At 46.1% G+C, this 72,089-nt stretch overlaps 1 protein-coding gene and 2 long non-coding RNA genes across 6 annotated transcripts; 1 reads left to right on the top strand and 2 right to left on the bottom strand.

The window, feature by feature from the left end:
* Positions 1–15,939: 15,939 nt before the first annotated feature.
* Positions 15,940–25,684, bottom strand: 8030455M16Rik (RIKEN cDNA 8030455M16 gene). The gene is made up of 3 exons (NR_131069.1): positions 25,500–25,684; positions 16,802–17,012; positions 15,940–16,445 (listed from the first exon to the last, which is right to left on the bottom strand). It is a non-coding gene; the product is annotated as an RIKEN cDNA 8030455M16 gene (long non-coding RNA).
* An 8,030-nt stretch (positions 25,685–33,714) lies between these two features.
* Chst4 (carbohydrate sulfotransferase 4) lies at positions 33,715–44,041 on the top strand. 4 transcript variants are annotated; one of them, XM_006531044.3, is made up of 2 exons: positions 33,715–33,803; positions 42,115–43,972. In XM_006531044.3, the coding sequence occupies exon 2, from the start codon at positions 42,136–42,138 to the stop codon at positions 43,300–43,302; it is 1,167 nt and encodes a 388-aa protein (XP_006531107.1). In that variant the 5' UTR covers positions 33,715–33,803; positions 42,115–42,135; the 3' UTR covers positions 43,303–43,972. The 4 variants fall into 4 exon arrangements, with proteins under 4 accessions (XP_006531107.1, XP_006531108.1, XP_006531106.1 ...); XM_006531045.4 differs by having other exon boundaries at positions 33,715–33,874; XM_006531043.4 differs by having other exon boundaries at positions 33,716–33,803; positions 42,135–43,972.
* Positions 44,042–65,589: 21,548 nt separating this feature from the next.
* 1700064F23Rik lies at positions 65,590–66,591 on the bottom strand. Its single transcript, XR_879187.1, has 3 exons — positions 66,313–66,591; positions 66,025–66,166; positions 65,590–65,707 (listed from the first exon to the last, which is right to left on the bottom strand). It is a non-coding gene; the product is annotated as an RIKEN cDNA 1700064F23 gene (long non-coding RNA).
* Between the last annotated feature and the right edge of the window lie 5,498 nt (positions 66,592–72,089).

The raw sequence follows: 72,089 nt of genomic DNA, 5'->3' as shown, positions 1-72,089 counted from the left end.
TCCACAGGGGGGCTCCTGAAGATGACTGAACTACACAAAAATCGTGATGACCGCAATGTCTAGTTGTCAGACTCTCTAACCCTGAACCTCGGCCCTGCCGAGAACACGCTGTTCTGATTCTGCCTATGTGGTCACCCTTCCTTATTTAATTCTGGAAATGAATGACAGCCCACAAAACAGCTCTATATTCCTAAAAATTGACATTGTGTCTCGGTTCTGGTTACTATTGCTGTGATAAAACACCAGGACCAAAAGCAGAGTGGGTAAGAAAGGGTTTATTTGGCTTACACTTCCATGGCACTGAAGGAAGTCTGGGAAGGAACTCAACAGTGCAGGGACCTTAGAGGCCTGGAGCTGATCCAGGGGCCATGGAGGGGTGACTGCTTACTGGCTTGCTCAGCCTGCTTTCTTATAGAACTCAGAACCACCAGCCCATGGGTGGCCCCACCCACAATGGGCTGGGTCCTCCCCTCCCCCATCAATAGCTACTAAAGAAAATGCTCTACAGACTCACCTACAACCTGATCTTCTGGAGGCATTTTTCTCAGTTGAGGTTCCCTCTTTCAGATAACTCTAGTTGGTATCAAGTTTATGTAAAATTATCCAGCATGCATTGCAACACACTTAAAGCCATCCTCTTATATATACAGTGTAAGATTGGCTTAATTTCAGCATCCAGGTTACCTAAGACTCCTCTGATGTTGTTTAGGTTTTTTTTTTTACTTTGAGGGTAAGTGAATGGGTCCAGGACCTCAGAAGGCAGGTCAGGGTAGACAAAAAACAAAAAACAAAACAAACAAACAAACAAACAAAAAATCCAGACATGCAGTCGGGCTGGTAAACAACAGTCTGAAAAGGAAGAGCCAAGCCATTCAAGACTCTGCAGTTTGTGCTTGTTGGGTTGTTTGGTGTCATCAATGGAAACTGGACATTTGTCATTAACTGACTGTCCATTGACTAAGCATCTAGAACTTTTCTCACTGCCAAGAGAGCTTCCACCAGGAAAAAAAAATGTACTGCCACTTCAGACCAAACCTTCTCATTAGTTAGCCTTCTAGAATGAAACCTCTTTGATTCCATAAATACCACTCTCATCTTTCACTGCTGTCCTTACAGGGGACGATAGGCCTCAATCCGTTTAGACACTCCCTGCCTCCCACTTTGCTGCTGCAGGTGGGAGCAAAGCCATGACACATACATGCTCACTCTGCCCCATATACATACAATAGCATGTGCACTGTGGTCAAAGTTCATCTGATCAACTTGATCCAACCCTCCACCCGACACCAAAGGGCCATGCTGCTTGTGTTTAAGGACGCCCAGCAGAGGGCGCACACGACCTATGAGGCTGGAGCGGTACATTCTGCTTTCTTGATTATCTTCCTGAGAAAGGACTTGCCTAGAATTTGATGGTTGAGGCAGGATAGTTCCTAGGGTAGCCTATCTTTTATACCTCCCGACAATCTACAGTAACTTCTGCGTATCAAACCTCAAATTTTTGTAAGAGTGACCCTTTCCTACCTTTTAAGGCATCACAACTCCATCTTCTCATAAGCTCTAGCATCTGGATTAGAGTCTAGTCGTTCCTCAGGCTCTGGTGCCTGGTCAGCTATGTGAGTATGACAAGGGCATCCTCGGACCCTCCCACTCATGGGCTCTTCGCCTCCTCACTGCCTTGGGCTTGGTTGATGCAGCATAGCAGACCTTCCTTCTCATTCAGCTCTCCTACAAACTGTTTCTTTTTCATTCATCTGACCAACTGGGCAGAGACAAGTATATCCTGGTCTCTGCTAACAGAGTCAGTTTCAGCCCAATTCCCTGTCACTGTCCACTTAAGACCAACATCACTACTCAAATCGTTGATAACAGCACTTAAATATTCCTGGAATCCAACTCCCCTTTACCTTAGCAACACCTCTCTGGTACCTGCAGACACTCACCAGCTCTGATGTAATACTACACTGACTATATCTTCTGTCCAGCTGATGACAAGCCCTGGAAAGTCTTTTTTTTTTTTTAATATCTTGAGTGACTCAACACTAAATTCGGTGATTCTTGTTAGAAACTTGTGAGAAAGGAATTTGCAAGAGCCCTCCAGGTGACCCTTGGTGCATAGTAATGTCTAAGAAACCTGGATTACAGGCTAAGACCCAGGGCCAGGAACTGTTGTGTCAGATGGGAAGCAGACTGAAAAAAAAAAGCCACAACAAGCTTATACACAGAAACTCCACCTGGGAGAAATCTGCACGCAAAGTCCTACAAAAGGAATAACCCTAAATGTGGGGTGGGAGAAGTAGGAAAGATGGAGGTAGCCTCTCTCCAGGGAGAAGAGAGGTGTCAATGATCAGTCTTGAACCTGTCCGACGAAAAGACAATATTGTCAGTGATTTCTACAAGAGTATATCAGTGGCCCAGCACGCCAGTTAGCAATCCCTGGGAGTAGGTTTACCCCAAGCACCGTGGAGACCCTGGAGATCAAACTCAGGCAGTCAGATTAAGCGGCAAGCACCTTGACCTACTGAGCATCTTTCCAGTCATTGTAGAGGATTTCACATAGTTAGGGTTTTTTTTTTTTTAATCATGTGTGTACTGTGTGTGGTGGTAACATGCGTGTGAATGCAGGTCCCTGTTGTGTGCAGAGGCACTGGATGGCCTGGGGCTGGAGTTATGGGCAGCTGTGAACTACCTAACATGGGTGCTGGGGAAGTGAACTCAGGTCCTCTGCAAGAGCAGTGTATGCCTTTGCTCCAACCCACAGGGGAAGATGGAAGAGCACATTTATCAGAAAGAGAAGATAACTCTTCTAGTACTATCTCACCTCATTTTTTTATGTTTAAGCCTTTGGTTAACTTGAGATTTTAGTTAGATGTCAAAATAGTTTTTAGTAAGTCCTTATAAAATTGACAGTTATTTTTCTAAAGTTAATTTGGAAGTGGATTTTTTTTTTACAACTCAAAAAGCTAAATTTTTTTCATCTAAAGCTCTTCAGAAATGGTGGCTAAGTTCCCATGTATCCCAGGCTGGTCTTGAACTTGCTATGTGTGGGATGTGGGAAGTCTGAAGGTCCCTGTGCTCACAGATATGGGAAGCAGGAATGTCAAACACAAAATGTTGTTCCTTCCAAGGAACAGATGTCTGACCTGCTATCCACCCAGAAAGCTGGCAGCAGATGTGGTTAATAGCCTAGTGATCTTTGCGCTGTGTGACCAAGACCATCCTGGATCCTTCCCCAGAGCCTCGTTATGAGGTTTTCAATCTGTTGAACCCATCCCTACGGGGAATGTCACAGGTACTTTACAGAGTCTTTATGTCTCTTTGACTAACGTAAGAGGTAGATATTTTGTCTTAAGCTTTGATGTGCATGTGGAATTGAGTTATCACCATGAAAGTTTTCACCAAATTGTGTTGTGCTTAAATATGACTAAAACAAACCACTCACATTCAGACTCCCAAAGTTTGAACCAACTCCAACCACTTAGTCATGTTGAGCCAAGCTACCTTCTGGCTCAGATCATTTCTCTACTGGCTGTGGTGGCACAGAGACCCTCAGAGCTATGTAACCAAGGGTAACATGGAATGAATCCTCCTGCATCCACCTCTGGGATTCAGAAACTACAGGCATGTCCCCAGTTTATACACTGCTGGGGACTGATGATGCAGCTCACGCATACTTGGTGACCACTCTGCAAACTGAGCTAAACCCCTAGCCTCGATTTGTTGTGTCTTAGTCACTGTCCTATTGCTGTGAAGAGACACCATGACCAAGGAAACCCTTACAAAAGAAAACACTTGATTGGGCCTCAATTACAGTTTCAGAGGGTTAGTCTATTATCAACACAGCAGAGAGCATGGAGGCCTGCAGACAGTCATGATTCTAGAGAAGCAGCTGAGAATTCTACATCTGGACCCACAGACAGCAGAAAGAGAAAGTGACACTGGATTTGGCTTGAGCTTTTGAAACCTCAAAGCCCATCCCCCCACCCCACCCCCACCCCTGTGACACAACTCCTCCAACAAGGCCACACCTCCTAGTGCTTCTCAAGGAGTGCCACTCCCTGATCATCACGCGCTGGTAGTCACTCTTATTTAATCCACTACATTTTGAAATCCTAGTCTTGTACATTTCATTTTCACTTTTTACCTGAGGCCAGTTGGCCAGCTAGGCCTTCAGCTCTGTTCAAATAGAAATCTCAAATGCTAATTTTTGCCAACTTGCTGTGTTTCGTAGACTTTGATAGCAGTGAGTGGACAGCCACAGGCAGAAGGTATCAGCGGCAGGCAGCGCCCTCTAGCATTACAGCTATCACAAAAGACTGAGGTCACTCGCTGGGTATGATGATAGTGTGTGTGCTTGTTGTGTGAGTGTTGAGAAGCAGAGACTGGGTGATCCCAAGAATTTCATGGTCAGATATCCTCACTTCATTAGTGAGCCCCAGGTCCCAGCAAAGAGACCCTGTCTCAAAAAGCTAACAATAAGTTCCTGTCTGTTAGCGCTGAAGTAAACTGCTTCCGGCCCCTTTCACGTGATCCATACCACCTCCTTGCTCCTTCCCTTTCATTGTATCTTTCTGATCCAAACCGCCTTCTTGCTCCTTCCCTTTCATTGTATCTTTCTAACAATGTGTAACAGCCGACTCCATCTCAGGCTTACCACTTCTGCTGCTTTTCCGTTTCTGCAGCTCATTGTTCAGCCTGCTCCTTGTCGATCAGGCTCTGTTTTTCTTGTTTGGCCTGCTTGAAAGAAGCCATGCATTAGGCCTAACATGGGGGAGGGAGGAGAGGGGACAGTGTGGGAATGAAACAAACCTCCTGCTTCTATAGCCAGAGGAGAAGTATTTGCAACCAAACACAGCTAACCTCACAGGCAAATAAATGAAGATTGTGTTTGTGCCCATCATAGCATCTTCCTTGGACACCGAGTCACAAAGGAGGTGATTCCTGTTTGAGCTTGAGCAAAAATGGCTACAGTGTTATCTAGAGGTCTCTGGGACCTGTGGTAGCAGAAAGGGCAGTTCAACCTATAACTGGCCTCGCTGCGGTTGCACCAGAGTGAGCAGATCCCTTAAGTTGGATTTGTTTGGTGTGGGAAGCCACATGTGCCGTTGCTGAGTGGCACTGACTACTGCTGGCCACCACGCATAAGATTGGACAAACAACCAATGTGTACATATGCAGGAACATTTTTTGCAAAAACACTGCCTGGCCCAGGCATGATAATGAGGTTCTGTAAGGTACCGAGAGTATAACCAATCGGATGTGAGACATGCAAATGAGATATGATAATGAGGTTCTGTAAGGTACTAAGAGAGAGTAGCCAATCAGATGAGGAACATGCAAATGAGGCTTAGTGCATAACCAATCCGGGTATGAGACACGCCTCTCCTAGGCCTATAAAAGCAGCACCAGTTCTGGGCTCGAAGTCTTTTCGCCTCTGCAATCAAGCTCTCCCAATAAACGTGTGCAGAAGGATCCTGTTGCAGCGTCGTTCTTGCTGGTCGAGTCCGGTGCACGCAAGAGTTTGGATGGTATGTTTTTTTTAAAAAAACATTTATTCTGTGTCTTTGCATACGGCTCTGTGTGTATGTGCCTGTGTGTGCAAGTGCCTGTGGAGGCCAGAAGGCGGCACTAGATCCCCTAGAGTGTTTCTAGGTGGTTGTGAGTTGTTCAACATGAATGCTGGGAACTGAACTCTGGCCCTCTGGAGGAGCAGCAGGCTCCCTTCTCTCTCTCACCTTCCTGGGCAGTGTTTTCTAAGTTTTGTGTAGGATTCTCCACGGATGGCTTCAATCCCATGAGCACCTTGTGCTCACATTCTCAGCGTCTGGATTCAGATTATCAGCATGAATTTCAGCTTCTGTTTTTCTCTCCAGGTTTTCCCCTTGAAATAGTAATAAGTTATCTTCGTGATTTTTGCCAGCGGCATTTGAGTGCCCCTCCGTGGGGTTCTAAGCCACGCTTTGACTCTGGGTTCATTCCTGAGACCTTTCCCCTCCACCTCCCCCACGAGCACATCTAGATTGTGAGCTGTAAATTCCTGTTCTACTTGTCTTACATGTTTGATTTTGGGTCTTTTGCAGTGTAGCTCAAATCTGTACGTATGGCCCAGGTCTTTAATAATGTGAGCAGATGTGGTCTCACTTACTGGGTGTAGTTATTTTATTTGTTCCCTTGGGGGATTTTCTTGCATTGTAACAAGTCTTGTCATTGTGGAATCAGACTGTATTATGTCATGGGGGGAGGGGACAGTGGGAGAGTTAATGGCCCTCCAGCTCTGATCGGTGCCTCTGGGAAGCAGTTACTTTTATGGTGTACAGTGATGTCAGCTAGATTGAGAAAGTCCAACTAGTTTTCTACTAACCTGAAGGTTTAGGTCTCAGGATGAGAAGATGTTGTTCTTTCTACTGCTAATCTTTCCTATTGTCAATCTAAAGCTAACATCTAAGAGGCTGGATACTTCTTAGGATGCAAACTACCAGTGAGTTTGGACTAGCAGAGAACAAAACAAACCAACTTCCATCTGCATACTTTTTTTTTTTTTTTTTGAGACAGTGTGTCCCTGACTCACTATATAGCTGAGGCTGGCCTTGAACTCCTCAACCTCTTGACTCACTTCCAGAGTCCTAGGGTTACAGGCATCCTCCCTCAAAGCCTACTATGAACTCTAGTCTTGGTTGGGTTTTTTTTTTAACTTTTTATTGATTCTTTGTGAGTTTCACATCATGCATTGCGATCCCACTCATCTCCATATTCCTTTATATCCACCCTCTGCCCTGGCAACCCCCGCCCAAAAGAAAATTAAAAAAATAAATAAAATAAAAACAAAGCATAGAAGACATTTGCCATGAAAGTCACACAGTTTGTCCCACAGTGTCACCCTTTTGCCCACACAGCTTTACTTGCAAACGTTCATTGTGCTGAGTCATTGGTCTGGTTCAAGGTCTCTGGCTTCTGCTACACTATCAATACCAGATCCTCACCAGGACTCCTCTCAGTTACGCTGTTCTTGCCCTGTGTGTCATGGAGACCCTGAAGCTTTGGATCTGCAAAACTGGCCCTTTTCCACTCTCCAGCAGTTCCTAGATGAGATAGATGTTAGGATGGACCAACTCAAAAGCCCTGGATGTAGGCCTGGGTAGTAGCTGAGATGGTCAGCCCGTCAGCTCTCTTGCACATGCGCCACCAGGTCGAGTTCTCCAGCACTGTCCCAGCTAGCTCTCCTGCTCTCATACCCTTGGGGCTGGCTCACCTCTACCTTCACCATAAAGACCAGCTCTACTGTGTTGCCCATGTGAGGTGCAGGGTCCACTCTCCCAACTGCCTCAAAGGTGAAGGGATAAAGGGCATCTCCCCTGCACACGGCCACCTCATGCAGGTAAGTGGCAGGGCCAACCATGAGCTTTATTCTTAATACAAACTTATTCATCATGGCTACCCTACAAGGAGTACAGTCTGCTGTGGTGATGAAGGCAAGCCAGAGAGAGCATGCTGGCAAGGCTCCTTCCTCACAGCTTGGCAAATCAGGAAGCAGGGGGTAGATGCAGAGAAGCCGGGGAAGGAAGCGAATCAAACTATCATCCTCAGAGACTCAGCTCCAGGATCCACAGAGGCCCTTCGTTCCCCTCACAACAGCATCACCATCTGGAAGGGCAGGTGCCCAACTACATGAGCCCTGGAGTCCATTTCCTATCCAAGTCATGACACAATCATATATTTAAATTTATTATTATTATCATTACCATTATTACCATTACTATTATTATCTGACTTCAATGTCTGCTAAAGGCATGTACAGAGATCCTCCAGCACAGGGGTTTGACCCATGTGACACCACCAAGCGAGGTCATAGTCTATCAACTTCATATGCCTTGGCATCATCCACCTTGCTTAGACCTCTCATTAGCTCAAGTCCCTTGCTCATCACAAAGATGCTAGACACTTGGCAAGTGACAGGCTCCATCTGTTTGCTGGCCTCTGAAGTTGTTCACAGTCTGATTTCCAGTTTCCACGATCTAAAGGAACAACGGGTGACTGAAGTACGATGGGAAGTGCTCACCCGGTCCAGGACCTTTCCACGCTGCCTAGTCTGTTAAATGACGCTTTGTAAAAACAACTCTAAAATGCTGGAGACTTTCTACAAGATCCGCTGCCCGAAGGAAACGCCGTTGGAACGCTGGTTCTCAAGCTGGCTGCATCGGAACCCTCTGCGAAGCTCTTCAAAACTATGATGATTGCATTCTACCCAGAGAGCACTAAACTCTCAGCCGGGTGATTTACACACACACACACACACCCTTGGAAAGCCTTTAGCCATGGCTGAGAGCCAGTGTTCCTGGCATCTGATGGTATCTAGACTCCAAGATGTTGGTAAGTATCCCTCTGAGCGTAGGACAGCTGACTTACACAGACCCCAATGTCAATAGTTACCGGTTTAAAAAAAAAAAAAGCTGCCCCAAGCTCCATCTCATTAGATGTGAATCCAGCCTGGGCGCAGCATTTTTAAAAAGCTGTTCCAGGTGATTTTAACACGCAGCCAAGCTTTGAGAGTCCATGCTAACGCCTGTTGCCAGAGAAAACTCCAGTACATGGCTAACTTCCACCCTGCGTCACTGAGTTTTGAGCTGGGGAGTTCTCCATTCGAGACTGGGTTGGGAGTTGAAGGTGTTTGAAAAGAGACTAGTCGGCTGTTCTTTGTAATCCAGCCAAGGTGTCTCCCAACGTGCATGGTATCTCCTCCAATGAAAGTTCTGTGGCTTATTGCTCGCCTTGTGAGTTGGCCTTCCTGCTGCAGTTTAGGAGGATCATTAACCACAGTCAAACAAAGCCATTCCTGGGAACCTTGCAAACGTGGGAAGTGGGAGAAGCCAGGCACAAATGGCTCCCGTTCGTGTGTTACCTTCCATTTTTTTAAAAAGGGTCTAAAATAAGTAAACCCCACAGAAATTAAGGCGGCATGGCTGGAGAGATGTCTCAGTGCTTGAGAGCTTGATTTCTGTTCTCACTAAGTACCTACGTTTAGTTCCCAACCATCGGAGGGGGCTCAAAATCACCTGTAACTCTAGCTCCAGGAGATCTAACACCCGCTTCAGGCCTCTGGGAGGCACCTGAAGTCATGTGAATGCACACCCATACAGATCCACAAATGTATAATCATTTAAAAGTAAGTCTTTAGGGATGGGAGTCAGCCCAGTGTTTCCCGGAGGGGCCGCATGGGAAAGAGAAAACGGAGAGAGAATACTTAATGGGTACAGAGTGTCCTGTCAGGGTGGTAAAAACATCTTGGAAAGAAATAGATGGCTGAACAGCATGATGAATGTGTGAGATACCACTGAACAGTATTCTTTGAAACAGCGGCTCATTTAATAGTACATGAAACATCTACAAAAGAAAGTTTTTATTATTTTAGCTAATATTTAACACTACTAACATAAAAGTAGTTATAAAGATAGACATTGAAATAAAACTGTTATGTCTATCTTCTAAATATACTCAATCTTAACCTAGTTACTTATAACTGATCAAATACTTTTAAAACATATGGCCAGAGAGATTACTCAGTGGGTCAAGGCAGTAGTCACTGAGCCTAGTGACTTGACTCTCCTTCAGTGTTGACAGAAATCAATAATTAGAAACCTGTAAACTATCCTGTTGCCTATTTGCTAGAGTCATTTGGCCCCTTAATTCCTAGAAATTAGTACACTGAACACTTCTAGGCAGAGGTACTGGTACTCGGTGATCCGCCAGCACTTGGTGGGCAGAGGCTAGAGGACTGAGAGAAGAGAGCTAGCCTGAGTTACATAGCAAGACTCCATTGCTTGGAATTTTACAAGCTTTTGAAGCCACACTTACAGGTTCTCAGATAAAGTTCATACTTGAACAAAAGAAGAAGGAGCAATATTAAGAGAGTGAAACATCTGTGATTACATAAATGTCATTTTTTTCTTCCCTTTCCACCCCAAGACAGGGTTTCTCTGTGTAGCCCTGGCTGTCCTGGAACTCATTCTGTAGACCAGGCTCCTCAAAGAGATCTACCAGCTTCTGCCTCCTGAGTGCTGGGATTAAAGGTGTGCCCCACCATCGACCGGTTCACTTTGTCATTTCTGAAGATAGTAAACAAAATTAATACAGAAATAAGAGGAGTAGTGTCTTTTCCTGGCCGTTCTGTTTTTCTCTTCTCTTTCTTGTCACAGACTCAGGTGGTGGCCTGACTCAGAACAGAGACTTTTGGGGGTGGGGTGGGGGTGGGGCAGCCAAACTCCAAGTCCAGACTCAAGTCCAAGTCTCAGTAGGGTAGAACAGTGTGAAACAATTTTTCAAAATTATCCATACCCCAAAGACACTTGAAACTCTGTAAGACTGAGCCCAGTGATCTACATATCTGATAAGTTATTCTCCGATGGTGAAACGAGCCAATTCAAGCCAAATGAAAACATATAAAGGCAAGTTTATTGGGAAGCCTCTCTTGGGAGGGCTCCGCTGGTTCCAAGGAACGAGGCCAGGGAAGTTGCCATGGGGAGGGAAACAGGAAAGGGGGGCGGGAAGGAGAGAAAGATCACTTGCATGCAGGAAGAGAGGAGAACAAAATGTCTGCAATAAATAGGGAAGAGGTTGGGGGGGAGGGGAAGCCCAGCCCCTGGGCTGGAAAGTTCAGCATAGAGGATAGGGTCTGCCAGCCATGCCTGTAACAGGAGGATCTGGAGACAAGGTCTACTTTGGTATGTTAAATATGTATCTTAGCCACTTGTCCCAGGTCTGAAATCCAACATGCCAGCCTTTTGTTAATAATAGATGAATAAGAGGTGACATAATCATTTATGACTACTTCCTGCTGACATTAAGGCGTCATTATTGTGGGTCCCAAAGTTGGAATGTTGACCAGGTCTGGGAATAACAGTCAATCCCTGCACAACCATCTTGGGCTAGGGACATGAAGGCCCAACTGAAGCAGTGTCTTAGGGTTTCTATTCAGCTTACACTCCACATTGCTGTTGATCAGCAAAGGATGTCAAGACTGGAATTCAAGCAGGTCAGGAAGTAGGAGCTGATGCAGGGGCCATAGGGGGATGCTGCTCACTGGTTTGCTTCCCCTGGTTTGTTCAGCTTGTTTTCTTATAGAACCCAAGACTACCAGTGCCCAGGATGGTCCCACCCACAATGGGCCCTCCCCCTCCTCCCTTGATCACTAATTGAGAAAATGCCTTACAGCTGGATCTCATGGAGGCAGTTCCTCAACTGAAGCTCCTTTCTCCGTGACAACTCCAGCTTGTGTCAAGTTGACACACAAAACCAGCCAGTACAAGCAGTCTGCGAGGCTGGACAGGAGCACCTGTGGGGAGCCACTTCAGAGCTGTCCTGGAGGCAGGAAACACCTAGACTTGGCAGGATGCTGTAACAGATATTTATATTAGGGGCAGAAGATAAAGTTAAGTGAGGTGGAAATTTCTGGTTTCTTTTGGAGACTCAGTTGTGTCATGCAATGTGTTTTCAGGAAACTGTCTTGTGAGAGGATGTTTTGCTGAGAACAGACACGTGGTGTTTTTCTGGAAGCTGCCTGGCGAAAGGGCACGGGATGTTTTGCTGGAGCGGACACTTGAGAGGACACGTGATGTTTAGAAAGGGTGTAAACACAACCCAACAGACAGCGGACGGACGCTGTTCTAGCCTTGGTTCGCCTTGCTTTGTTTTTGCTAGACTCTGTGGCATTGGTTCACCTTGCCCTGATCCATCGCTTGTTGTGACTTCATAGAGAGAAATGCACCAAAGAACTTCTCGCGATATTCCTGCGGACTGGCAGAGCCTGGAGGTTTCTTCTAGATCGAACTGCTGTTACTGATTCGTGAGTGGGGTTTTGCGAGTGGATCGAGCTGCCGCTGCTGATTCATGTGAACTGAACTGCTGATAGCCTGACAACAGAGATTGGAATCTCCACAAAGAACTGTTTCTAAGCAGCCCCACACCCCTTTTGTCTTATTAACCTTTCCTTTCCACTGCCTCTGGTGGGTGGTGGGCTAGAAGGGAGGTTAAAGTATTTAAGAACCCTTATTAAAGTAGGTTTTGAAGAATCTAAGCCTACAATTAAGTAGTTTAGGGAGGAAAATTTTCTTGAGTGTACATCTGAAACTTTTAGGGCCCTGGTCTTGGTAATTGGATGGGGGTGGGGAGGGCCAGGACTGGGGGAAGGGGAATAAATCCCACCCACAGGAATAGGCAGGTGGGGAAACAGGCTGTTGACTTACCTGGAGTCCATTTGGCCTGTGGTAGGTAGGTTCAAGAGGATTCTCTGAAGCTTACATCAAAAGAGATAAATTTTAGATATGTTAGTATAACCACTGTTTAATGTTAAAGCTCTAAGCTTTGAAGTCTTAATCCAACAATAGTATAGCGAGGGGAAGAAATCCAAAACAATTCTCATTCCTTTTATATACCTTAAATCATGTTCTTATCACCATGTAAGATTTTATGTTCTCTAGCCTTCATAACGTACATTTACCATCCTTAAAACACTTTCTTAATCCCTCACCCCATACTTTCTTAGAATCTCAAACATTTTCTTAGAAAATGTTTTCTGTATCCTCAGACCTTACCTAAACCTTAAACTTCACAGTCTTTCCTACCCAGTTATTTACCGTGAGACACAGGGGGTTGGTTACTGGGAGCAGTCATTGTAAATCAAATTTCCTTAGGTAAAGAAATTATAAAAAGTTATTTCTTTGCCTGGTCTAGTCTTCAAGTCCTGAAAAGGATAAGTTTTGCATGAGTAAAGCAGGAAGTATAATCAAAATGGCCCGTGTTTCATTTAAAATGACAGAGACTAGTCCAAAGTCTACTACCTGGATCGTTGTCCCCAGTTCCTATGGTCTCCATAGCACCATGGGCAGAGGCAGTCTTTGCCTATCAGGCCCAGAAGATGAGAGGTTTTTTCTGTAAAGGAGGAACATGGGAGAGACTGACCTCGTCTTGTCTTTAGCAATGTGGGACAGTTAATCGTCTGGGTGCCCTGTTTGTCCACAGTTCAGGCAGGGCCCTAGCAGCAGGTGAGTCAATGGGGCAGACTTGCCCAGTGGTTAGCATGCCACAGTCCAGGTAGAGGGTTTTTATCTATATCTTCTTGGAGACCATATCTTCTTGGAGACCCTGGGGGTGGGGGTGGGGGGACAGCACAGCATGAAGACCTGAGTGTAGATTCCCCTTAAGAGCCAGGCATGGCAGCTCAGACCTGGAACCCAGAGCTTGAAGGAATGGGAAAAGGAATGTGTAGGATTTACACAGGCAGGCTGGTCAGTCAGTCTAGCCAAAAGAGCAGGTGCCAAGTTCAGTGAGAGACCTTGTCACAAAGTAGAAATGATGAGCAGTAGAGGTAGACACCTGATGTAAGCTCAGGTCTTCGAATATGTTCACAGACACACATGCACACACACACACACACACATGCACACAAATGCACTCACACACAGAGACCCACAAACAGGCACACACACACAGAGACACAACAGGCGCATACCCATGTATACACACACGCACATATGCACATACACATTCACACACAGACAGACACACATATACATATGCACACACACATGCGCTCACACACACACAAATCTTAAGAGATTCAGCTTATTCCATTCACAGAAATTATTGAAATATCTAATTGGTGATTCTGAACCTCATTATCAATTAAGGAAACCAAAGTTAATTTTTTATATGTACTGAAATAGATATTTTAATAGGCATTTCTGAATACTTCCATTAAAAATTAAGAAAATGTACTAACAGCTCTTATAAGCTATATTTTTTTGAAACAGGCAATATTCAAATAGTACAGCTCATAAATAGCTTATTTTTATTTGGAATAATTTATAAAATAGTTATTTAATTTATCATCATTCAATCACAATACTCTCGAGTACTGTATAGCCAAGACTGTAAGTTATTTATTTATAAAGCAAGGAATGTGACAGAAGCTATGCTATCCGTTTGCCCTTTCCAGAAGTTAGCATCTGACCAAGACTGCCTGAAGAGCTAAAGTTCTAGAGCTGGGTAAACGTCACCTAAGACACAGGCTCGGAAAGATGGGGCACTGCTTTAGGTCTTGCAGAGTTTCTAGCACGCACAAGGTAGCTCACGATTATCTGTAACTCCAATGCCAGAGGATCCAACACCCACTTCTGGCCTCTGTGGGCACCAGGAATGCATATAGTGCATATACCTCTCTGAAGACAAATCACAGGCATAAAATAAAAGCAAGTTAGCCTCTTAAAATACTGCCTAAGTCATCTGTTCTCTGGCACTGGGAGATGTGGAGACCTCAAGAGTCTGTGCTCCCATCTGCTAGCGTTTTCTGTATTCAGAATTAAAACTGACCACTTCAAACATGTACTTGTCAACGTATTTGAAAACAGCAGTAATAAGCACATTGCATATCATTATGGGTGACACTCATGAGGAGTCTTTGCCAGACAGGAATAAAAGGGTGAAACTCTTGGCATCCTTTCATATTCCTGAAAATGTGCTTCATGGCTGGCTCGATAGAAGAGAGCTACAATCCTTCTCTTGTCTCCCAGGTATCCCAAGATTACACTACACACCTGAAAAAGAGAACACAGCACATACACAAGAGGAGGAAAAGAGCAAACACTACTGATGAATATGACCCTGCACGTTACAGACCCCCTGCGAGGCTTGTAGGACCTGGCACGGAGCTGTCCTCTGAGACTGGCGATTCACACAGATTTTAATGTGCTTCCCTGTAAAGCCATTTATTATCAGTGTGACCAGGGCGCATTAACTTCCTCCGGAATCTTAATTTCCTCAGCACTAAAATAGAACAACAGAAAGTCCCTGTTTAGTAATGAAGACGATTCCTGTAAGTGTGGGGTTATGTCAATATAGAGATGGAAGGGGAGAGGTTAACAAAAACTTGGAACATTGGAATACAATGGAATTGTATTTGCAATTGGAATATAACGGACTTTTATCCAATTATAAAGAGCATAGAAATATGCAGGATCTAGATAGGGCTGGAAAACCGTGTATGAAGTAAGATAAACCTGGCTCAGAAAAACCGGTACCATATATTCTTTTATATTTGGCCTCAGCCCCTACCTGTTAAATATGTATATCCAGGCAGGAGTAAATATGAGGACAGGAAACTAGGAAGGGACCCATGAGACTGGAGGGAAAATAAGAGGCTTTAAATACCAATTATTAAGAGTGTTCCTGTGGGTCCTGCCCATAGGCTTTTGGTTTGTCTCATTCAACCATATGTGTCGTGAGGCCAAGGAAGGCCTCAGCTAAGGTCTTCTATGCCAGTAGCTCATGCCAAGCCTCTCTCCATGGCTGCTCTGGAGTTCATCAAGCTCTGTCTCTCCAATTTCAGGTGGACTCTGGGACCACCTCCTCTTCTCTTCCTGCCGCCCACGTTACTGTTGGTTGTCCCTCCTAAGTTCCAAGAGAAGCGACTTCAGCGGGCCTGTCAGATAACTCATCTTACTTGCTTGATTTCAGGGATTCACGTTAATCACACCTGCCTCCCCGGGGAGCCTGCTGATTCTAGCAGACTGGCTGACCAGTAAGCCCCTGTTGCAGTTCCCACCCACCACCACCACCACCACCACCACCACCACCACCACCTTTGCCAGCACTAGGGTTATAGGAACAGGGTGAAGGTGTGTGCTTTGAAATATGGTGGATGTGACAGCTGTAAGGAGGTACCTGGCAGGCGGGGACCTGGGAAAGGGCAGAGAAATAGGAGGACAGAGAAGGACAGAAGGAGAAAGAGAGGCCAGTAAGGAACACATAGGAACAGAGAAAGAGAGTGAGAAGGAGAGAAAGAAGGGGAAGAGGAGGAAGAAGAAAAGGAGGAGGAGGAACAAGAACAAGAAAGAAGGAAGAGGGTCTGGGGTAGTGATGCTGACGGCAGGGCAGGTAGTAATGGCAGCAGGCGATGACATAGGTTTTTATTTGGGAGCTGGGGATCCAAATGTGTGTCCACGCCCGACTGGAAGCACTTTGCTGACTAAGCTGACCTCACAGCAGGAAAACCAGGCTGCTTGGACCATACTTTGTTGAAGAATTTAAAATACCCCGGCCACGCTAGGTTATGGTGTGGTTATGGTCACTCATCTCCCTCTCTCCTTCCTGTCCCTGAACGTACCACATCCAGTGGCTGGGAGCTCAATCCTTCCCCAGGTCCACAAGGCACCCTAATCCTTTGGCACCTGAGGCCTGGCTTGTGGATGAACTCCAGGGCTCTGCCAGGTCGACTTCCTGCCCCACCCTCCTAACTTAGCCTCTTTGCGGTTCATCCTGTCTTGTCTCCAGCGGGCTTTGCACACCTGATTACAAACTTTGAAAGGAGCCGTCTCCTCTGGTGTTCAGGGGTGGAGGCCCAAAAGGGATGGGTGGAGGAGGATGTGGGGAGGAAGGTAGATCTTCCAGAAAACAGTGTTCTGTAAGAAAACAAGGACAAGAAGAACAGAGGTCTGAGCACCCAGTGTGCAAAGACAGGAATCAGGATTAAAAAAAAAGTCACGGTCAAGTGGATGTCAGAAGGATTGTGTTAGTTCTGTTAATACTCAGGGCAGAGCTGCAGGATGCTGCAGGAGCCTTTGGGAGGACTGGTAAGCACGGGTCTCCTTAAGGGGCTGTGTGAGCCCTCCCATCCCTGACATTGCTAAGATAGAAGGGTGCACTTATGCAAACTGGTGCAGCCACTGTGGAAATCAGTGTGGAGAGTCCTCAAAAAAAAATCTATGAATAGATCTACCCTGAGCCCCCGCAATAACACTCCTGGGGATTTATTTACCTGAAAGACTCTGTGCCAATGTACCACAACGATGCCAGCCCATCAGCGTTTGCTGTAGCAGGATTCACAATATGGAAGTTGTGGCTCCTAACAGGGAGCCAGAGAAATGGAAGAGGAAGGTGCAGTCATATATAGTTTGCAGGATAATATGCAGTCACGGTAAACATGTCATTGGCTGGGTCCTCCTACATCAATCACTAAGGAAAATACCCTGAAAGAAAGGAGAGAAAGGACACAGTCAAGTTGGCCCAGTACCGGGCTTGAGGGCTAGAAGCTGCGGCAGAGTGAAGACTCTCCACTCCCCAAAGCTCCAGGTATCCCAGCACCAGGCCACAGCTCAGCTATGTGGGGCTTAGTACACAGATGAGAGAGGCCACCGCCACCATGCCACCCAGGTGCCGCCTTTCACCTTCCCCGTATCCCCTGCAGTGCCATGGAGGATCTGCAGCTGCCAGAACTGGTGCACTGCCCTGCTGTCAAGAAACTCAGAGAAGAGAATCAGAGAAAATGTCTGTACCTCCTATAAATATGCCCTGGAACATCTGCGATTTCCACTCTCAGAACCGTTTTAAAAAAAAAGAAGATGACGATCAATTCAAGATGGCAGAAGCCATGGGCCCTCACTTGCAACTCCCTTGCAGCTGCTTATTGAGCGGATCCTCAGTCCCTCTTGGGGCTTGGGCAACAGACTCAGCACACAGCACGGGGCTGCCACTGCTCTAGTTGTTGCTGTTTGCCCTGCTGGGAGAGGAGAGCTCAGGCTGGCATGACTGCCCAAGGGCTTTGGAATGTTCTTACAAGTGAGCAGGTGGGCCAGCCTTCACTAGGGGGACAGAGAGGTAGACAGCAGCCTGGAGCTCTTTTGAATCCTGTCCCTGGACACCCTGCCCAGATAAAAGACAACCTGACTCTAGGCAACAACAGGATATCTGAGATGAGTCCAATATTTATAGTGCTTCAGAAACCAGAGACCTTCAACTGGACCAATGCCTTGTTGCAATAAGTATTTGCATGTAAAGTTATTTGGATATAGATAGATGATATAGATATAGATATGTATATGCACACACATACATACACATACATATAGACATATACAATACATATATAGACATAAACATACACACATACATACACATACATATAGACATATACAATACATATATAGACATAAACATACACACATACATACACATACATATAGACATATACAATACATATATAGACATAAACATACACACACATATATGTATATGTATGTATACACACACACACACACACACACACACACACACACACACACACACTGTGTGACACACTGCAGTTTCAGAGAGGTGGGAAGGACTGTGGAACAAATGTCCTGCATATGGCAAAGAGGCAAAGCTGTAGGCATAGGGTGGTGACAGATGCCGAAGCTCAGCAGCTGTGGACTCGTTGCCAGAACGTCATTGCCAGGTAGGGATGGCAGGATGGTGAGCCACAGCCTAGAGCTCAAGCAGGCGATGGCAGGATGCTCAAGATGGAGAACAGTTCGTTTTCTGGATTGGGCCTCCTTGAAAAACCTGTATGGTCCATGCTGCTGCCAGAGGCCGTGTTGCAGTGTGTGGTCTGTGCTACAGCGGGGAGCCATGCTGTAGTCTGTGGTTCATGCTGCCCCCTAAGGCCGTGTTAGCATCCATGGTCCGAGATGCCTTGTTGATGATCATGGCTAGTACTAACTGCCAGAGGCCATGTTGATATACTCCTTGCTGCCACCAGAGACCATGTGAATGCCCGTGGTCTGTCCAGGTGCTGGAAAACACGTGGAGGTCCACGGTCCATGCTGCTACAGGCTGTAATGGGCAAGGAAGCTTCTGTTACCGTGGTGTCCAATTATTCCAGAGTCATTATTGAAAATGAGAGACATCAAAGGCATCTACGACAACCTCCCCCTCCTCAAAGAAATGGTTTAGACAGAAAGCTAGTGAAGACAGTCCTTAAGAACTCGAAAGTGTAGCTCTTCACAGTTGATGGCTTTGGGAGGTGGAGGTGGGGATGGTAAAGGGCTCAGTTATCCTTGAAGGGCTGGTCAGTGGAAGGTTGACCATGCTTTAGTGAGTATATGGGCAACACAAACTATACTTTGTGTTTATATCTAGGTGTGTGTGTGAGTGTGTGTGTGTGTGTGTGTGTGTGTGTATGTGAGTGTGTGTGAGTGTGTGCGTGTGTGTGTGTTTGTCTTGGGGAAGGCACAGCAGCAATAGGAGGGTGAAATTGGAGGGATAGGGAGACCAATGTGATTGGGGTGTATTCTGTGAAATTCCCAAATAATCAATAAAAATAAAAATGTTATGGTGGAAGGAAAAAAGAAAATGCCCTATAGGCTGGCCTACAGCCTGATCTTTTGGAAGCATTTTTTTTTCTAATTGAGTTCCCTCCTCTCAGGTGATTCTACCTTGTGCCAAGTTGACACAAAGCTAGCCAGCATAGGTGGGAAGGAAACAACAGAGTGTGTTGGTAAGGGTCTCAGAGAGAGGGCATGTTTATCCAGGGCTGAGATATCAAAATAGGAGTTTATCACGTGGGATGGGAGTAGGGTAAGGAGAAGATTCTAGAGGAAACAGCAACCACAGAGACATGCTGTGTAAAAAAATGCATAGGGCTGAGTCGATGGTTAATTGGTTAAGAGCACTTCCTGCTTTTGCAGAGGATCCAAGTTCAGTGCTGTTAAGCACCTATATGGAGGCTCACAACTGTCTGGAACTCTAGTCCCAGGGGACCCAAAGCCAGCTTCTGACTTCTCTGGGTACCAGGCACACCTGTGGCACACATGTATACATAAAAATATAATTCATGCACATAAAAATATAATTAACTTTAATAGGGAAAAGGAACAATTAAAAAGAAAAAACCAACTGGTGGGCTTGCAAGCTGGTACAACCACTCTGGAAATCAGTTTGGTGGTTCCTCAGAAAACTGGACATAGTACTACCAGAAGATCCAGCAATACCACTCCTAGGCATATACCCAGAAAATGTTCCAACTTATAATAAGGGCACATGCTCCAATATGTTCATAGCAGCCTTATTTATAATAGCCAGAAGCTGGAAAGAACCCAGATGTCCCTCAACAGAGGAATGGATATAGAAAATGTGGTACATTTACACAATGGAGTCCTACACAGGTATTAAAAACAATGAATTTATGAAATTCTTAGGCAAATGGATGCATCTGGAAGATATCATCCTGAGTGAGGTAACCCAATCACAAAAGAACACACATGATATGCACTCACTGATAAGTGGATATTAGCCCAGAAACTCAGAATACCCAAGATACAATTTGCAAAACACATGAAACTCAAGAAGAAGGGAGACCAAAGTGTGGATATGTCAATCCTTCTTAGAACAAAATACCCATGGAAGGAGTTACAGAGACAAAATTCAGAGCAGAGACTGAAGGAACGACCATCCAGAGACTCTCCCACCTGGGGATCCATCTCATAAACAACCACCAAACCCAGACACTATGGCAGATGCCAACAAGATTTTTCTGACAGGACCCTGATATAGCTGTCTCCTGAGAGACTCTGCCAATGCCTGGCAAATACAGAAGTGGATTCTCACAGTCATCCATTGGATGGAGCACAGGGTCCACAATGAAGGAGCTAGAGAAAGGACCCAAGGAGCTGAAGTGGTTTGCAGCCCAATAGGAGGAACAACAATATGAACTAACCAGTACCCCCAGAGCTCCCTGGGACTAAACCACCAATCAAAGAAAATACATGGTGGGAGTAATGGCTCTAGCTGCGTATGAGGATGGCCTAGTCGGTCATTAGTGGGAGGAGAGGCCCATGGTCTTGTGAAGGTTCTATGCCCCAGTATAGGGGAATGCCAGGGTCAGGAAGTGGGAGTGGGTGAGTTGGGGAGCAGGGAGAGGGGATAGGGGATTTTTGGAGGGGAAACTAGGAAAGGGGATAATATTTGAAATGTAAATAAAGAAAATATCTAATTAAAACAAAACAAAAACCCAAAATGCTTGTTAATATAAGAACTTGGTTACCTTTTTTGACACAAAGCTACGTGTAAATAAAAGAAACCCTGACTCCATTGTGGTAGCTGATGGCCAGCTAGTAGCGTATGTAAAGTGATAGACTCACACCCAGGAGGTAAATGTTGCCACAACCTAGGTGAGTCGTGTTCTTGGGTAAGGAGCTTAGCATGGCTAATCCCGTGTTGGTTCCCGTGTTAGCTACATTGAGTCTTATTCACACCTATATCCGATTTGTACTCCTGACTTACTTTTTTTGGACATAACTAGACAGGGAAGTTTCAAAAGAAAACAATATCCAATATCCACAGGAAAATAATTCACGGATGCTCTATAGAGCAAAGGCAATTGGACTCTCAGAAAGATAGCACCTTACTCTCAGGATAATGCCTTGCTTATCAGCGTCTTCCCTAAGGGAAGAAATGAACACAGGATTCACACGGGAGTAATTAGAGCTTGATTATTTGCTAGAATTGTTAGACACGTTTGACAAAAATCTTTCTTATGGTATGTCTCTCTAATCTGGCATCTAAACTGACCCAATGGTTCATTCATTCCTCTTATTTCATAGTAAGTACAGGACTTTAGAAATCCCCTAAGCACGCCCTGTAAGACATCCACAATTGGCACACTCAACTCACCTCCACCCCTCTATTGCATAATGCTTTTCTCTTTCTCAATTTTTTAACTATATCAATGCAAATAGAGTTTTCCTTTTCAGAAACACAAGCCTCTTGATATAATTTAGGAAATGTCAGTAGTCACAATGGCTTGGTAGTGTGTACTGAAGATAATGATAAGGATATTTAGACTGAGTCATATCCACCTATTTGCACTCTATCCTTTAAAGGGTGTTATAGGATTTTGGTTATCTTTAAGTTAATCCACACAGCGTAATAAAATGTAAAACGATGTGACCAGTGTTGCAAGCATAGCCACTGTGCTCGAGGTGAAAGTGTGCTTATCTGTGATGGGTGCTTCACAGATCTTATTGAACTGGGTTTGCTTCAGGTACATTCATTTGATTACACTGTTTGGTCGTTGGAGACGGCACCTGTTGTGCCCAAGGAGCGGTGAGTTCCTTTCTCAGGGTTGAACAAAGGTTCACTCAATCATTCTTTTCTCGGGCTTTTGATGAACACCTTATATAGGGCAGGCACTATACCCAGGGCTGGACATTTGCAGATGAGAGGAATCTCTTTCTCTAGATGAGCTGGGGACACAGAGGTAAGGCTTCCGTCAGAGCTCTCTGCCTGGGAGACAGTGCCAGTGATCCGATGCTACAATAATGATGAGTAATGGCCAACTAACGGCTTCAGTGGTATATAATAACTGTAACTGTTCACTTGTCGGGAGTGATGTGGTTGTAGTCCTCCTGGCTGCTATTGGCTAATCAAGGGTGGCCTTAGCTAGGACAACCATGGTAATTTGGATTTTATTTTCTTTTCTCTCTTTCTCTTTTTTCTCTCTTTCTCTTCTTTCTTTCTCTTTCTCTTCTTTCTTTCTTTCAGATTTATTTATTATTATATGTAAGTACACTGTAGCTGTCTTCAGACATGCCAGAAGAAGGCATCAGATCTCATTACAGATGGTTGTGAGACACCACATGGTTACTGGGATTTGAACTCAGGACCTTCCGAAGAGCAGTCAGTGTTCTTAACCACTGAGCCATCTGCCTTTCATCCCTACTACTCTACCTGGCAGATTCTCATGGAAGCAGCCTAGACACGGCTTGACTGTATACGTGATTTTTCTTTGTTTTTATTTGAGACAGGCTCTTACTCTGTAGCCCAGGCTGGCCCTGAACTCTGCAGTGATCCTCCTGTCTCTGTCTACCAAGCCTTAGGGTTATAGACATGTGTCACCACACCCAGCTTCTGGACAAGCAATCTTTTTATTTATTTTTGACAATTTCATCCATGTATGTAATGTATTTTTATACACTCACTCCCCTTTACCCTCTACCCCTGCCCCCACTCCTTCTGAACCCCATCTTCCCAGGGGAAAAAAATCTCTTTTCCTACTTTCGTGTCCTTGGTGACCAGTTTTTTTAATTAGGGTTGTTTGCCTGAGCATGGGTAGGGCCCATTTGCAGAGGCATGGAGCAGCCCCGTTACAAACATAAAACAATAAGCATGCGATTGAAGGGCTTTGGAGAGACGGCACCAAATGCTCTCCTCGAGACACTGCACCAACCCTAAACGACGTGAGGGTTTGTTTATTTGTTGACCCAAGATCACGGTTTTCTGTTTGCATTGCTTTCTTCTTCCTAGTTTATCCAGGTCATACAAAAAGACTGAGTTCATGTATTGATGGTTCTCTGCCCCTTACTTGCCATCTCACTGTTGAGAACAGCACACCACATCCTTCACCGACCTGCCCTAAGGGAAATCTGGGCCATATCTACAGACATGGCTTCTTCTGCCGCATCTTAAGTGACAGCCTCACAGTGGGACAGTTGTCCCCCCTGCTCCTTGTGGCTGCCTGCACACCATCCTGACTCCCCTTTTCTAAAGATGCCTGGCTTTGAAGCTGATGTCACCAGGCTTCTTACCCTGATTGTGACCATATGGCTGTTGTCACACCTCAGTCCTGCTCATGGTGATCTAGATCAGTGATCTAGATCAGTGGTTCTAGATCGGTGATCTAGATCAGTGGTTCTCAGCCTTCCTAAGGTTGTAACTGTTTAATACAGTTCCTCATGTTGTGGTGACCCCCAACCATAAACTTATTACCTTGCTACTTCAGAACCATAATTTTTCTACTGTTATGAATAATGTAGATATCTGACATGTAGGATATCTGACGTGACCCCTGAGTAATTCTTAAGGGTAATTCTTTGAAGGGTTGAGACCCACAGGTTGAGAACCATGGATCTTGACCCATCATGCCTAAAATCTTTGGCATCCTTGCTTCTAAGAGCTTGCCCCCTCATGTTAGCTCTGCAACCCCCTTGTCCAATTTTCCTCCTCCAATACAGTTCCAACCCTACAGTCATCCTTACAGTCACCCCAATGAAGGCTCCCTCTGTGTCTTGACTGCACTCTTCTGAAAAACAATTAGTTCAAAAGGCTTTTAGCGTTATGTGTCCATCTTATCTGCATCACTAACCCTTTCTCACAGATGTCCATCCCTATCTTCCTCTTCTTGTTGTTCTTTTGGTTTGTTCTTTTGAGACAAGGCCTCATATAGCCAGACTCACCACAAACTCACTATATAGTGTAGCTTGCCCTTGAATTCTTGACCCTCCTGACTGCTTCCACCTGCCTAGTATACCACCATGCCTGGCTTTTCCTAAAGACAGGGAAATAAAACTTTATCTGCTGTTTGTTGACATGTCCAGGTTAGAGAAACTCAAACATGCAAAATATCTATCTATATATCTATCTACCTATATATATATAGGGATATATGAATATACATTGGCATGTATATGTAGGTAGGCAGATTATAAGAGCAGGCTGCCTTTCTTATCTCCCATTCCTCTGGTCATATCTTCATACTCAGGACCCCATAGCATTAACTTCTTGTCAATGCCACCACAAAAATACAACCTTTGTCTATTTTTGGAAGGGAGTGATGAGAAAGAGTCTCACTATGTAGCCCGTACCTGAAGCTCAGTCCTTCTGCCGCATAACCAGGCTTGGTGGCATACAACTTTAATCCCAGCACTTGGGGTGTGGGAATCACAGGACTATACTGCTACACCTGGCCCTTTTTGAGGTTTTGAACACAGCTGACTATTTCTCCATGACGTTATTTCTTTCCTTGGCTTGCAGGACCCCACACTGGCCCTACATACCATCTCTGTGTTAACTCCCAAATGTGTACCATCAGGTAGAGATCTCCTCTGATCTCTGGATTGGTGTATATAACCGTCCACTTGATATTTCTACTTGGATGCACACTAGGCAACTTGAACTTGACTCTTTCAGAATTCAACTCCTGAATTTTCAATCCTCAAACCTAACTCTTTCCTTTTTCAAAAAATTGGTATCTCTGAGCCAGTCTTCACATCTGATGAATCAGGGCATGATTTGACTCTACTTTTTAGCTGTATATTTTAAATGTTCATCGTAGTATCTACCGCCCCATCAATATGTCATCCTGTGACCTTCACTTCTGACCTACCTTCTAACTGATCTCCGGGACTCTACCCTGGTCCTCTTACAATGTGAGCCACTCAGTTATCCATAATGGTTCCTGCAATGTCATCTCTAAATCCCTGCCCCTCAGAAGCCTCTGATTTTAACTTAAGACAAGACCAAAGTTGCACTAATAACAAAACAGGCAATGTGTCCTACCCAGTCATTATTGTCCGTCAGAGAGTATAGCCCACATAGCCATTCCAATGGGCTTCCTGCGCTCCCTAACAGCTTTTGCTTTTTCTCTTCCCTTTATCTTCTGTCTTTCTTCAGATATTTTCTTAGCCTTCACTTTCTTTGCCTCTCCTCTCAAATGTTATTTTCTTTTTTTTTTTCCAGTCATGAAAGTAGACCCCAAAAACACAATCTCAGTCTGTCTTCTCTTACTTACAGCATGCGTATTGGGTAGGTGAGAAACGTAACAATATTATCTGACAACACTCTACAAAGAAGGTGACTTAGGGTTTTACTGCTATGAACGGACACCATGACCAAGGACAACATTTAATTGGGGCCTGCCTTACAGGTTCAGAGGTTCAGTCCATTACCATCAACGAGGTAGCATCCAGGCAGGCAAGGTGTAGGAGGAGCTGAGAGTTCTACATCTTGTTCTGAAGACAACCAGGAGAAGACTGACTTCCAGAAAGCTTGAATAAGGGTCTCTAAGACCACACTTTCAGGAAGCGGGTGCGGCCGCATGGGCCAAGATGTTTACTGCCTTGCTGGAGCATGCGTGGTGAGGCTGCATGCGTGGGCTGCCTGCTGGACTAGACTATCCCTCTTGAGGACCTGTCAGCCTATTGGTGACCGACCTGAGCTCATGCCTGGAGCGTGTGAGAATTCTGATTGGATGAGGTGGGTGGAGCTAGATGAGGTCAGTCGGCTCGAGTAGAAGTTGTTGTTTTAGCCCTTGCAGTAAGTAGAAGCTAGTTTTTGTAAGAGAAGCTGTTGTAAGAGAAGCTGTTGTAAGAGAAGCTGCAAGAAGGATGGAGGAAGAAGCAGCTTCGGGGGAAGAAAGCTGTAAAGGAAAAAGCCGAAGGAAAGAAGTTGCTGCGTGAACCCACCTTGGTGCCTGTGTCGTTCCTGTCTCTCCGGCTCGAAGTACAGCTACACACACTCACAATGACACACTTCCTCCAACAAGGCCACACCTATTCCAACAAGCCCATGCCTCCTTGTAGTCCGTTGGCCCTGGGCAAAACATATACTGACCACCACAGAGGGCTTCACCTGTGTTTGCCTCACAGGTGTTCTCCATACCCAAAGCAGAGCCTGGCCTATAACAGACACTGCACAGATATTTTGGACCTTATAACATGAAAGAGGTCATGATAGTCCATAGAGACACCAGCTCTGAAAAGGTACTTAATGGCAAACTGAGGAGTTAGAATCTCATCTGCAATGTGTTCCAATGCAGCATTTGAATCTAGGATGCACTAGAGATTAGAGTTGTACAGGAAGCGATCACACCAGCGGCTGAGTGATGACCAGAAAGGATGGGATGGGAGATGAAAGAAGAGTAGAGGGATCACTGACATATATCCAATCAAGAAAGATTGAAAGCTTGAGCAAAGACGGTGGCTCCCAACATAAGGGAGACACATTCCATGGCTACTCAGGGGTAGAATATATAGACCTTAGCTATTAGCATAAAGCACAGGGTTACAGCCCATCACAAGACCCACTAATGTCCTTACCAGACTCCACCCCTGTTGGCAATCATAGTTGGTTTTGAAGCTGAGGTAGAATTCTAGAAGCCTGATGCTGTCCTGGCAATTCAAGCTCCTGGTTCTATCAAGGCACACAAAGATGCCTGGGCCTTCCTGGGCATCCTGACTCATTGCTCCCCCACTTTATCATCCTCCCTTCCCTGTTAAGGGGCCTCAAGAAAGCAACAACCAAAGACAAATTTAAGACTGCATTCTCTTTCCCCCTAACTCTGATTTATTCTAATTCCACCCTCCACCCCACCCCTAACTCTGATTTACCCTAATCTAACCTGTTCTTCCACTGTTGAAACAAACACTTCAAAAACAGAGATTAGGGCTCTCTCTCTCTGCCATGGAATTCCTACACAGTTGTCCACTGCCAGATCCCACTTAAAGGAGGAGGCTCTACTTAGGGCAACTGTCCATTTGATAGTAATGTTTCTAACAATTAACATCCCACCCTCCTAAGCTGCAGGTACATCCCAAAATGCTAAGGTCAAACTTAGAGAAGGTTAGCCAAGCTCTGTAAACACAGCTACTTAGCCAGTGCCTTGGGCTTGGTAAACAATGTAGGGTTGGTGGCCAGTATAAGAGCGCATGAACCCCTTAGCTCTGTCAGACCTGCCATCCACATTGTGGGCTGATGAATACTGAGCAGGATGAGGGGTGGTATAGCCCTCAAATAAAAGGAGCTCAAGGAGAGACTCATTCTCTTGGTGGCATTGTGGTCAGAAAAGTCCATGCAGTCAAGAAGAGCCATGGAGACACTCCAGGAGAAATAGCCTGTGGAAAGGCAGGAGCGCGATCCTGTAAGTAGCATATATATTAATATTAGTAATTGTCACATCTGTTTAAACTTGTTTAGAAGCTGGTTCTGAAACCAAGATTCATACATACACCCTTTCAGATCCAATCATGGTACTGGCATGCTACCAACACACACACAACATACGCACACACACATACAACTCTGACAGAGAGGGAAGAGAACTGACAAACAGCTCAAGAGTATAAACAGTGTGGCCTTAGGGCTAGAGAGATGACTCAGTGGTTAAGAGCACTGGCTGCTCTTTCCACAGGACCTGGGTTCAGCTCCCAGCACCCACATGGTGGCTTAAAAACATCTGTAACTCCAGTTTCAGAGACCCAGTGCCCACCTCTGGCCTCTATGGGCATTGGACACGTATGTGGTACATGGACATATATTCAGGCAAAACACCATATACATTAAGCAAAATACTAATAAAAAATTAAACACATTGTACCCTTAAAAATAGCTTAAAGGTAAACTATTTCCAACAGAGGTTTTTATCATTTATTCCATGATATAAGAGTGCCTACAGTAGGAAAAAGAAGCCCAAAATTTAGCCATGGAAAACTCATCTATGGGGAGAAAACTCAGTCGGGAACTCAAGTTGATTGCCTCATCTTCTCCTGATGGTTTCTGCTAGAGGTTGTGAGTGTCTGACTTCACGGTGTTACCATTCTGATGTTTGTACTTTTACTTGGAAGCTTCGCCCAAGGGGATGTTGTGCTCTGCCCAGGACACTCTCTACTGTGAGCAGCTGCCTTCATTTGACTTGATTTCTGCTGGATGCCATGGGTACCCTACCTAACGTCATATTTGTCTGCTACTATTTGTACTATTGGGAACTCAAGCTGGCTGCTATCTATCTATTGCCTATCACCTATCTATTTTTATGTATATAATGATATACTAACATATTGGCAATATATTGATATATTATATAACCAATACATATTATATATCTCCAAAGTAAAGGAATATTAATACATATTTGCTATATATATATATGTGTGTGTGTGTGTGTGTGTGTGTGTGTGTGTGTGTCACTCATGCAAAACCAAAAGTTTATCCGCTGAAGATTATCCTCTTGGTCACACAGAATATAACTGTTGTCCTAAGATAAATGCACCGGGTGCCGTTTCTTCTTTGAAGGGGTGGCTCTTTCAAAATGTAGGAGGGGGCAGGATGTGGGATAATCATAAGAATGGTGATAGACCCCACAGAAACTGGTCCTCCCGTGCATCCCTGCTGGAGCAAGGGGAATAAACACCTTCCGTATCTAAAATTACAAAACTTACAGGCCAAACATGTAAAGATTTTTGATTTTCTGCATATCATTTTTCTCCTTTGTCCTTTTTGTGGTTAACAAAACTATTCACTATTTAATATCACTGATAACTCTACAGGCAATGCTGGAAATGTAAATCAACGTAAAGCTTCCTCTAAATCTTAAATTCTGTGAGATGGATGGAAGGAAGGAGGGAGGGAGGGAGGGAGAGAGAGAGAGAGAGAGAGAGAGAGAGAGAGAGAGAGAGAGAGAGAGAGAGAGAGAGAGAAAGAGGGTATAAAAATCCAAATGCTTGGTAGTTATGGACACATTAAACAGGTGACCTTAATTTACCATGGTGGGTGTATCATTTGTAGTTTGTATTCAACTCTTTTTACAAAAATAAAATGAGAACAGTAAAGTAGGTAAAACATCTTTAAAGGGGTATAAGGTTTATTTTTGATAAACATGGTTAAATACTTTTAAAGGCCAGCTATGTCTTAGTTGCTAGTCTATTTCTGTGAGGAGACACTATGACCAAGGCAGATCTTATAATGAAAGCATTTAATTATGAGCTTGCTTACAGTTTTAGAAGGCTAGCCCATGGTTATCATGGTGCGAGGTAGACAGGCATGGCACTGGAGTAGTAGCTGAGAGCTTTACATCTGATCCACAGGCAGTTGGCAGAGGGAGGGAGGGAGGGAGGGAGGGAGGGAGGGAGGGAGGGAGGGAGGGAGGGACAGAGGTGGGGTAAGAGAGGAGAGAGAGAGAGAGACCTACCCCTCAGCAACACATCTCCTCCAACAAAACCACACCTGCTACAACAAGGCCACACCTCCTAATCCTTCCCAAACAAGTCCACTTCCCAATGAATAAGCATTCAAATATACAAGACTATAGGAACCATTCTTATTCAAACCACAACAGATTATCTGTAATTGTTGTTGATATTCTTGTCCCTGAGAGCAGTAAAACAACATTTACACACACACACACATACACATACACACAAGACTTCAATGACAAACTGAAGTTCAATTCCATTAAAGTTCACTTTGCGGGAGCCAATACATTTTTTTGAACTTCCTTTCAGAGCCTATGTAAGGTGTTACTTACAGGTATATGGTGTTCCCCTCCCAAAAGTCTTATCCAGCAGCTATGAGACCTTCTTCATCACCACTTAGATGGAGCCCCCTCCATCTTCCTCAGGCTTTGTGTACTCTAGCTCCTCCCTGTGCTACTCTGAGAGTTGTCAGATACTAGGGAGTCATTGGGTACTCCAGTGAGACTCTTATGCCTTTATTGGTGGGGGTGGGGGAGAGTAGTCACCCACATTGCTGCTGGATGATCTTTTCCAAAGATACAGCTAAGCTCCCCCAGATCACAGTTGCTTGGCTCAGAGGACAGTTACTCATGACACCGTGATAAAATAAAATTTCATCCTGAGAATAAACCATAAAAGAAAATGAGGAGCTGGAGAGATGGCTCAGTGGTTAAGAGAACTGACTGCTCTTCCAGAGGTCCTGAGTTCAATTCCCAGCAACCACATGGTGGCTCACAACCATCTGTAATGGGATCTGATGCCCTCTTCTGGTGTGTCTGAAGATAGCTACAGTGTACTCGTATAAATTAAATAAGTTAATAATCCTTTAAAAAATAAAACAAAACATAGAAAGGTTTAATCTAAGTCTCAGAACATTTGTAGCAGGTAAGACTTAAGGATAACATATGCTCTGTGGTGAAAGAGTATGAAAAGTTCAGAGTTCAAGTCAATCATACTTACTGTCTGATAAACCAATGGGAGGCGCTCTTAAGACAATGATTTACTTGTTCACAGAGAAATTAGTTTAAAAGCAAACGTACGGATGATCAATATAATTGCTTGTTTTACTAACTTTAACTAACTTTAAAAAGCTTCAATCGCTTGGGAAAACTGAGTCATGAGAAAGTGTTTGGTTTTGTTGTCTGAAATAAATCTAAATGCTACACAGAAGTTAACGTTGCAGGATTGGTGAGGCCGCGCTTCCGGATGTTCAACAACCAAACTCTGATGCCCTCCCTCGTACCAAAGATAAGAGGATCATAAAAGACCGACAGTGCTGTAGTCCTTGTCATCCATGATCACCTGAGACCCCGGGCATGATGGGATGCCTCTATTAAGTCACCTGTTCACAAGATCAGAAGGCCATTTGGTCTCCAAAGAGACTGAAAGGTTGGTTACCAGTACACATCCTACGGCTCGAAGCGTCAATGGAGGACATTGTGCTTTCTAAGGAGGCTACATGGTCCACAGTGCCCTGACTCGTCCCTACAGATAACAACACTACTGGTAGAGAAAAATCAACCAAATTCATGGGTCTCCTCATATCTTCTTATGAGGAAACTAAGGAATCTCAGGTAGCATCAAAAATTTAATAATAATAATTTTGAAAAAGCCCACGGATACCTGCCTACCATTAATTAAAAAGAAAAAACAAAGACATCATCCAAAAAGCATTAACTGTAGCTCAAGCCTGTGGTCCTAGCACTTGGAAGGCTGAGGCAAGAGGGGTCATTGAACTCTAGGCTAGCCTTGGCTACACAGTGATTTCCAGGCCAGCTGGGCTAAAGAATGAGCCCCCCCCCCATCTTGAAGAAATAAGGTTTAGCTCACAGGGGTAAATGTTTATGATATAAGGTGAAGGAGATTCTGGAGTCACCCTCTGCCAGTGTGTATGCCAATCCTCTCGAGTCATAACCACAAAGAGCTCTAGTGTCCATGAGACAGCATCGACACAGTTACACAGGCAACATCACAGAGCAAGAAAACAAGGTATGAAACAGCTCGATGAGTCGTACAAGGATGCTTTGTGTCTGAATTGTTCTTTGGAACTCAAATTATCTTAAAGCAGAAACAAAGGGCTGAGATGATGTAGGGAAGGGCTTGCTTTGCAGGCCCAAGGGGCAGAGTTTGGTTCCCAGCTTCCACAAGCTGAGCACGGTGGCCAATGTCCTTAATTCTGGTGTTGGAGATGCAGAGACAGGGGGATTCCTGGGACTTATTGGCCAAAGTCATGAGTTCTGAACTCAGTGAGAGACCTTGTTTCAAAAAATAAATAAATGAAGGACAATAGAAGACCAGACACAAGTGGCCTACACATAAGTGCACCCACACACGCGCACATGCACACACACACACACACACACACAGAGACACAGAGACACAGGCAAAGACGGAGAGACAGAGACACAGAGAGAGAAAGAGAGGGAGAGAAGAATATACAAACCTCTGTGTGCCGGAGTGAGGCATGAACCTTGGCCGGCCAACTTCTACATGCATGGGAGGAAAGGTAAATGGCTTTCTACAGACAGTGGTGTGGCTGGGCAGTTGTCTTCCCTCCTTTACACATACTGCATCCTCCAGTTCTTTGACACTGAGCAAGGACCACTCCTACAGTGAGAACAAGAGTAGACCCCAGCTGCCCATCTCTAGTTCTTCAGTGTTCATATCCCAGCAGCCACTTGGAAGAAGAGAACTTTGTCTCCACCCTGCCAGAAGGAAACAGGAAGGGACCCAGCTGAAAGTAATACGGGGGGGGGGGGGGGCAAAGGGCCTCCTCAGGTTCTTGTCATCTATACAGTGATAAGGCCTCTGGGGACACAGCTGATGGGAATCTGGCAGACCTGGGTGTGACTCACTCCCACAGGGTCTGGCTGCTCTTTTGTGAAGCCTGGAAAATACCTCAGCAGCTGATTAAGAGGAGGTATGGTCATTATTAAATGATAGCTAACAATTTCGCCAGATTTATTTTATTTATAAGTGTGTGCATGTGCGTGTGTGTGCATGTACGTGTATGAGTGTGTATATGTGTGTGTGTGTGTGTGTGTGTGTGTGTGTGTGTGTGCACGTGAGTGCTAGTGCCTACAGAGGCTTCAGGTCCCCTGGAGCTGGAATTACCCCTGATGTGGGAGCAAGAACTGACCTAGGATCCCCTGCAAAAAACAGTATTGCTCCTAACCACAGAGCCATCTCTGTAGCCCCCGTAACTAACACCTTTAAACCCTTATTATTGCATAAAATTGGACAGGGGCTCTGTGCACACTAATCCCAATATTTATAATATGTAAGATAGGCACTGTCATGCCTATTTTATATTGATTTTCCAGTCAGACCTCACCCTTTGTACTCCATGGCAGTTTATGGTTTGTTTTTTTTTTTTTTCCCAGATGCATCCATTGGTTTAGTTGGATACATTGTATCCACTCTGGACAATCAGATAAAGTAGCCCAGAGTGGGTATATGTCTTGCCCAGGGGCGTACAATGATTAAGAAGTTGTAATTTTCTATAATTTGCTTTTTGTCATAAAAGGCAAATTCTTCCCCCTTTAATCAAACCAGACACCGGGAAATCTATACTCTCCTAGCCAAGAGCATGCGTGTTACCCTCTTACAAGGAGAGTGAAGATATTGGGCAATGACATAAGAGCTAAGAAATGTTACCTCCCTAGGGTGGGGTAAAGAAACAGGTGCGATGCCTGGAAAAATAATCTTTGTACAGCCTCCTTAGAGATAAGGGCAAAATACAGGAGGGAGAACAGCTTACAGGACCTTATGGGCTGAATAACGCTCTGGCAACACGCCTTCCAACCTCACCTCTGGAACCCCAGGGGTCTCTTCTCCTTCCATGATGCCCTAAAGGGATCCAATGCCCTTCTGGCTGCCTAAGAAGAGTAGACATTCCAGTATCATCTGCCATCCTCCTCGGCTTAGCCCACCTACAGGGAGGCTCCTCACCCTGACCCTTCACCCGACCCCTTACCCCTTACCCCTCAACCCTCAAGGGATTCCAGCTGCCCGTACCACAGCTTTCCTGGAGGCAGAGCCTTCTGGAGCCTGTCTTGCAAGGCGGGGGTGCTGTTTCAACATAAAGAAGAGGGCAAGCAGAAGGGTTAGGTATGCAAAATGCCAAGGAGGAGGAGTTCATGAGTCAGAGAGAGAACGGTGCTGAGCCTGGCAGGCAGTGAGCGAGCCTCTCAGTCATTGTGGGCCCTGAGGAAGCCTAAGGTAAGAAGAGAATTCCTTGGGGAGCAGCTATCACGAAGGGCATTATCCCAGCTACAGGATCAGTGTATCAGGTAACCCTGACATCTAAGCTGGGGATTTTGATGGCTGGAGGAAGAGGGCTAGGAAAAAGGAATGGTGTTGGGGAACACTCTGGTCACCAAGGGGATCTTCTAGAAAAGAAAAAAAAAAAAACAAAACCTCAAACTGCCTACCAGAAGCTGAACCCCACCAGCTCCACCCATAAAGGATGAGAAAGAGCCTCAAATGTGGGTAGGAATGTTGCAATGGAGCCCTAGTATATCTGACCATCCAGATTCTCTCCCGTTCTCCGCTGAATGGGGGATCGGAGCAGGGACCTGCAGGTTTTGTCCAGCTCAGGCAGAGTGGAGAGCATGGCCATTAATCAGATCAAATGGGTAGAGCTATTGCAACGAAACATCAATCAATCAAATGTCAGTTGTTCCTTTTGAAAAATAAGGAATCGGTTGCGGGGGGGGGGGGGGGCAGTGAGATGGTTCTGGGTAAGGGTGCTTGCCACCAAGCCTGAGGATCCGAGTTCCAGTCCCAAGACCCACTTGGTGGGAGAGAATCCGTTTCCACAGTTTTCCTCTGACCTCCGCACACATGGTAGGACATATATAGTACATATTAAAATGTAAATTTTAAGAATAGGGAAGTGGCCAACACTGTTTTGACAGTCTCATTGTGTCTAATTGGACACACAAAGGGCTCTGGAAGTCCAGAAGTGTACTGTAAGATGTGAAATATAATGGCCTTTATGGAGCAAGCATGTCAGCTGAGGTGGAGGGGACCTTTGCCTCAAACGGCCCTGGGTAATTCAATTTTGTTAGAGCCAGAATTTGATGCGTATAAAGTAAGTATGACATTGTGCCCATTCCCCTCAAGTCAACAAGGGCACCCCAAGTGTCAAGACTGTCCCCACAGATATTGGTTCACTCTGACATTCATAGACAGGTGTTTCCCTGAGCTGTGTGCCCAGCACTGTCCACGGGCTTGCAGGTGGGTACAGTCCCTCTATTAGTCTGACTTGTTGAGTTTGTTCATTGGAGTGTGGTAGCTAAAGGTGTAATCCTGGCACTTGGGAGGCAGAAAATGCTGTTTGGTTGAGTTCGGGGCCAGCTTGGGATGCAGTGTGAGTCACTGTCTTAAGCAAAGTTTGTTTTGTGGTTGTCTTTATCTGGTAACTTAATCCCAAGAGTTTCCCAGGTCTGTAGGCTATCTGTGGTGACGGCAGTGTCCCCAACCCACCTCCATTCCCTGTGTGTAGCGACTTCCTGCTGTCTCTACCTTCTGCTTGCTGGGACATTGTTTCCCTAAAGAATCTAAAGTGGAGTAGTGCGAGCCTTTAGAATGCTGGCCTCTTAGATTGATATGCAGGGTTTCTGTCTGTCTGTCTGTCTGTCTGTCTGTCTGTTTAGTTGACTTTGGTCAGGATTTCCCATTTTGCTTCCAAAAACATGTGTTCCTGATTGGTAGGAGAGGATCTGTAATCCAGGCCCCTGTAGTCAGTATGGAAGGAAGCCCCCAACCCTGGTGCCTCCGTGGTCCCTGCCCCTGACACAGGTCCCCCTCACCAACATCCTTCTGATGATGGTTCTTAAGACCTGAGTGCTTTCATGCCATTTCATTCCCAATACAATGCTAGGCATCTGTCACTGTGACCTTTAGTGCACACCTACGATCTCAGCGCTTAAGGAGTGGAGGAAGGAGGGCCAGAAGTTGAGGGTCATTTCCCAATATCTAATCAGTTTGGAGACCTTGTATCAAACAAAGCTCAAAGGTCTTTTTGCTTCCTAATAATGTGATTTTTCTCATTTCATCCAGCTAGCCATTGACTTCATTGATCCAGGAGGCTAAAGGTGTCCTAATGAGCTGTGGAAGTGTTGCCCTTGAGAGCCAGATAAGACATGGCTGCCTCTTCAGGAACTGCAGCTCACTGGGAAGTCTGCAGCTGCGCCCTGTGCAATTGGTGGCATCTCATGTACATTTGGGAGATAGGGGGATAGCTTTCTTTTGGGGAGAAAGAGGGCCTGTAAGTCCTCTCTTGAAGGAAGAATGGCAGTTCCCTAATGTCTCTCCAGGCTCCTCGGCAACAAGACAGGTCGGGAAGCCCAGAAGTTGAATCCGAGGCCTAGAAGCAGGGAAATAAAGGACAAGCAGGGCAGGTAGAGTGGGGCCCTGGGCACAAGGCCTGGGGATTTGAGTTTCAGCCTGTACAGGTTAATATGTTAATCTAAGAGATTTTAGACTAAGAGAGTAACAGGAGGTGCTTTAGAAAAAGGTGTGTGGGGTGGAGAGATGGCTCAGTGGTTAAGAGCACTGTCTGCTCTTCCAGAGATCCCGAGTTCAATTCCCAGCAACCACATGGTGGCTCACAACCATCTGTAATGGGATCTGATGCCCTCTTCTGGTGTGTCAGCAACGGGAACATTAAATAAATAAAAAAGAAAGAAAAGAAAAAAAAGAAAGAGGTATGTGGCCATGGGTGAGGGGAGGGGGCTGAGGGACAGGAGGGAAATGCCAAGGCCTGAAGCAGAGAGGAATTCCAGCGGCAGGCTGGACTTAGAGAGTTTTCTCCTCCCCAGTGAGCCTCCTTGAGCATCATGTAACCAGCACCCTCATGTCCGCCAGCTCAGGAGTGTTCTCTGCCTCCACTGTTGATTATTAAGATACATTTTGCCTGAGCTGTGCACTCGAATGCTTTCTACTGGGTTGGGCAGTCTTAGCATGTGCTGCTCAGAGCCTGGTGACCAGGGACTGCACAACTTCACAAAAGTTTGCTCTTTCTGGCCAGGGTTCATGCCAAAGAAAAATGGAGGCCTGGAGGCATCATGATAGAACAGCAGATATAAGGTGCCAGGTCGCTCCCCAACACCCACCCTAGCACTCTGAAAATAAAAAGGGAAGAAAACACAGAGAGAGCCTGGCTTGAGGCCAGGGGCAGCTGGCACATGAGGGAGGCACAGAGCCATCCTGCAGGACGGAGTTAGCCCAGGGCTGGGATAGAAGGAAAATCCTGCTCTCCTAGCACCAAGGGATGTTAGCTTTGGGCTGAAGGAGTTACAGGACCTGCCTATAAAATTCTAGTTCAGGCTCTGGATGTGTGAGGGTTGAATTCTTGTCTGGTTATCCTCTCCCTGAAACTCCTATCTTTGCTTCCTATCTTTGTTCTACAGCATTGTTCTCAGATTGTCAGATGGAGAAGTTCTCTATCTTGGGGCAATAGAGCAGGAAAAACCACAGTTAAACCATGGTCAATAAATGAAATAATTTCTATCTATTCCCTCTTGGACCTCAGTTTTAGGAACTGGTCATCTCCTAAGCCATGGGGGCTCAGGCAACAAGGCAGGGAGTACCATTAACTGACACCATCCCCTGTGCTAGATCATGGGCTATATGTGCACATGTGAGTCTATGGGGACTGTATGTGCACATATGAGTCTATGGGGACTATACATGTGCACCTGTGAGTCCATTACCCTCTGCAGTATTCCCTTCAGATAGGCCCTCTCACTGGACATCGGAGCCAGCAAGCCCAAAGCATTTTCCCACAACACAGGATCCATGCACCTGGATGGCCATGTCTTGCTTTTCTGTGGGTGCTGGGGATATGAACTTACATCCCCATGCTTGGGCAGCAAGTGCTCTTAACCACTGAGCCTGGCAAAGTGCTGGGATGTTTTGGCCACAAAGAGATGAGGGCTAGAGAGACCGATCCACGGGTTCACTTACCTTGAGAGCACCAAGACCTGAGTTTGATTGTTAGAACTCACATTTTAAAAAGCCAGGCATGGCGGTACTCACTTGGAATCCCAGAGGCTCATTGGCCAGCCAGCCTAGACTATTAGGCCAGTTCCAGGTCAGTGAGAGACCCTAAGAGGGCAGGGGCAGGGACAGGGGGGAGAGAGAGAGAGAGAGAGAGAGGGAGAGAGAGAGAGAGAGAGATGGCACAAAAGCCTATTGTGGCCATCACACAAATAGGCACACATATACATATACATATACATATACATATACATATACATATACATATACATATACATACACATACACAAAAAGTAGGGAAGACTGATCCTCATCTGATCCTCTTGGTCATTCAGAGGAAGAGCCAGACTGGCAGTGAACGCGAGAGATGGTGGGGGTTGGGGGGTGCCACTGCCACACAAAGTCTCGTGAGGACCATGACACACTTCCAGAATGTTCAAGGGGACTTCCAAGGGAAGCTGAGAGCTGGCAAAGCATGCCCTAACTCTTGAGGAAACAAGTTACCGACTCCAAGAATCACCTCTGCGGCTGCCTCCTCCTCAACCCTCTCTCTAATACCTCCCTCCATGTTCACAGGAAGCATGAGAGCTGCCTGGCACTGACTTGTCTAACTCTCTCTCTCTCTCTCTTTCACACACATACACACACACACTCACACTCACAGATGTACATACACATGCACACACATTCACACATATACACACATGCATACAAACACACGTACACACACTTATATACACATACACCCATGTAAACACAAAGCATACGCACACACATGCACACATGCATATGCAGACACACATACACAAGCACTCACACACATGCACACACATACACACACACACAATACACATGCACACACACATACATACTTTTTGACTCAACAATTCGCTTCTGCGCATTGAATCTTACATGTGTGTAGGCAGGAAGCTTGTGACTGCAGCCTTTGAAATAAAGGAGCTTGGAAACAACCCAGGAGCCCTTGGTTAGATAAACTGTTGTGTGTCCATACAATAGGATTCTGTGTGGTACAAAAGAAACAAGGAAAGGCTTTGTGTGTTCTGCGTCTCCCAAACCTTGCTTACAAGAGGAAAAAAGAAAAAAAGAGGGCAAAGCACTCTGGGTAGAGAGTTGATAACAAGACAGGCTTGGAGGTGGGGTTCTCACTGGATACCAAGGACGCCCTCCCTTGACAGCTGTCCCTTATCCCATTCCTTTGAATATGTCTGGTGCCAGTCCTAAGACTTTTTCCCAAATTTTTGAAGTATCCTTGTTCTGGATCCCTGAACAACAGCAATTTAAATTCTGCTATACTAGTCCCAGTGATAATTTGTGCAAACTAACTCACCTAGTTAGCGTCTGATTGCCCCTGAAGGGTTCTTTTTTTTTTTCTTCTTCAGTGTAATGGTACCTTTACTAAAATTCTTTCCAAAAACATAGATAAAGAATTGCTGTGTCTTCCCATGACCCTAGTTCCTCAGTTGACCTTGCTAACTCCCACGGGGAAAAAATGCGAGCTGCTTTCCTCCCTGTAGCAGCAGCCCAGGCCTTCTTGATAACCTCTGTTGTGGCCTGTGTCTCCTTGGTAACCTCTGTTGTGGCTGCCGGTTTGGCTGGAGGAGCTTTAACCCATTCTCTTCTTACCACCGCCAAATTATCCCAACAATTTGCGTTGGCAGTGGAAGCCTCCGTTAAGTCATTAGCTTCTTTTTTTTTAATTTAAATATTTTTATTACGTATTTTCCTCAATTACATTTCCAATGCTATCCCAAAAGTCCCCTGTACCCTCCCCCCACCACTCCCCTACCCACCCATTCCCACTTTTTGGCCCTGGCATTCCCCTGTACTGGGGCATATAAAGTTTGCCTGTCCAATGGGCCTCTCTTTCCAGTGATGACCGACTAGGCCATCTTTTGATACATATGCAGCTAGAGTCAAGAGCTCCGGGGTACTGGTTAGTTCATAATGTTGTTGCAAATACAGGGTTGCAGATCTCTTTAGCTCCTTGGATACTTTCTCTAGCTCCTCCATTGGGGGCCCTGTGATCCATCCATTAGCTGACTGTGAGCATCCACTTCTGTGTTTGCTAGGCCCCGGCGTAGTCTCACAAGAGACAGCTATATCAGGGTCCTTTCAGCTTCTTTACAGAGACAATTAACTTCCCTCACCCAAGTTGCTGAGCATTTGATTTGCTGACCACTGAGAAAGATGGCACCTGTCTCTTTCTGAATGAGGCAGGCATTGTAGAATCTAACAGTTACATAAACGTAATTTGGAGCTCCAGAAAAAACAGTTTCCAGCCACTGCTGATAATTGGTGGAAGTCCTCCATGTTCACCCTCTTGATGCCCCTCCCTGGACTTTTAATAAGCATTTTATTATTAGTAACTTGGGGCCTTTTATTTTTAACAGAATTACTGGTTTTATAAAACAGCAGATTGATTCCATGGCATCAAGACCCTTGCAAATTCATTATCATAGACTTGATTTGGCTGATAAAGGCCTTGTTAAACCTGGGGTTGATATTCTCCTTCAGGAGCTGCAAAGGATTCAGGCCTGTGCATACTGGTTCTTGATCAGATGAATCCAGTATGGGCACCAGCGTGGGTTGCAAGGCTAAGCACCGCAGGGGAAGGTCTCACACGGACCATCTCTGAATTCCCCGTGAGACAAACCTGGTTTGCAAGGAGGTTGTCATCTGTTTTCAACCTTATCCTAAGGATTTTTCTAAGGCTCTGCCTCCCCTCCCCAAAAAGATACCAAGAGCCATGCCTGTGGGTCCTGATGGTACCCACGGGAGAAATCGGGTCAATGCCCCCTCCCACCCCCGCTGGTTAACGCCCACTCATCCAAGGATGAGATGACTACTGATCAGCCCAGTTCCTTAGGGCCTTGGTGGAAATAATTAGAAGGGAGGAGATGCCGGGAGCCATGGCCTTGTGGAAATTTTCTAGCTTATATAATCAATCCTGAGAGGCGGTTAGTGGTCATAACAGAAAGGATGTTTATGGGTAGAGAGGACACAGTGATTGTTGGTTCCAGGAGCTGAAGATGGCTCCCTGACCTTGGGAGAGCCCCCGGGACTCTTCCCCACTCCCTTGAAGCCTCCTCTTGCTTATGCTTATATTGCCACTCCTGAAGAAAGTTTTTCAGGGCTTGATCAGTATAATTGACTTGCTCTCATTCTTCCTGTTTCTTGTCCCTCCCACTCTCTCTCCTCTGCCCTAGGTCCCTGCTGATTATCCCTGCAGGTCAGGGAACCACACTCCCATTTCATAGCTTCTTTTTCTTCTTTTTCTTCTTCTTCCTCCCCCCTCCCCCTCCCCCTCCTTCTCCTTCTTCTTCCTCTTCTTCTTTAACTAACCCACCATGTCCACCACTCAGAAACACAAAGCCATCCTGGGAGCATGGTTGGACTACCAGGGCCTCCACCTGTGGGTCTTTTTTATATGAAATAAGCTCGCATTGTGAAAAGGATAACGCCAGTTGTTCCACCAGTCTTTGTGATTTTTTAAAATATGAATTAGAAATGGAAAGATGTTCTTTAAATACTGAATGTCTCCTCCTGGGACACCCTCCAAATACCTTCCTCCCTCTACTGTCACTTTGTGTAACGAGCATCTGAATTACTACGAGGTGACGTTCTCTGGTATTGTACACTACAAATTGCCCAACCATGCTAAGTCACCCTGAGTAGATCAAAGCAGACAGGCTTTTCCCAAGTTGAAGCCCTATGACCAAACATCCACAGCTTTCGCTAACACAGCTCCTAGGCTGGCTCACCACACTTCTGTGGAGACGATGATTTGGCCGATAAGTGCTCAGAGCATTTGTCTCCTGTATAGACACAAGGTTAGGTTTGGATCAGCTTCCCCTTGTTGTTAGTCCCGTGAGATGAGGCTAAGCCAGAAGGAACTCAGTGTCAAATGCAGTATGTGGCTCTTCCACTAAGGAGACAACTCTAAAGCCAGGTAGTTTGGTAGCCTACAGCCCTAGCCTTCAGAAGATTACAATGGGAAGGTCCCAGGCCTCAACAAAATGGGGAAGGGATGAGGAACGGTCTTCTGGGACTCCCCTTCACATGAAGGAATGGGTGAGGAGCCTGTGGCTAAGTGTCTCACTTCCCTTGGTTTGGGGAGGACCACAAGGCATCTAACTAACACTTGGTCAGACAGACAGCTTTGCCTACAAGGCCACACTCTGTCAGGGGTGTAGAAGGTGTGGGGTGTGGCAGAACTCCCTATAGTGATTAAATGTTGCTGGGTAGGGATATTCTCGGTGGTTTGATGGATGAGAAAGCCCAGAGGGTGAGTTTTAAAGACTGTAACATAGAATGCAGTGATCCAATTAAGAGCCAGAATTACTTTGCAGAGGGATCTGGACAAATACTTGCAGGAATGTTTTTGGTTTTTGTTTGTTTGTTTGTTTGTTTTACATTGCTCCTTGGATGGGAATCCAGGAGAAGCCCGAAGGTAGATGCTGTAACAACCTAACTCAGCCCCATCCCCTCTGCTTGCTCTTTCAAGGTCTTCTCCTTCTTCCGCAGGATGATGCTGTTGAAGAAAGGGAGGCTGCTGATGTTCCTGGGTTCCCAGGTCATCGTTGTAGCTCTCTTCATCCATATGTCCGTCCACAGACACCTTTCCCAGAGGGAGGAGTCCAGGAGGCCCGTGCATGTGCTGGTGCTGTCTTCCTGGCGGTCAGGATCCTCTTTTGTGGGACAGCTTTTCGGGCAGCACCCGGATGTGTTCTACCTGATGGAGCCTGCCTGGCATGTGTGGATGACTTTCACCAGCAGCACAGCCTGGAAGCTGCACATGGCTGTGCGGGATCTTCTGCGTTCCGTCTTCCTGTGTGACATGAGCGTCTTTGATGCCTACATGAACCCAGGCCCCCGGAAACAGTCCAGCCTCTTCCAGTGGGAGCAAAGCCGGGCCCTGTGCTCAGCGCCTGTGTGTGACTTCTTCCCTGCCCACGAGATCAGCTCACCCAAGCACTGCAAGCTGCTCTGCGGTCAGCAGCCCTTTGATATGGTGGAGAAGGCCTGCCGCTCTCACGGCTTCGTGGTACTCAAGGAGGTGCGTTTTCTCAGCCTGCAGGCCCTCTATCCACTACTCACGGACCCTTCCCTCAACCTGCACGTCGTGCACCTGGTCCGAGACCCCCGGGCCGTGTTCCGATCCCGGGAGCACACCACCATAGAACTCATGGTTGACAGTCATATTGTGCTAGGGCAGCATTTGGAAACGATCAAGGAGGAAGACCAGCCCTATTATGCCATGAAGATCATCTGCAAAAGCCAGGTGGACATAGTCAAGGCCATCCAAACCCTCCCTGAAGCTCTGCAGCAGCGCTACCTGTTCCTGAGGTATGAGGACCTGGTTCGGGCACCCCTGGCCCAGACGACCAGACTATATAAATTTGTGGGGTTGGATTTTTTGCCCCACCTCCAAACATGGGTTTACAATGTCACCCGCGGCAAGGGCATGGGTCAGCATGCCTTCCATACTAACGCCAGGAACGCCCTCAACGTCTCTCAGGCGTGGCGTTGGTCCTTACCTTACGAAAAGGTTTCCCAGCTTCAAGATGCCTGCGGTGAGGCTATGGATTTGCTGGGATACCTCCAGGTCAGATCTCAACAAGAACAAGGCAACCTGTCCCTGGATCTTCTGTCCTCCTCCCATATCTTGGGGCAGGTCTTCCGAGAAGGTTAAGGAGGTCTGTCTGCACCCCTTGGTTCCAGCCTTAGTCACCATTAAACGCACAGAAGCCTTAAGGTATAACCAAACTGAGTGCCCCTTTCTCCTCAGCCCCAAGCAGAGGGGTCTTTGTGTCTATACTCATGTCTACCCTACAACTGAGCCTAAAAAGCCAAGAAACAGTATCTTTCTGTCTTGAAAATACTTAGGAACCTTAAGCAGCCCCTTTGACCTGTCAAGCAAGACTTTCTTGTAACCTTGGCCTTCTTACCTGTGCATACCTTGGAGACTACGGTCTGGAGGCATACTGGACACAGCAAACAGCATCTGTGGAGTGTGTCTGTAAACCTCCCTGTCCACATCTTTCCGAAGAGAAAGGGGAGAATAAAAGCCAAGGAAACGCGGCTCTTACCAAAGAGCTCCCAGAAACTTCCACAGAGACATAGACCCTCAAAGTTTCCAGAGGATTTGAGGAAGCAGGAGCGGGGGTGGGTGCTTATCTGTGAATCTCTGCCCATTGTCACTATCAGTAATCAGAAACAGGAAGCAAACAACACAACAGGGGCAGAGCTCAAGTTCAAGGCGTGTCTGGTATGGATGGCATCTCTCCTCAGTGTTTTCCTGGCATTCAGGATGCTGACCTGTGGAACGGCCCCGCAGTAAAACTATATCCTCAGCTTCTGTCTTGACTTTCCTATGTATGTTTTCTAACTACCCATCGCCGATGCTCATTCTCACGGGGTTCTAACAACAGACATAATCATCTTTACAGGGCTTGTTATTGTGTTTTACTATGATCTGACACATATATAAATACCACTACCCCTTTTGCAGTCTCAGTTGTCTTCAGAGTTGATGGAAGGCAGATGCATTGGCGACTGACCTGCCATAGAACGCCATTGCAGAAAGCAACTCTGGGGAGAACAGGTTTACTGTTTGGCTTATAATCCTAGCCAGGTTACAGTCCACCATGGCGGGAAAGGCACGGTGGTAGCAGCAGCGTGAAACTGGCAGATCACATTCCACCCACACACAGGAAGCAGAGAGAGAAAACAGGAAGTCAGGCCAGGCTGTAAAACCTGAAAGCCCACCCCCAGTGACATACTTCTCCAAGGAGGCCCTGCCTTCTGAAAGTTCCATACCTTCCCAAACACACTACTGACTGAGATGACGTGTTGAAATGCACCAGCCTATGTGGGGTGCTGTACATTCAAACTACAACAGCTGACAACCAGGAAGTCAGCCCTTCCATGCCCAGTGCACACATTGTAACAATGTGTGCATCACCCTGGGGTCTCTGTACATCATTCTTTTATTTGGCTTCCTCAGCTAGAAGAACTCAAGTTAGTTGTCTCCCCTAATAAGGAAAAGTTGTTTCTCCCAGATGTCACCAGATTCAGCTGTGCTCCTAGAGCAGCTGGTACGAATGTGCGCTGCCAGGTGCTTCCCCCAGTCTAGTGGGATCAGAGCCTCTCAGTGTGGGATTCTGGATGCTCACCACACTGCTCAGCAGGCTCTCCAGGGCCCAGTGACTTCTCCTGGCATGGGTGTCCCCTATGTTAGGCAGCAACGAAATTCACCCCCTGGCTGCAAGACAATCTGAGCACATGTCTTGCTGCCACTACTACCCCTGGGGTGAAGAGAACAAAGATAGATGCCTACTTAAGGATCTGGGGAGGTGGCCAAGGTTAAGAGAACCTTCTGCTCTGGGAGACGACCTGAGTTCAGTTCCCAGCACCTATGTCTTATGGCTCACACTCACCTGCAACTCCAACTGGAGGATCTGACCCACTCTTCTGGCTTCCATAGACATATGCACATACATTGCACATGGACACAGAGAGACAAGACAGACAGACAGACAGACAGATAGACAGAGAGAGAGAGACATACAGTATCCATAGAGGTCTGGGATTTTTATGAACCTCTGAACTATGACTTTATTTTTAAAGAACTCATTTAGTCCAAATCCAACAGGTTCCACCATTTTTGAATCTCCTTTCTACTTGTCATTGTCCCTTGCTTCACAAGGCTTCCTCAGTGTCAGGTTGGAATTCTCCCCATCCATTATTCTGAACAGCAGCCAAATGCCCCGTCATCTGCGAGGCTTGAGCAGCTGGCTTCCCTGAGCGACTAGCAGGATTGGTTAACATTAATGTATAGACCGCTGCAAAGGGAGAACATTTATTCGAATGCCAAACCCAGGCAATTCTCAGAACTTCTCAAGAGTTTATGACCTGGAGCTGGAGAGATGGCTTAGCTGGGAAATTAATTGCTGTGCATGCCGGAACCCATATTGAAAGACTGGGCGTGGTGGTGTGAGTCTGAGATCGAAGTGCTGCTGTACAGGAGGGGAGTGGTGATTCTGGAAGCTCTTTGGCCAGCTAAAGAGAGACCTCATCTTAAAAACTAATGCATAGAGCTGGAGAGACAGCTGATCTTCCAAAAGACCTGGTTTTACTTCCTAACACCCACATGATGGCCCACAACTGTCTGAAACTCCAATCTAACACCTTCTTCTGGCCTCCAGGGCATGCGTGTGGTACACAAACACATAGGCAGGCAAAACACCCATATGCATAGTAAATAAATAAATTTGAAAAAAATAAGGTAGAGAGCAATGGAAACTTCAACAACAATTTAACTATTTCTATCTATATAATTCCTGTGTGCTCTTGCTTTCTGTGTAATGACAGCAGTTGCTAACAATTTAATGAAGTTTAATGACAACTATGTTTTTAAAATCTGTGAATGGTAGCTATGGAAAGGTAGAATCAATTTCTGGTGATTGTACAACATCTGACCTGGTGTTAATCCGTAGTCTTTTTTTTTTTTTTTCTAAGTCAAAGCTAATGATTTACTATATAACCATTACTAAATTGTTATGGCTTATCGTATGTGGCTAATCCTAATAATGTCTATGTGTATTATTATAATTCTGATGAATTAATTCCACAGGCTAAGAGAGCATGTTTGTCGAATGACTATGTGTGAGTGATGTGGGCCACTTCGAGATGAATATCTGATAGTCGTCGGTCAGGAAGGCCCAGTGTGCTGGTCCAGGAAACAGGCTCAGAATTGTCCCGTTCTCCTCACAGACATCTCTGGCCCACCAGAAGAAGAGTGTTTTCTATTTATTTATTTATTTATTTATTTTATGTATGTGAGTACACTGTCACAGATCCCATTACAGATGGTTGTGAGCCACCATGTGGTTTCTGGGAATTGAACTCAGGACCTCTGGAAGAACAGTCAGTGCTCTTCCCCACTGAGCCATCTCTCCAGCCCCAAGAGTGTTTTCTAAATACAGTATTGTAGAAAGTAATTGCCAATAGCATGAGTCTGGATATGACTTTTTGTCAAGCATGCCTTTATTCATTCCATAGGTTTAATAGGGTTCACAATATGCCAGGGAATGTGCTGGAAGTTGTTGTGGAGGTCATGTTAGCCCGTTTGTGGGTCTGTATTAGAGCAGGATACAGGGTCAGGGAACGAGGAGGATGCTACGTTACAGAAGTCAGACAGAGAGTCATTATCTCTGCGGGAGAGTCCCTCTAGCAATAAGGGAGCGTGCTGTTGAGAGACCTGGAAACAGGTGCCCAGACAAATGCCAGAGTCAGCGAAGACAAAGCCACAAAGGGTCCACGAGGGTTAGGACGTTCTTACGGGTGGTTCTCACACAAAAGACAAAAGGCACAGGCATGGCAGGAGGGACAATAAACTAAGAGGTCATGAATCCATGGAATTGTACTGCCTGGTGACTCTGCTACTGCCAGCTGGGTTTGCTCGTGTCTCCATGTTCTCGTTCATAAGGACAGAGATAAGGACAGTGTGGGTAGTGTGACTACATCACAGCTTCCGGGGAGTTACTGGGAAGGTTGATGGGCAAACACAGAGGGCATCCTTAGTGAGATATATATAAGCTGTCTTCAGACACACCAGAAGAGGGCATCGGATCCCATTACAGATGGTTGTGAGGCACCTTGTGGTTGCTGGGAATTGAACTCAGGACCTCTGGAAGAGCAGTCAGTGCTCTTAATCGCTGAGCCATCACTCCAGCCGTAACTGTGACTGAGAATGTCATGTGACTAGCACAGCGCCAGGCAGCTCAGGTAATACTGAATCCTTGCTGATTACTGCATCAGCAATCCCTTCCTGGTGCTGCCAATCACACAGACAGGTGCAGGAGACTGATGCAGGGCTCCCGGGACTTCTGCATCAGTGGATCTCAACAGGACGTGGTTGTAGCCTCCCCCACCATTAATGTGTTTTAGGTGGTTTTGTTTTTGTTTGTTGTTTGTTTATGTGGTTTTGTTTGGGGGAATTGTTTGTTGGTTGGTGTTGTTTTGTTTTTTTCTTTTTTTTAAACAGGGTTTCTCTGTGCCCTGGCTGTCCTGGAACTCACTTTGTAGACCAGGCCAGCCTTGAACTCATAGATATCCATCTGCCTCTGCCTCTGCCTCTGCCTCTGCCTCTGCCTCTGCCAACCTCTCTCTCTGCCTCTCCGCCTCTCTGCCTCTCTGCCTCTCTGCCTCTCTCTCTGCCTCTCTGCCTCTCTCTTTGCCTCTCTGCCTCTCTCTCTGCCTCTCTCTCTGCCTCTCTCTCTGCCTCTCTCTTTGCCTCTCTGCCTCTCTCTGCCTCTCTGCCTCTCTGCCTCCCCCATGCTTGGATTAAAGGCATGCACCACCATGCCTGGCTATGTTTTAGTATTTTCTAGTTGGCTTATAATGATTGTGCATTTCTCTCTGGGGAATTTGGAGTTGTCACAGCTAGGTAGGAGTGCTGCTGGCGTGAGTGGGACACTAAAAGCAGGGAAGATTCCAAAGCAGAATCATTCTGTCCAAAGTCGCATGCAGCCACTGAGAAACTTTCCCCACAGGGGCTTCTCTTGATCTTTTCACTCTGATTCAAATGAATGAGCTACCAGCCTGCAGGTCTCAACTGGGGAGAGGCCGTGCTGGAGGCTTTGAGCCCTTTCTTAGTCAGTGGTGGAGTAGGTTGGGGAGGGAAAGTCAGTTTTCTTCTGGACTATGGGTCCTGACAAGTCACATGTTCTGTGTACTGGCTTCACACCCATAAACATTTGGGTGGCATTAATTATAAACTCGGCGAGTTCTTAAAGAGAGAGAGAGAGAGAGAGAGAGAGAGAGAGAACTTGGAATAAAGATGCACACTTTTAATCCCAGGGAAGCTAAGGCAGGCAGATCTTTGAGCTTGAGGTCAGCCTGATCTACAGAGAGTTCCAGGACAGCCCGGACTACACAGAGAAACCCTGTGACATCAGTGGGTCAGGGAGACGAAGGGTAGGAGTGAAGATGAAGTTGGGATGGTTACACGGGGAGATCCAAGAGGAATTAGGGGGTAAAGAATGGATATGATTAAAATACATTGTGTGTGTGTGTGTGTGTGTGTGTGTGTGTGTGTGTGTGTGTGTGTATGTATTTGGAATTCTCAAAGGATGATTTTTCTCTATTTAAAGTACAGAGCTGAGTCATGGGATGTAAAGAGAAAGGAGTTTAAGAGAAAGGCACACTGCCTGAGACCCATCACTCAAAGGTGGTTCTGTCCCTAACCTGAGGCTTGTGCCCATATTAATTCAGGCAGCCATGACCTAAAAGGCTTGGAGGGCGAAACATGGCCATTCATAGCGTTGAGTAAAGCAGACTGAAGCAGCTGGCTCAGGGAGACTAGCAGACATGTTGAGGACAAGGGACTGGGTCCTGGGTGCCAGCAGGCTCTCGGGGAACCACGGGACCTGGGGTCATCCTTCTGTATTTCAGCTTCTTTGTCCACTGTCAGCCCCCTCCAGTGACAGTCCCCCCTTCAGTGACACTCTCAGCAACCTTTAGAGCTTGCCTCTTACAATGTTATTTTTTACATGCACTTATTTATTTGTGTGTGTGTGTGGATGTGTGGGCAGGTAGGTAAGGGAGTGTGGGTACACCCATGCCACAGCACGTGGAGGGCAACCTGTGAAGGTCAGTCGGTTCTCTCCTCCCGCCACGTGGACTCCAGGGACTCAATGTAGATCACCAGGCTTGGCCACAAGCACTGTGGCTCACTGAGTCATTTTGCTGGCCCATTAGCAACCTTTTAAACACATTTGTCCTACTCTTTACCCCCCTGTGAGATGCTAAGGTCTCATATTCATCTATCTGCCATGTTCTGTGGCAGCCCCTTGGAGCACACAGGCTACTGTTATTTCTAAATTTCCGGTTCCCTTCGCAGAATCCATTTCCATCCCCTTGGCTGTGACATCACCTTTCCTGGCAATGCATGCTTACCCCTCCCCACCCTTAATCCTTCCCCCATCCTTCCCAGTCCCTCTCTTGTTCTTTCATTTGTCATATGCCCACATTGTATCCCCTAGTCAATATCGGTTAAATGTGATGAGATAAAACCAGGGATGAGAGCAATTTCAATCTGGGAAAAAAACTATGAAAATATTGATTATTAGTAATGACTGAGAATGATGACAACCCCTGGCTTCCACATGTGCACGTGCACACACACACATGTATACGTGTACATACACATGCATACACATGCACACACAAAGTACACACATGCACACACATGTACACATATGCATGCAATAAATAAGCAAAGAACTCTAATTGTGCCTTCCCTGTACCTAGGCTCTGCAGAGCTGAGCGCTAACCCTCTGGGCTGGCCACACTGACCTTGCTGCCAGTTTCCAAGTAGGCTTCTTACTAATCCTGAGAAAACCATAAGGAAACTGCGTTATTGTTTGTGTTTCAAGTTTATGACAGGAAATAGTAGCACTTGGTGCTGCAATTCATAGAATCCAAGGTCATTCCAGAGTTAGTCTTGCTCCACCCCTAATTAATGACTGAGACAGGTAACTGAAGATAAACACTGGATGGAACACAGTAGAGATGTCTGTTCTTTTACCTGGGGCTGGGTTCCTGGAAGGGAACCAAACTATGAGAACTTTACGGGATGAGACGGGCGGGGATGGAGAACGATGTACAAGAATATTCTGGAAACAACCTGAAATTTCGATTATGCCGAATGTAACTGGAGTCTCTCTATGAGAACCTCAACTATGCCCGTGTGCACGGAAAGAAAAGAACACACACATATAAAGGGTCACCCAAACTTATCTGACCGGGAAAGACTTCATTTTGTTAGAACAGCATGGCTATCAGGAGAGTGTACGGAGAAAGGCCAGACTGGGAAGTGCTGAATGTCTTCGGCCTTGACAAGCCAGGATAGGCTCACACCCTGCTCCTAAACCCCAGCAGGCAAGTGCGGAATGAACAAAAATCCCATAGCAGAACAGCTGCCTTCATGTGCAGTGTGTAAGAGTCTGTCTGCTTCAGCAGGAGACTGCCAGAACTCCCTGCCCCCCACTCCCACCCCCGCTCGACAAAACCATCACACCCCTCCTCTGACTATACACCTCCCCTTCTTCCCCCCAAGAAAAACCATGGGCTAATGAACTTCTCAACTCTCCCATGCCAAGTATCTGAGCATCCCTTTCCTTTACCTTCCAAGGCCACGCCCATCCTTGGAGATGCCAATCTTAGCTCCTCCCACCTTCCAATCCTAGCCCCTCCCATATTCCCGGAAGAGCGGTCTGTTCTTCATGTTTACTCCCTCTCTTCTGAACCTCAAATTCGGGTTCCCAGAGCCTTCTGGGAAATATCAGAGTTCATTCAAAGTTTAAAAAGGAAAAACAGAGAGAGAGAGAGAGAGAGAGAGAGAGAGCCATTCAGAATTAGATATTTGGATGTTGAGATGTTGTGAACATTAATTCCAATTGTCAGCTTGATAAGAGTTAGGTTCACCATGAGAGAAACAAAACCTCTGTGTCTGACAGGGCAGACTACAAATTGCAGAAAGAAAATAAAAATAAATCTAGAAGGGAGCTGTGCCTTAGCTTTCCGGTGCGGGCATCTTCAACCTATCACTCCAGAGAGACCACAAAGATAATTCTCTTTTAATGGGGGAGTCGGGGGCTACTTTCCAATGAGGCTCATCCTCTGTGTTTTCCCAAGCCCAGACCTGAATAAACCATTTCCTCCACCAAAAATAAAAATAAATAATAATAATAATAATAAACCTCAAATTCTCTTCAACAAAATCCTTTTCTTTGGTTCAGTGTCCACAATGCTCTCCCTTCTTGGGAAAATAAATAAATTATTAATAATAATGGTGATAATAATAATACCTGTCCCTTGTTTCCATGCCTAAAGACTAGCGGAGCTCCTCACCTGCCTGGCCACACTGCCCAGATCTGCTTGCTTCTTAGTCCGCTACAATGTAGATTCATCGCCTTCCCTTCCACTGATCCAGCTATCATTAACCACAAAACACCCAATTGCTCGCTGTTCCGTCACTCCGAGTGATGCAGGCTGGTGCTTGCCTCTCCGTTTAAACGCCTGCTCTAGACGTGTCTCCGCCCTTCTGCTTCCTCCCAGTAAGGTTCTCTTTCCCTGGCTGCTAAACATTGGAAGTCTCTAGGCTCATTCCCACCGGGGGCTTGCGATCTAACTCGCCTGTGCCAGAAAATTGTAAGTGACTTACATATATCCAGCCCTGGCCCAGACACTGTACAATCAAATAACTGTGCTGTAGAGAGAGAAAAATATCAGATTGTCCAAGTCCCACGATGTAGTTAGAAAGCCTCACAGACTGATCGTTGGGGGTATCTCCCCTCACGAATTCTCAGCTTTTTACCCTTCACTCTTTTTTGTTTTGTTTTGTTTTTTGTTTTTTGGGGGTTTTTTTGTTTTGTTTTGTTTTTGTTTTTGTTTTTCGAGACAGGGTTTCTCTGTATAGCCCTGGCTGTCCTGGAACTCACTTTGTAGACCAGGCTGACCTCGAACTCAGAAATCTGCCTGCCTCTGCCTCCCGAGTGCCGGGATTAAAGGCATTCGCCACCACGCCCGGTTTACCCTTCACTCTTAAATCTGTGGCTCATCCAGTAGACCACATAAGTATCTTCCTTCCAGTTTTGGACCATACTTGTGCCACATAAAACATCATCCGATGGCTGTCATTTGACTGTCTTTCTCTCACCTGGGATAAGCTACTATTTCCTACTACCAACTTTTGTGGCTTTTACGTTATTGTTTTCCTTCGGGTTCCAGGGACGCCCTCTGGAAGCCTTCCCCACCTTGGTCTTCATTAGTTACCGCCCTTGCTGATTCAGTGCGAGGGACCCCGCAGCCCACAGGATGGTGCTGCCCACAGTTAAAACGCATCTTCCTACCCCAGCTAAGCTAAGGTTAGAAAGCCTTTACCTAAAGGCGGAGCTAACACCTCACAAGCACACCCAGAAGCTTGTCTCCTAGGTAACAATAGATCCTGTCAAACTGACAGTATTAACCACCACGCCCCCACATCCTTGCTGTGTGCCAGTGCAGTGAACTTTCCACTGTCACAGAGAGCATTCTCTGTAGTAAAACTATACAGGTCTGGCGAGCTTTATATCCTTCGAGGAAAGGGATTGTCTTATTGACTGTGATGTATCAGTGACTGATGCATATCAAGCACTCGGTAAATACTCCTTTAATACACTCATAAACTTAGAGATAATAAACTTAGCAGGAGAACCTAAGGCTAGTTTAAGGCTAACTGTGGCTGCATATTAAGACCTTATCTCAAAGATTAAGATGAGGGCTGGAGAGATGGCTCAGCAGTTAAGAGCACTGACTGCTCTTCCAGAGGTCCTGAGTTCAATTCCCAGCAACCACGTGGTAGCCCACAACCATCTGTAATGGGATCCGATGCTCTCTTCTGGTACTCATATATATATAATAAATAAATCTTTAAAAAAGAACAAAGATCTCTCTAGAATGGCCACACTTCTGAATCTGACTTCCGTTGTAATATGCTCAAAAGACTCGTTCTTCATGGACCGTTTAGGCGAGGAGAAAGCACACGTAATCAATTACAGAAGCTTCCATTCTGAAAAATAGGGTGACACGTTTAAAGATCCAGAAAATAAAGAGCCAACACTTAACGTGCTTCCTGTTTGATAGAAATAGAGGAAATTGGATCTTAAAGCTAATGGCTTAGAAAGTCGCGGGTCAAGTGGAACGGGAATGGGTTCCTAACATAGTAGAGTCAAACACTGAGTTGACGTATATTTTTAATGACGATAGGATCTCGGGCCCCAAAGGCTGAGCATGCCCACATTTCCCGAAAATGTGAATTACTAAAGCATTGCTCACGTGTGTTTGACAAAGCCCTGGAGACTGACTGCAACTTGGCTCTTGCCAAACCTAGCAGCAATTTTTGCTCCCTGGTTGTTGTTTTGTTTTCTTGCTTCTCCGTTGACATCAAGCCGAACCCAACTCTAAGTTACTCCATGTTGTGTAAGACAGTGGTTTTTCAGGCTTGTGCCTTGCCCTGAGAGACTTCATTTTACAAGTCTCCTTTGATTCCACTCGAGTGCGAAAACAGATTCCAGGAGAGTCAAGCATAGTGGGTGCTCCACTAACCCACAATCAGGAATCAGAGGCGAGAGGGTCATGAGTTCAAGGCTAACCTCGACCATATATTAGGACTGTCTCAAAAAATAAAATAAAATAGACAAGATAAAACGGGGGGGGGGAGGGGACAGGAGGAGGGATAAAAAGCCTCTAGGATGTCCACACTTTTGAAATCCACTGTGAGAAACTTCCCTGACTGAAACAAGCATTTAGCTAGCAATAATTATGACAAATCCTCATTATGACAAATTCTTTTTTGTTTTAAAGAATTATTTATTTTATTTATATGAGTACACCATCACTGTCTTCAGACACACCAGAAGAAGGCATCAGATCCCATTACAGATGGTTGTGAGCCACCATGTGGTTGCTGGGAATTGAGCTCAGGACCTCTGGAAGAGCAGTCAGTGCTCTTAACCACTGAGCCATCTCTCCAGCTCCGTGACAAATTCTGAAACTTTAAATGAATACCATGAAGCCTAAAGCCTCTGCATAATATCCTGCTAATGCAACAACTAGAGAAATCTTTGTTCAAGAATTACTCAATCCTGTAAGAACAGAAAAAAAAAAAAATCTGGCATTTGGCCCACAATCTGATCTTAATCCCCAACCCAGTTCAGTGAGGGAAATTCTAATCCAGGCAGGGTAACTAGGAAGGTGGGGCTCCCTCTCCTGCCAGCTCCTAGTCTAAAATTAAAGTTTCACTCTAGGAGGGGACAGGAGGCCAGCATCTCTCAGGGATATTCCCAGCTCTTCCCCCAGGCAAGAGACAGGACTGAAACTCCCTTCCAAAACCTGGGTCTCACTTCTGGATTAGAAGCCCGACTTAGCCAGAAAAGGCCAAGAATGTTGGGTCCCAAATGCTTCTACTGGGTGCACTCCTAAGATCCACACTGGAAGAAGCAGAATGGAAAGACCAGAGGCCACTGGGTACATGCCAGCATCCCACTTGTGTGCCAAGGCAGGTGTGTCACTTCAGAAGGGTGCCCTACTAAGGCATAGTGGCAAAGATTCTGTTCAGTGAGATAGGGAGACCTTAAGAAGAGGGGGTTCAGCAGTTCTTCCTAAGACATCGTACTTACAGGGAAACACGTGGCGTTTGTGCCTCAATGTGTTGTCAGAAGCAGTAGTAGGATCCAGAGAGAGGGCTCAGTTGGTAAAGCACTTACCACACAAGCCTGGGACCTAAGCTGCGATCCCCAGCACCTATGTAAAAGTCTCAGCCCAGCATATGCCTGTGACCCAAGGCTACCTCTGTGGAGACAGGAGGATTCCCTGGGACCTGCTGGCCTGTTAGTCTTGCTAAACTAATGAGCTCCAAGTTTAAACATGAGAGACTCTGTCTCAAACTTAAGAGGGAGGGTTTGGAGGGATGGCTTCATAGCCAAGAGTGTTGGTGTTCTTCCAGAGGACCTCAGACCAGCTCTCAGGACTCACGTGGCAGCTCCCAACCACCAGTAAGTCAGGTTTCAGGGCTTCTGAAGACCCCTTCTGGCCTCATCAGACACCCGCACACACACATTTCACATGTACAGACAAGCAGGCTCTCTCTCTCTCTCTCTCTCTCTCTCTCTCTCACACACACACACACACACACACACACACACACACTTTTTGAGGCAGGGTCTCACTACATATCCCTAGTTGCCCTGGAAGTCACTAAGTAGATCAGGCTGGCCTTCAACTCACAGTGATCCACCTGCCTCTGCCTCTGGACTGCTGGGATTAAAGGCATGAACCACCACGCCAAGCTTAAATATAAATAAGTAAATAATGTGATATCAACCCCTGGCCTTCTCATGCAGATGCACCTCCATGCACATGTATATGAACATACACACACATGCACACAAACATTTAAAAAGAAATAGATGGAGGTACTGAAGGGAAGCAGTTTGAGAGGAGGGTCTTGGTGCCATTAAATTATTAGCAACAATGAAAAATTTCAAAACATTGTCACTTGAGGCAGAAAACCAAGCCTTCCTTTTTAATAATGCTTTTCCCACTTCAAGAGCCCTTTCCATTAGATTAGCCTGCATGTGTCTGAAAGTACCCGAACATAATAATGCAGAAATGTTTGTAGTTGGCTTAGCTTAAAGGAACTAGGGGAAGAAAGAACTAAGAGAATCCTTCCTGGGATCCCAGCCAGTATCTAAGACTGCCTGTATCCGGCCGTTATCAAAAACAGTAAAGCAATCAGGTCCTGGTTACTAGAGAAAACACCTGGCTATGCTACTGAATATCGCCAGGAGAGGTTAGGCCAGGAGCTCTGACAGGAGACCAAAGAAGAGGAGGCAAAGAGAGTTCTATTAAAGCAGCGTTCGTCTCAGATCTCCAGGGACAGTGGCTGACAGGGTTTCCCTCCCTAAGGACCGTACCACATTCTAAGTAGCAACATCAGAGACTGCACACACCACGGGGGAATTGCACTTCTGTGACCTAGCCCAGCCAAGTCACTGGAAAAACAAACAAATAACAACAGGCCCCAGGACAGAGAGGAGCTAATATCCAGAATTTCTATTAAAATCTTATCTGAAATTTATGATAATGCAGGGGTTGGTGGGAGGAAGAACAGATTTGTGAAAAAAGTAGGAAAGCTTTTCCAAAACAAGAAAGAAAAACAAATCAGCCAGAAGAACCTAAGTCTGAGGGCCCAGATGCCGAACTTAATGTAACAAGAAGGCCAACGGTCTAATGTCTGTTCTAAGACACAAAGGATACCAAGCTTAAAAAAATACAGGAAGGTGTATGGCAACACCTTGTCAGTATTAATAGAAAGATTTAAGCAGAAATAGAATACAATCACAGCATACCAAAACTTTCGAGGTAGAGCTAACATAACACAGAGCTTAGAGGGAAGTTCTCAACGTTAAGTGGTCAATATTCAAAACCGAAAATCTAGGGATGGGGGAAAATGTCCAGTGCTTAGAGCACCTGACACACAACTTTAAGAACCAGGGTTCAGATCAGTCCTCATGCAAAGGCCAGGCAGGAATGGGCAGACTGTAAATACAGCAACAGAGATGGGGGGTGGCGGTGCCCAGAGCAAGCTGACCAGGGAGACTAGCCATGTAGGCAAGTTCTGGGCTTGATGGAAAGAGACCAACCTTGTGTGCTGGTTTGAATGACAATAACCTCTAGAGGTTCATCCATTTGAACACTCAGTCCCAAGTTCGTGGAACTGTTTCGGGAAGGATTCGGAGGTGTTGGAGGAGGTGTGTCACTGGGAGATGGACCTTGTTGGAGGAGCTTTGTCACTGGGGGATGGGCTTGGAGGTCTCAAAAGTCCCTGACATTCCCAGTTAGCTCATGTTAATAAAATGAAGGGTAAAAATCAGTTGAGTACTTCAGTAGACACAGACTAACACCTAAGTTCAACAATCTTTTTTTTTTTAAATCAACAAATTAAAAACAGAAGGGGACTTTCTCAGAGCGACACCAGTGAAAACCCATAGCGAACACCACACTTACTGCTGAGGGAACTCATCATTCCCTAACATCAGAAACAACTCAAAAATGTCAGCTCACACACACACTCAATACCAGTAGTTCCTCTCAGGGACAACGGGGCAAGGGATAGAAGGTGTACTACTAATTGGGGGAAGTCAATGGTCTTTATTTGCATGTGGCTCAGCAGTACCCATAAGGAATCCTAAGGAACCTATCTAAAATTTTTTGAAATAATTTAAAAGGTTAGCAAGGTTATAGAATAGCAGATCAATAAGCAGAAACCAATTCTGTTTTTAATTAAAAAAAAAAGAATCAGATGAGATACCTCAGTGGGTGAAGGTACCCGCTACCAACCTGAAAAGCTGAGTTTGATTCCTGGGACCCACATGGTGAGAAAAGAGAACTGGTTCCCACGAGTTGTCTTCTGACCTCCACCATGACATGAGTATACAAACTCTACCATGACACGTGTATACAAACAAATAAATGTATATAAAATATAAAGGATTGCTTATAGTAATCTAAAATACAATTACACAAGCAATGTTATAGACTAGGAGCGGTGATGCACATCTGTAATCCCAACATTTGTGAGCCTGAGGCAGGAGGATATCCTTAAATTAGAGCCATCTGAGCTATATAGCAGACCATGTCTCCAAAAAAAAAATTCTTTTTAATATATAGTTGTACCAAAATAAAGGGCATAGGAATAATTGTTGTGTAGCCATGGCCATCAAACTCAGGAATATTTTGTAAGCTTGTTTCTTTTACTTTTTATTTTAGGTGTATGGGTGTTTGGCCTACATGTATTTGTCTGTGCACCACCTGCACACAGTGCCTGAGGGAGCCAGAAGAAACTGTAAGATCCCAGGACTGAAGTTGTTGTTGCAGTTGTTGGTGGTGGTGATGGTGCAGCTGTTTCTGTGGTGGTTGTTATTGCTGTCGTTGCTGTTGTTGTTGCTGCTGCTGCTGCTGTTGTGTTGTTGTTGTTGTTTTAAACAGTGTCTCACCATGTAGATCAGGCTGGGCTCAAACTCACAGAAATCCATCTGCCTCCTGAATGCACCACCACACCATGTGAATCCCTTGATTTTAAACTTGCTACCACGCTGTGGCATGGCAATTAAGAGCCATTATTCTCGATTCTCAGGAGAGCTCCCTTCTTAAGCAGTGTGACCGCTAAGTGCTCATCTCAGATGCTTATTAAAGTGACAAGTCACTGGGCTGCTTTTGTGCAGGCTCAGACCCTACACTTCTCATCATGCCTCTCTGCCTAATGAATCCAATATCAGGGAGGTGGGGGTACCACCAAAACCAGGGTACCATTTCCAGGGTACCGTTTTCCTTGTGTCCACTTAGACACCAAGATTGTTGATTATACAGGAAAAATCAGAAATTAGAACAAACATCACATTTTGCCTCTGCCTCCCAAGTGCTGGGATTAACGGCATGTGCCACCACCGCCCGGCATGAATTTTAAAATCTTGAGTGTGTCAGTTACCTTGACTCTTCACTTGTTGGGGTCGGGAACCAGGACCCTATGTCTGCTTCTGTTGTCTTTGCCTTCTAACCAGCTGATACCATCCATGAACACATCTTTGTCCACACTGGCCAGACTGGTGTCAAGACTGGCAATGCCTGCCAGAAGCTACATCCTTGGAACACGGCACTCAACCCCATGCCTAGGCGCAAAGGACGAGACCATTTGGAGAGAGAACTCCTTCAGGTAGATGTGGAGGTGAGCAAACCTCTCCTGGGAAAGGCACGTGAGTGTAATACAGGCTGCTCTCCACATGGCAAGGACCTGTGGGGATATGCATACAGAATCACCTGGCCTTTCCTGAGGGCACACTGTTGTGCCAGGAAGCGTTCGTGAACCCCAGAAGACCACCAAGGAGTCATTTTCGATGTAATCACATTAGGGTATCTTTATTATAAACTCGAGTTTGGGCTTACTCACTGATGATCCACGGAGGGGTGGGGGGTGAAGCAGCCTGAACTCTCAGCAGGACAAGGTTTTAGAGAAAATGGGAGCAATTGAGGAAGGGAGGGGAGGAGGGAGGGAGGGTTGTCCAGTCTGGCAAGCATCTCCTAGGATGACTATAAGTCAACAGGTGGGTGCTCTGAAGTAAGACGGTAGGCAGCCGGCGCCTAAAAGATGGCACCGGCCTCCAGTATACCGTCGCCGTAAACAACGCCACTGCGCAGGCGCTAGCCCGAATCTGGCGCCAACCCCTCCCGAGCAGGTGCATACAAATTAAAGTGCCAATCCCAGGAGGACACATAGCTCTCCCCAGTGCTGGGGTGTATATAAGCACTCCTCCCTGGGTTCCCGGGGTTCCCGTAGCATCGAGGCGTTCCAGGAATAAAGCTGTTGAGAAGAATCCAACCGTGTTGCGTTTTTCCTTGCCGGACGAGGTAAGCGCAACAAATCACAAAGGGTCAGAAAGTACATCTGAAACAATTAAACTCAACTTTGATTAACTGTTACTAGGAAGAAGCTATGGAGTACCTCTGGCCAAGGACAAGCAGTGGCGTCCTTTGGTACCTGGGTGCAGCTTGGGTTCAGCTGCAGGTCAAGTTCTCGGGCTTTTTTTTTTAGATGGAGACCTGTCCCAAGATGGAGGAGGTCTGACACTTCTTTCACCTTTGCCTTGCGTTTGCATTCCTGGCTGCTAGTGGAAGTCTTTACCTTCACTTTACCTGTGACAGGTCTTGTTTGTCGCTGAGCATCATGGGAGTGGAACAGATCACTACTCCTCTGATTGTTAATGATGGTGATGTGGTTGAGTCAACACAAGGCCCTGGTCTGGGTACATCAGCTAACGTCAGATGTTCTCTTGATGGGAACTTAGTTCTGACTTTCAGAGGTGAGCCAAGCAAGGACGAGTTGCTGACTCCAGTCACTAATTTGCTGAAAACCTTGGGCATTAGAAGAATGAGATCTTCTGGCTAGGCTATGGGGAGATGCTTGGTGCTAATAATTAAATCAGAATTTCCTGGGTATGTGGTCTATCATCTCTCTATACTGTAACCAAAATTAATACCGACCACGGTCACTTGGTTAGTAGTACCACTGTGCTGGGTTAGATAGTAACTGCTTGCTGAAGTATGTTTCTTCTTTCTTGGTACAGTTTATGGGTTAGCAGAAAATCACAGAGATTGAGAAGGAGAAGGAAGGAAAAAGCTGAGTGTGCACATTATTGTTACATGTAAGAAGTGTTTCTTAAAAGAGATTGTATGCTTGACAATGAGAAAGTGGATGAAAAACCTTTCAGCTGTCAAAAAAATAAATGTCTAAATAAAGGTGGCCTGAGGTATCTCAGTGCCAGAGTGTGTGACCTGTACCTCTCGGTCCAAGTCCTCTCTTGCCTAGTCTGTACATCCTCTATGGGTTTGAAACAGCCCCAGCATAGACGGATGCTAGCAAGCATGTGACCCAGGTAGCATTTGTAGACCTGGGATCCATCACCAATAATGAAGCTCCTACTGACACTACACCAGCTCTTCTGTCTAGAGTGTCTCACAGGCAAGTAAGATGCTGCTGATAACGTGTGGGCACCCTACCACAGGCAAGAAGACCATGGTCTCTCTCTCTCTCTCTCTCTCTCTCTCTCTCTCTCTCTCTCTCTCTCCCTCTCTCTCTCCCTGTCTCTCTCTCTCTCTCTCAGACCATGGTGCAGGTCTTCAGGGCATCTTTGACTTTCTGCAGCTTCAGGGAGAGAATAGCTGTGGATTTACCTCCTTGGTGACAGAATGTCTGTGATGGAGTTCTCCACTTAGCCTGACTCCCATATTTTACAGTTCTAGATGATCCTTTCAACGCCATCCTCACCACCCACACCTCCCTAGAGCACTCTGATTGCCCCTCCACGGTAGATGGTAGGTCACTTACGACATCTCTTATAGAGGTCACAATACTGAGAAATCAGTCTATACTGATTATCTCCTTATGGGGTCGCATCTTCTATTGACGCTTCTCTTTACATTTGACGGAACCCCGAATGTTAGTCTGACAGAGTTCCAGAGCAACCTGGTACCCTCCTTTTTCACCTACTTCTCTCTGGCCATCCCCCTGTCTTCTCTGCTGAGAACTGGCCCACGTAGCAGACATCACTAATCCTTGCCTTGAGACAGACAGCCAGATGGTGAAATGCGACCTTACTGTGACAAACACCTGGCTTACTGCCTGTTGTGCTCTGGTGACACAGCTCTCAGAGACGTCAACACTGCCATCGCCACCATTGTGCACTGGTGTCCCCTGGCTTCCAGGTTGTTATTAATTAGAGCGTCTCACTCTGGTAGCTGGGGGAGACCTGAACAGGGGGCAGCAGCTGGTGAGCAGGCTCATTGCTACAGCATTGTTGAGACCTGGGCTCCTTTGAACCACAGCTGGACTCAGTGTGTTGCAAATAGGCCCATGTTCTATGACGTGTGTGTGAGGGCATGGCAGGAAGAGAGATCATGAGACCTCTTAGGACATGGCTACCCTAGAGAGTATGACAAGGAGGCAGGGGTGGACGTTTTTGATGGAGAGGGTGGAGATGGATAATAATGGAGATTATATATATTATATTATATATATAGTATATGTATGTGTGTATAATATATACATATCTTATATAAGGAATGTAATATATTAATCTATATTTATTTTATTATATTATATATCATTAAATTTATTATTATTGTTAATTATATTCCTTACAGCCACCCAACATGCCAAACTCCCAGAATCTGAGTTTTGGTGACTCCATCTTAACCAAGGGACTGAATTTAGCAACATCAATATGGGACTACTGGCACTGTTCGCCCCCTGATGGACGCATTAGGAAGTGCATCTCGTGACCATTGGCCTCTTTCTAACATGTCCCACCAATCTTATCAGGGACAAGAATCAACTATGGGACTTGGGACAGACTAGTCTGGATTCTTCAAAACTGTCAACACCATGAAAGACGAAATGGGAGCCTGGCCTTCTGGAGCAGGCTAGCTGCCTACCTACTTGGGAGGCTGGGGCTTAAGTTCAAAACCCGTTTAGGCTACGGAGTGAGTTCAAGTTTGGCCAAGCTAGCCAGTGACACCCTGTGTCAATCACAAGTAAAAAAGAGGACTGGGGATGCCACTCAGTGGTAGAGCCCCTGCCTAGAGTGACAAGCTGTAAATTCGATCCCTAGAACAAACTAAAGGTGCAGTTTCAGTAGTCAGGTGAATTTTAACTTAAGCAAGACTATGGAGCTATGATATTTAAATATAAATCGTGAAATCTGGTTCCCAAGAAAGGCTAAAATGGTTGTCATGGAGCTGTGGAGGGCTCAGTGGGCGATGTGCTTGCTGCTTAAGGACCTGAGTGTGACCCTAGCACCTGTGCAAAGATGTTGCATATGGTTGCACTCATTTGTAAGGCCAGTACTGGCAGGCAAGGGGGACCCCAGCAATCTCTAACCTGTGAAGGATCCTGTAGGAACCAAAATGGGTGGTGATGTGTTTATAAAAACATAAAGAGAGTGGGAGGTATGGTCTATGGAGGTGTAATCAGGTATGGGGGAAAGGGGTGCCTCCATGGGCCCAAGTTGAGGCATCCTTTCCCCTGAGGGACCAGCCACACAACCAACAGACCAACTGACCGTATAGTATAGAACAGAGTTTATTCAGGGCATGGGGAAGGGAGTTAAGAGGGTGGTAGAGGCAGAGAAAGGCAGAGAGGGGGGAAGAGAAAGAGGAGGAAAAAGAAGAGAAGGAGAAGGAAGAGGAGGAGGAGGAAAAGGAAGAGGAGGAGAAGAGAGAAGAGAAGAGGAGAAGAGAAGAGAAGAGAAGAGAAGAGAAGAGAAGAGAAGAGAAGAGAAGAGAAGAGAAGAGAAGTAGAAGTAGAAGAGGGCAGCCATGAGCACGTGGAGAGGCGGGGAGGGAATGGGGAGAGGGTGGGAGCAGGAAGGGAAGATCAAGAGAGGAGCAAGAGAGCGAGGAGGGGGCAAGCAGCACCATTTATAGTGAGTCAGGCACACCTGGCTGTTGCCAGGTAACTGTGGGGCGGAGCTTAGGCAGAATGCTAACAGGTGGTCTCTGGGGGACACCGTGCAAAGCTGACTGACCTCCAACTTCCACATATACACACATGCACCCACGGGCACACATGTGCACCCCACACAGAAACTTGTATATACACACACGCACACATGCACCTACTCATGACGTGCACATGTATACACACATATGCCCACTTACACATATACATCCACACATACATGTGCACCCCCTCACATGCATGCCCCCACTCACAACTTCCCCATGCATGCACACTCCCATTTACCCACCCACACAGTGCACCTCATACGTATGAACACACACAGAGAATTAGTGTGGAGATAATTCAAATTTTTGATAAATTATATATTCAATGATATTCACAAATAGTATTTTAGAAAATATTAACTGTGGCAAAAGGAAAAAAAAACCCTCTTTAAGGTGTGTCTGTGTGTGGTGATGTGCACGTGTGTGCAGGAGCCCACAGAGGCCGGAGGTATCAGATCCTCAGAAGTTAGTGTTAATGGAAATTATGAGCCACCCTACCTGTGTGGGTGCTTGGAACCAAACTCAGGTTCTCTGCAAACGCATTAAAAGAAATAATAAAATAAAATAAATTTTTAAAAAAACTGCTGAGTCATCTCTCCTGCCCCAAAACTAATCAGAGGGAAGTATGGATCCTCTGTTAGAGAGCCGGAAACTGATGTTCAAAGAAAGGGGACTTGCCTAGGCATCACAGTCAGCCAGCAGCCGCAGTGGTGGCAGCCCGGGTCTGCCTGCCTCCAGAGCCCATTGTGCTGTGTGCCCCTTCCTCCGTCACATCCACAGGAAGCAAGAGGCAGGGCTGAGCCCCACAGCATCCCCAGAGTGCAGCAGTGACCCGGGGTGGTAAAGGGGCCCCTTACTAGTCTCCTGGTCTCAGCGCTCATTCATTTATTCAACACAAAGTGCCAGGAGATAAAGACAAAACAGCACAGCCATAGACTCCACACTCTGGTGGAGGAAACAGAGGCTCAGTAACTCCTGGAGTCAGTCCCATCTTTGTAATTACCAAACGAGATAAAAAGGCAACGAGGGGGAGGGAACTGATGGAAGCTGAAGGGCGGCGGCAGGTTTCCCCCGAGCTGCGGTCCAAAGAGTAAATAAGAGATATTAAATACGTAGACAGAGGGGAGAGTCTCGGAAGAAGCAAGGCCTTACAGTAAGAAGGTTCCAAGTGCCAACAGGTGCGTGATGCAAGATAAGAACGGGGTGGGGAAGCCAGGCGTGGTGGCACACGCCTTTAATCCCAGCACTTGCACTTGGGAGGCAGAGGCAGGTGAATTTCTGAGTTCGAGGCCAGCCTGGTCTACAGAGTGAATTCCAGGACACTCTCGAAAAACTAAAAAAAAAAAAAAAAAAAAAAAAAAAAAAAAAAAAAAAAAAGAACGGGATGGGAGATGGGGGTAGGCGGCGGGAAGCAGGGCCCGAGCCAGCACCCCACCCATGTAAAACGGCAGGCCCAGTGCTGTGACTGACTGTGATCCCAGTCGTAGCGAGGGAGGATGCTTGGGGCTCGCTGGCAAGACAGCCTAGCTGAATCCCGAGCTCCGGGCTCAGTGAGAGACTCTGTCCTGGTTTGCTATCTTCTGTGTTTAAGAACCATGATCGAAAGCAATGGGAAGCAAAGGCTTACGTGTTCCAATCACTGTCCATCACTCAGTAAAGTCTGGACAGGACTCACGCAGGAGCAGAGGCAGCCAGCGTGGAGGACTTCCGCTTCCTCGATTGTTCTCTACTGTTTGCCGTTTGCACAGCTGGCTTCCTTACACCACCCAGGACCCCTGGCCAGGGTGACGCCACCACAGTGGGTTGACCTTTCCCACATCAACCTTAAGAGATGGCTCGGCAATCAAGAGCACTTTGTTTTGGATCACAGTGGTGCACACCTTTAATCCAGCCCTTGTGAGGCAGAGACAGGCGGGTCTCTGTGAGTTCAAAGCCAGCGTGGACTACATAGAGAGTTCTAAGACAACCAGGGCTACACAGAGAGAAACCCTGTATTTTAAAAAGCACATGATGTTTTTATAGAGGACCCTGGCTCACTTCTCCACATGGTGGCTCTCAACGATCTGTGACTCTGGTTCTAGGGGACCCAACACCCTCTTCTGACTCCTGAAGAAACAATCATTCATGTGGGTTATTTTACATTTACATACATTCAGGCGAGACATTCATACACATAAAATAAAATTAATAAATCTTAATATATATATATATATATGAAAATGCCCACAAACATGTCCCATGGGTCACCCTTGCCTGAGACCGTCCCTCCCCAAATGTGTCTAGGTTTGTGTCCAATGAGTTTTGTGTTTCACAAAAATTTAACCAGAACACCCTGCCCTTAAGAGTAAGTGAAGCAGGCCCGTGAGGTGGCGCAGCGGGCAACAAAGTTCGCTGTCATAGTTGATGGGTGACTTGAGTTCGGCCCCTGGAACCTGCATGGTAGAAGGAGAGAGCTGGCTCTATCCTCTGCATGTCCCCAACACCAACCGGAAATTAATAAGGACATTAGAAACCTAACACAGTTGGGTTTGAGTTTTACATCACTGTGGTTTTTGTTCAGATTATCCCGAGGTTAAAGGTAGATGGGCCAGATATGGTGAAGCCAGTTAAGAGGGTGTGGAGAACTCGGACATTGGTGAACAGGGAAGGAGGGGCCGGATCTAAGGGATATTTGGGAGGCTTGACTTGGAAACAGGGAGGAGTGGGGGGGGGGGGGTGCTGGCCAATCACTGAGAAGGGGAGGGTTCACCGGAAGAAGACTGGACGTGGGCGGCTCCATTGTGAGTAGAACCTCAAAAGCCATAGCCTGGTGATGCTTTCTGAAATCTCCATGTGGAGGACTGGGGGGAGAGTCAGCTGTGCAGGTCAGAAATTCAGGAGAGCGGTCTAGCCTGGAGATAAACATTTGAGAGGCGTCAGCCTGTGGATGAGGCAGAACCCCTGGGACTCAAGTGTTTCTTCAGGCAAACACAGCAGTTGCTATGGAAACGCTGAAATGAGTAGTGGAGGGATTGGGTGAGGAGTCTGACCACCTCACCCGCCATAGCTCCGTATGTTCACAACAGGAGACAGGCTATGAGGTTAGGATGCTGGCCTATGAGGGTGTGCTGAGAGATATTGCAGTCTCCCACGTGTTAAGGCCCAAAGAAAATGAAAGACAGACTAGAGAAAGGTCATAAAGCGTTTCAAAGGAGGGGACTTAGAGCAGGGAGGGGGGCCCTGGAAGAAGGTCAGTCAGAATCTACGCAGTGTCAAGCTGACTGCCACAGCGGTGCAGTCAGAACATTAAATGTCACCTGCATGGCTGGAGATTCTGGGGTAGAGAAAGGGAGCAGCAGGCTGTGGGGTTTCCATGGCAACACAGCAAAGCAAATAACCTGACACCCTCTAAGATTCAAAACACCCAGCTAGGAAAGCCAGATCCAAGCCAACGACTGGACCCGTGGGCAAAGATGCCCACCGCCATGCCTGATAACCGGGTTCGATGCCTGAGACCCACCGGTGGAAGGAGAGAACTAGTTCTCACGCGTTGTCCTCTGGCCTCCCTATGTGCACCACTCCCCTCCCACCACCACACATAAATAGATGTAAGAAAAAAATTTCTTCTTCTTCTTCTTCTTCTTCTTCTTCTTCTTCTTCTTCTTCTTCTTCTTCTTCTTCTTCTTCTTCTTCTTCTTCTTTCTCCTCCTCCTCCTCCTCCTCCTCCTCCTCCTCCTCCTCCTTCTTTTTCTTCTTCTTTTTTTTTTTGAGACAGAGTTTCTCTGTGTAGCCCTGTAACTCACTCTGTAGACCAGGCTGTCCTCGACTCAGAAATCTGCCTGCCTCTGCTTCCCAAGTGCTGGGATTAAAGGCGTGTGCTACCACTGCCCCGCTTGGAATAAAAAAAAAAAATAACCAGCAAGTATTTTCAGATTTGCAAGCAGTCTCAAAGAGCAGAAAGATAATCTCTCAAGGAACAGAAACAAGAATAAAATTATGATTGAAATATTGCAGTAGCCAACTGGTGTGCAGTTCAGCCCTAGGAAAGAAAGCTTAGACCCAGGTAAAGTTAGGAGTTTAAAAGCCTGAATAAATCCAATCCCATCCAAAGGTTAACCTTGAATGACAAGATGGGCTCAAAAGAGAACTCTCGGCCATGAGTGATGGTTTACATCCATAATCCCGACCAGAGGCAGGAGAACTTCTGTGAGTTCAAAGTCAGCCTAAGCTACCGAGTAAGATCTTGTATCAGAACAAACACAGGACTGGAGAGACGACTCAGTGGCTCAGAGCACAGGACCTCAGTTAAATGTCTAGCACCCATTTCAGACATGCATGCTTCCTGAAACTCCAGCTTCCCGGGATCTGATGCCCTCTTCTTGCCTCCAGGGGTACCCACAGAGATGTGGGATGCACTTGCTCACACACACGCACACGCACACACACACACCACACACCACACACCACACACCACACACCACACACCACACACACATAATCCTCAGAACCCATTTTTTAAAGCATCAGGTACTGTGGCAATTATTGTAATCCTAGCACTTGGGGAGGCAGAGCCTTTCACCTGCCTAGCTTTCTTGGTGAGTTCCTGGCCAATGCGAGGCCCTGCCTTGGAAAGTAAGATGAACAGTGTCTGAGAAAGAGTGCCCAAGGCTGTCTTCTGGCACCCACATGCACACACAGAAAGAGGAAAAAGGAAGGACGGATGGACGGACAGACAGATGGATGGATGGACAGAAAGAAGGAAGGAAGGGAAAACTAGGTTTGGTGGCTTGTGTGTGTGTGTGTGTGTGTGTGTGTGTGTGTGTGTGTGTGTGTTTGTCTACATAAGATTTTGCTGTGTATCCCAGGCTGACTTGAACTCACTACATAGCTCAGGTTAGCCACCTAGTTCACAGCCATCCTCCTGCCTTATCCTTCTAGGTGCTTTCAGGTAATCACTATCATGCCTGCCTAGAAATAATAGTTTTAGATATTTACTGAAATGTCTGGAGAGAAAGATGATGTCTGGGAATTGCTTTATAATACCTCAGCAAAGAAAACAGGAGGAAAAGAAGAAAGGACCAATATGGCAAAGCGCTGGAATCCTGAAATGAGTTAGCACATTAGTGTGGATTGCATTCTCGTTTTCGGTTTTATTTATGTTTCAGAGTGAACAATTCAAGATCCAAAGACAGCAAACTCATCTGGCATACACGTTCATCCCGCTCTAACAGAAGTCCCACTTGTTTTTCTAGAACTGTCTAATGAGAGAGCTGAAGTGTTGAAGCCCAGTTGACATTTGCCCTGCTTCCATTATGAAATGCCTGAGTTAGGAAAAAAATAAGCCCTTTGTACCCTGAGATGAGCCAGTGATAGCAAGGTCACTACATCCTGTTCTTCCCAAACCAATTCCTGTAAGCGTGGCCTTCAAAAAAAAAACCAGGCCTTCCAGGTGGCTCTGCAGGTGAAAGCACCTTCCCCCACACCTGGGCTCCTGACTTGAACCCAGCATCTCACAGGGTGGACGGAAAGAGCAGACTCCTGCCAGCGTCCTCTGACTTGTACCACGTCATGTATGCCGCCTCCCATGCACACACATAAAATACGCGTATCTTTTTCTTTAAGAGAGATAAAGTGTTTTCCCTTTCAGAATGCTAAAGCAATTACAGACGGTTGTGAGCTGCCATGTGGGTGTTAGGAATTGAACCTGAGTTCCCTGGAAGAGCAACCAGTGAAATAATGTCTCACTCTCCTCAAGAGTTCCATTGTGAGTGTATAAATGGAAACTGGTTATTTTGCAGAGTTTTGGTTTTTGGTTTTGTTCTTTTTTCTTTTCCTTTGAATGTTGGACTTTTCTACCTGGGCATGGTGGTGGGGACCTGGGAGCTCAGCATGGTGAGGATCCGAAGTTTGAGGCCACCCTGAAGAGCACAGGAAGACTTTGTCTCAAAGCAAAGCTAATTAAAAGCAGCGTGAGTCAGGCGTGCTAGTGCACGCCTTTAATCCCAGCACTCCGGAGGCAGAGGCAGGCGGATTTCTGAGTTCGAGGCCAGCCTGGTCTACAAAGTGAGTTCCAGGACAGCCAGGGCTACACAGAGAAACCCTGTCTCGAAAAACCAAAACCAAACAAACAAACAAACAAAAAACCAGCATGAACTTCCTTTAAATGCCAACACATATTCCAGTTGGGCTTCCAAAGTTCTCGCTCCCTTCTGCCTTTTTTTGAAAGTGTCGTGGAGATGTAGCCTCTTACCATATAGCTCACCTAACAGTGTGTTCTTAGTATTTTAAGGGTTCTGCAAGCAGCGCCATGATCAATTTAGTTCACACCCCTCACCCCGACACACATTCTGTATACACCGGCAAACACTCCATTTCCTACCCTGACCCTCACTCCCAGCCTCAGGCAGCCAGCGGATCATGCTTTGGGCTCCGCGAGTTTGCCTCCTAGCTATTTGCTATCAGCAAAATCACACACACACACACACACACACACACACACACACACACACGTTATTTTTGCTTGTCTTTCACTCGGCCTAATATTCTCGAGGTCCAACAATACTGAGGCATGTGTTGCTACTTTATTCCTTTCCGCTGTGAATTTTTTTTAAAGATTTACTTTAATTTTTAAATATACATAGAAGTGTCTTTGCCTCCGTGTATTTCCATGAACCACATATAGGTAAGCGGTGCCCGTGGAGGCCAGCAGAGGGCGCTGGATCCTCTGGAATTACAGGTGGTTGTGAGCTGCCACGTAGGTGCTAGGAATTGAACTGGGCTCTGCTGGAAACGCAACCAGTGCTCTTCTTAACTGCTGAGCCATCTCTCCAGGTGCCCCCTTGTACTTTTAAATACTATACTATTACATACTTTTATTGTAGTTCCATTAGTGGAAATCTGAGTTGTCCCCCCTCCCTTTTGGCTACAGTGCTGGGGTGCACATTTGTGCGAATGCTTTAAGAGTGAAATGACTTTTTATACTAAAACAAGTCAGTATGATTTGGATGAGGGTACTCTGAATGTGTAGCTCCTTTTGGATCCTATGAACATCTTAATATTAATTCTTCCAACCCCTGCCCATGGGTAGAAGGATGTGTCCCACAAGCCAGGACTCTCTTTGATGTTAAAGCCTCTTCCCAGGTGAGGTACCCAGGCACTGGGCTCTGGGTGGGAACGTGCAGGTCAGGTCTCAGGAGGGTGCCTGTGTGTATCTGTGAAAGGGGCCGAGGAGGCTGCAGCAGATGTGTGACCTGAGCAGAGGCTGGAGTCTAACCTCACACTCTTACAGTGATGTGTTTGCAAGTGTATTTAGATTGTTTATAGTCAGTAAGAGTACCCCGTGAGACTATTCAACTGTAGAGTACCGGTACTTACAATCAGTCCTCAGTGGTGTCCAGAAGGCATGGAGCTGACAGAGTCTCTCCTTAACCAAACTCTTGCCAGGGTTCTCTGAGCCCTTTCTCAACTATTAATGGCTTCAACAAGACTTGAACCAAGCAGGAACACAGTTGTGTTCAACCAACCAAACTCACCTCCTCCCTAGCTGCCCAAAGAATTTACCGTTTGCTCCAGACAATGTCTGACGCCAGCGTCCTGTCTCCCAGCCTCCACTGGAAACTTGGAGAGCAACCAGCCCCTAAATTCCCCACGTACCATTTAACAACACACCCGGGTACATTTCATGTGAGTCAACATCTTTCCTTTTTTTCCCCCTACTTTTTCTTCTTCACTCTGTGGAGGCCCCCTCTTGTTGCTCCCAACCTGTTTCCTTCACTACCACGTCTATAAAAATTAAAGTTCTCTTTATTTCACGCTGGCTGCTCTCCATCACAGTCAACACATTGCTGGTTCAAGTCTCCCCTTGTCTCTACACTCCTGTCCAGTTTCACCTATGACAAGACCATTGGAGCCGATTCGTTTTTCCAGCAGCAGGAATGCAGGACCGCGAAGGGCGCGATTCTTTGGAGAAACGTTCCAAAGGACCATATTTTTGACACCACCTACTCTGTTCCTCAGCTGCCGGGGCTGACCTAGACCTGGGGACGCTCAGCAGGTTTTTATGATGCCCAGAGATGATTTGTCAAGTGCTTGGAATCTGAAGGCACACACGAGGAAGAGAATCTCACACAAGGCAAGGGGTGGGGGGCGGGGGTAAGTTCAAACTGAAGGTGTAACAAAATGGAGAAAAAGCGGAGCTGCTGTCAAAATTTGCTCACCTGCACCTTTTGTGGCCCTTAGCCGAGCCCCAATGGGGGGGGGGGGGTCGTTCATCTGCGCATGTGCAGTTGCTAGGGCGTTTAGAACCTGTGTGAAGTATGAATACTGTGCCGTCTAATCGAACAGGCCTGCCAGCGGGTAGGCTGAGCTCAGACCTAGCAAGGTGAATCCACAGCTTACAGCCCTTGTCTCCAGCTTTTATTCGGAGACTCAGACAATGATAGAAAAGCGTTTTTCTGGAAAGTTAAGCTTAGGGACAGGGAAGAGTTTTTAGAGTCACCCAGGACTTGATGACCACTTCAGATATATGTCACCCCTATTTCGACCTAGATAGAGCTCAGAACTGTAAAGTTATCTGGCTTTTAACAGGGAAACTGTGCCTACCTATGCATACACAGCCACTTCCAACTCCTCAGAACATTGTTGAAGTGTGGACAGCTAAACACTCATTTCCTCACCGGAGAAGAAATCGGATGGCTGAAGGACAGGTCCTTTGTATAAAGCACGGGATGTTTATACGTGTGGTTTCGAATTTGTCCAGTGTGCACACATCCCTTGCCACCCACCTCCACTTTCCCCCGACCCCTCACTTCTCCTACCCCCACCACAATGGTAGGG

The sequence above is a fragment of the Mus musculus genome, chromosome 8 (assembly GCF_000001635.26).
Source record: "Mus musculus strain C57BL/6J chromosome 8, GRCm38.p6 C57BL/6J".
Taxonomy (NCBI): domain Eukaryota; kingdom Metazoa; phylum Chordata; class Mammalia; order Rodentia; family Muridae; genus Mus; species Mus musculus.
Note: the sequence above shows the minus strand (reverse complement) of the source record. Positions and strands in the feature narration are given on the sequence as shown.

Coding starts and splice junctions, on each gene's coding strand:
- Chst4 (NM_011998.4), top strand. CDS start 42,136: ATGATGCTGTTGAAGAAAGGGAGGCTGCTGATGTTCCTGGGTTCCCAG.